Genomic DNA, 66296 nt, shown 5'->3' on the forward strand with positions numbered 1-66296 from the left:
TTTAGGGGAGAGCAGTGGTGTTTGGGTAGTGTAGGGGGTCATGCGGGGTAGTGATTTAGGGTTTATGGTGGTGCAGTGGTGTTTGCGTAGTGTAGGGGGTTGTGCTGGGGGTAGTTTTTTAGGGTTTAGGGTAGTGCAGTGGTGTTTGGGTGGTGTAGGGGGTCGTGATGGGGGTAGTGTTTTAGGGTTTAGGGTACTGCCTTAATGTTTGTGTAGTGAAGGGGGTCGGGCTGGGTATAGTGTTTTAGGGTTTAGGGCCGTGCAGTGGTGTTTGTGTAGTGTAGGGGGTAATGCTGGGGGTACTGTTTTAAGGTTTAGGGCAGAGCAGTGGTGTTTGGGTGGTGTAGGGGGTCATGCTGCGGGTGGAGCTTTTGGGTTTAGGGCAGTGCAGGCGTGTTCAGGCAGTGTAGGGGGTCATGCTGGGGGTGATGTTTTAGGGTTTACAGCAGTGCAGTGGTGTTCGGCATTGTAGGGGGTTGTGCTGTGGTGGTGTTTTAGGTATTAGGGCAGTATAGTGGTGTTCGGGGAGTATAGGGTGTTGTGCTGGGGGTAGTGTTTTAGGGTTTAGGGCAGTGCAGTGGTGTTCGGGCAGTGTAGTGGGTCGTGCTGGGTCTTTTGTTTCAGGGTTTAGAGCAGTGCAGTGATGTTCGGGCAGTGTAGGGGGTCGTGCTGGAGTTGGGTTTTTAAGGTTTAGGGCAGTGCAGTAGTGTTCGGGCAGTGTAGGGGTTCGTGGTGGGGCTGCTGTTTCAGGGTTTAGGGCAGTGCAGTGGTGTTCGGGCAGTGTAGGAGATCGTGGTGGGGCTGCTGTTTCAGGGTTTTGGGCAGAGCAGTGGTGTTTGGGCAGTGTAGTGGGTCTTTCTGGAGGTGGTGTTTCAGGGTTTAGTGCAGTGGTGTTCGGGCAGTGTAGAAGCTCTTGCTGTGGGTGGTGTTTCAGGGTTTTTGATAGTGCAGTGGTGTTCGGGCAGTGTAGGGGGTCATGCTGGGGGTGGTGTTTCAGAGCCTATGTCAGTAGTGTTCGGGAGGTGTAGGGGGTTAGGCTGGCGGTAATGTTTTGGGGTTTAGGGTAGTGCATTGGTGTTCGTGTAGTGAAGGGGGTCGGGCTGGGTGTAGTGTTTTAGGGTTTAGGGCAGTGCAGTGGTGTTTGTGTAGTGTAAGGGGTCGTGCTGGGGGTACTGTTTTAGGGTTTAGAGCAGAGCAGTGGTGTTTGTTTAGTGTAGGGGGTCATGCTGGGGGTACAGTGTTAGCATTTAGGGCAGATTAGTGGTGTTTAGGTAGTGTAGGGGGTCATGCTGAGGTAGTGTTTTAGGGTTTATGGTAGTGCAGTAGTGTTTGCGTAGTGTAGGGGGTTGTGCTGGGGGTAGTTTTTTAGGGTAGTGCAGTGGTGTTTGGGTAGTGTAGGGGGTTGTGCTGGGGGCAGTGTTTTAGGGTTTAGGGTACTGCCTTGGTGTTTGTGTAGTGAAGGGGTTCGGGCTGGGGATAGTGTTTTAGGGTTTAGGGCCGTGAAGTGGTGTTTGTGTAGTGTAGGGGGTTGTGCTGGGGGTGGTGCTTTTGGGTTTAGGGCATTGCAGTGGTGTTCAGGCAGTGTAGGGGGTCGTGCAGGGGGTGATGTTTTAGGGTTTACCACAGTGCAGTCATGTTCGACAGTGTAGGCGGTCATGCTGTGGTGGTGTTTTTGGGTTTAGGGCAGTGCAGTGGTGTTCAGGGAGTATAGGGTGTCATGCTGGGGGTAGTGTTTTAGGGTTTAGGGCAGTGCAGTGGTGTTCGGGCAGTGTAGTGGGTCGTGCTGGGGTAGTGTTTTAGGGTTTAGGGTAGTGCAGTGGTGTTTGGGTAGTGTAGGGGGTCATGCAGGGGGTAGTATTTTAGGGTTTAGGGTAGTGCATTGGTGTTTGTGTAGTGATGGGTGTCGTGCTGGGGGAAGTGTTTTAGGGTTTAGGGGAGTGCAGTGGTGTTTGTGTAGTGTAGGGGGTCATGCTGAGGGTGGTGTTTTAGGGTTTAGGGCAGTGCAGTGGTGTTCGGGCAGTGTAGGGGGTCATGCAGGGAATGTGTTTCAGGGTTTAGGCCAGCGCAGTGGTATTTGGGCACTGTAGGGGGTCATCCAGAGGGGTGGGGTTTCAGGGTTTCGGGCAGTGCAGTGGTGTTTAGGCAGTGTAGGGGGTCGTGCAGGGGTGTGGTGTTTCAGGGTTTAAGGCAGTGCAGTGGTGTTCGGGCAGTGTGGGGGGTCGTGCAGTGGGGAGGTGTTTCAGGGTTTAGGGCAGTGCAGTGTTATTCGGGCAGTGTAGGGGGTTGTGCAGGGGGGTGGTGTTTCAGGATTTCGGGCAGCGCAGTGGTGTTCGGGCAGTGTAGGGAGTCGTGGTGGGGCTGGTGTTTCAGTGTTTTGGGCAGAGCAGTGGTGTTCGGGCAGTGTAGGGGATTGTGCTGGGACTGGTGTTTCAGTGTTTAGGGCAGTGCAGTGGTGTTCGAGCACTGTAACGTGTCGAGCGGGGGTGGTGTTTCAGGGTTTAGGGCAGTGCAGTGGTGTTCGGGAGTTGTATGGGAACGTGCAGGGGGTGGTGTTTCAGGATTTAGGGCAGTGCAGTGGTATTCGGGCAGTGCAGGGGGTCTTGCTTGGACTGGTGTTTCAGGGTTTAGGGTAACGCAGGGGTGTTCGGGCGGTGTAGGGGGTCTTCCTGGGGCGGTGTTTCAGGGCTTAGTGCAGTGCAGTGGTGTTCGGGGTGTTCCTGGGGCTGGTGTTACAGGGTTTAGGACAGTGCAGTGGTGTTCGGGCAGTGTAGGGGATCATCCAGAGGGGTGGGGTTTCAGGGTTTAGGGCAGTGCAGGGGTGCTAAGGCAGTGTAGGGGGTTGTGCATGGGTGTGGTGTTTCAGGGTTTAAGGCAGTGCAGTGGTGTTCGGGCAGTGTAGGGGGTTGTGCAGTGAGGAGGTGTTTCAGGGTTTAGGGCAGTGCAGTGGTTTTCGGGCAGTGTATGGGGTCATGCAGGGGGGTGGTGTTTCAGGGTTTAGGGCAGTGCAGTGGTGTTCTCGCAGTGTAGGGAGTCGTGGTGGGGCTGGTGTTTCAGGGTTTAGGGCAGTGCAGTGGTTTTCGGGCAGTATAGGGGGTCGTGCTGGGGCTGGTGTTTCAGGGTTTTGGGCAGAGCAGTGGTGTTCGGGCAGTGTAGGGGTTTGTGCTGGGACTGGTGTTTCAGTGGTTAGGGCAGTGCAGTGGTGTTCAGACACTGTAATGTGTCATGCAGGGGTGGTGTTTCAGGGTTTAGGGCAGTGCAGTGGTATTCGGGCATTGTATGGGGACGTGCAGGGGGTGGTGTTTCAGGATTTAGGGCAGTGCAGTGGTATTCGGGCAGTGCAGGGGGTCTTGCTGGGACTGGTGTTTCAGGGTTTAGGGCAACGCAGGGGTGTTCGGGCAGTGTAGGGGGTCTTCCTGGGGCGGTGTTTCAGGGCTTAGTGCAGTGCAGTGGTGTTCGGAGTCTTCCTGGGGCTGGTGTTTCAGGGTTTAGGACAGTGCAGTGGTGTTCGGGCAGTGTAGGGGATCATCCAGAGGGGTGGGGTTTCAGGGTTTAGGGCAGTGCAGGGGTGTTTAGGCAGTGTAGGGGGTCGTGCACGGGTGTGGTGTTTCAGGATTTAAGGCAGTGCAGTGGTGTTCGGGCAGTGTAGGGGGTTGTGCAGTGGGGAGGTGTTTCAGGGTTTAGGGCAGTGCAGTGGTGTTCGGGCAGTGTAGGGGGTCATGCAGGGGGTTGGTGTTTCAGGGTTTAGGACAGTGCAGTGGTGTTCTCGCAGTGTAGGGAGTCGTGGTGGGGCTGGTGTTTCAGGGTTTAGGGCAGTGCAGTGGTGTTCGGGCAGTATAGGGGGTTGTGCTGGGGCTGGTGTTTCAGGGTTTTGGGCAGAGCAGTGGTGTTTGGGCAGTGACGGGGGTCTTGCTGGGACTGGTGTTTCAGGGTTTAGGGCAACGCAGGGGTGTTCGGGCAGTGTAGGGGGTCTTCCTGGGGCGGTGTTTCAGGGCTTAGTGTAGTGCAGTGGTGTTCGGAGTCTTCCTGGGGCTGGTGTTTCAGGGTTTAGGACAGTGCAGTGGTGTTCGGGCAGTGTAGGGGATCATCCAGAGGGGTGGGGTTTCAGGGTTTAGGGCAGTGCAGGGGTGTTTAGGCAGTGTAGGGGGTCGTGCATGCGTGTGGTGTTTCAGGATTTAAGGCAGTGCAGTGGTGTTCGGGCAGTGTAGGGGGTTGTGCAGTGGGGAGGTGTTTCAGGGTTTAGGGCAGTGCAGTGGTGTTCGGGCAGTGTAGGGGTTCATGGAGGGGGTTGGTGTTTCAGGGTTTAGGACAGTGCAGTGGTGTTCTCGCAGTGTAGGGAGTCGTGGTGGGGCTGGTGTTTCAGGGTTTAGGGCAGTGCAGTGGTGTTCGGGCAGTATAGGGGGTTGTGCTGGGGCTGGTGTTTCAGGGTTTTGGGCAGAGCAGTGGTGTTCGGGCAGTGTAGGGGGTTGTGCTGGGACTGGTGTTTCAGTGGTTAGGGCAGTGCAGTGGTGTTCAGACACTGTAATGTGTCATGCAGGGGTGGTGTTTCAGGGTTTAGGGCAGTGCAGTGGTATTCGGGCATTGTATGGGGACGTGCAGGTGGTGGTGTTTCAGGATTTAGGGCAGTGCGTTGGGGTTCGGGCAGTGCAGGGGTTCTTGCTGGGACTGGTGTTTCAGGGTTTAGGGCAGTGCAGTGGTGTTTGGGCAGTGTAGGGGGTCTTCCTGGGGCGGTGTTTCAGGGTTTATTTCAGTGCAGTGGTGTTTGGGAAGTGTAGGGGGTCTTCCTCGGGCTGGTGTTTCAGGGTTTAGGACTGTGTAGTGGTGTTAGGGCAGTGTAGGGGTCGTGTGGGGGAGGTGTTTCAGGGTTTAGGGCAGTGCAGTGGTTTTCGTGCAGTGTAGGGGTCGTGCAGGGGTAGTGTTTCAGGGTTTAGGGCAGTGCAGTGGTGTTCGGGCAGTGTAGGAGTCATGCTGGGTTTGGTGTTTCAGGGTTTAGGGCAGTGCAGTGGTGTTCGGGCAGTGTAGGGGGTCTTGCTGGGGCAGGTGTTTCGGGGTTTAGGGCAGGGCAGTGGTGTTCGGGCACTGTAATGTGTCATGCGGGGGTGGTGTTTCAGGGTTTAGGGCAGTGCAGTGGTGTTCGGCATTGTATGGGGTAGTGCGGGGTGCCGTGTTTCAGGGTTTAGGGCAGTGCAGTTTTGTTCAGGCAGTGTACGGGGACGTGTTGGGGGTAGTGTTTCTGGGTTTAGGGCAGTAAAGTGGTGTTCGGGCAGTGTAGGAGGTCTTGCTGGGATTGGTGTTTCAGGGATTAGGGCAGTGCAGTAGTGTTCGGGCAGTGTAGGGGGTCTTCCTGGGGCTGGTGTTTCAGGGTTTAGGATAGTGCAGTGGTGTTTGGGCAGTGTAGGGGGTCTTGCTGGGGCTGGTGTTTCAGGGTTTAGGACAGTGCAGTGGTATTCAGGCAGTGTAGGGGATTGTGAGGGGGGTGGTGTTTCAGGGTTTAGGGCAGTGCAGTAGTGTTCGGGCAGTGTAGGGGGTCATGCGGGGGTGGTGTTTCAGGGTTTAGGGCAGGGAAGTGGTGTTCGGGCAGTGTAGGGGGTCGTGCGGGGGTGGTGTTTCAGGGTTTAGGGCAGTGCAGTGGTGTTCGGTCTGTGTAGGGGGTCATGCGGGGGGTGGTGTTTCAGGGTTTAGGGCAGTGTAGTGGTGTTCGGGCAGTGTAGGTGGTCATGCTGGTGGTGGTGTTTCAGGTTTTAGGGCAGTGCAGTGGTGTTCGGGCAGTGTAGAGTGTCTTCCTGGGGCTGGTGTTTCAGGGTTTAGGACAGTGCAGTGGTGTTTGGTGGGTAGTGTAGAGTGTCGAGTGGGGGAGGTGTTTCAGGGTTTAGGGCAGTGCAGTGGTGTTCGGGCAGTGTAGGGGTTGTGCGGTGGTAGTGTTTCAGGGTTTGGGGCAGTGCAGTGGTGTTCAAGCAATGTAGGGGGTCATGCTGGGTTTGGTGTTTCAGGGTTTAGGGCAGTGCAGTGGTGTTCGGGCAGTGTAGGGGGTCTTGCTGGGGCTGATGTTTCGGGGTTTAGGGCAGTACAGTGGTGTTCGGGCAGTTTAGGAGGTCTTGTTGGGGCTGGTGTTTCAGGGTTTAGGGCAGTGCAGTGGTGTTCGGGAACTGTAATGGGTCATTCAGGGGGTGGTTTTTCAGGGTTAAGGGCAGTGCAGTGGTGTTCGGCATTGTATGGGGTCATGCGGGGGGTGGTGATTCAGGGTTAAGGGCAGTGCAGTTTTGTTCGGGCAGTGTAGGGGGATGTGCTGGGGGTAGTGTTTCAGGGTTTGGAGTAGTGCAGTGGTGATCGGGCAGTGTAGGAGGTCTTGCTGGGGCTGGTGTTTCAGGGTTTAGGGCAGTGCAGTGGTGTTCGGGCAGTGTAGGGGGTCTTCCTGGGGCTAGTGTTTCAGGGTTCAGGATAGTGCAGTGGTGCTTGGCAGTGTAGGGGGTCTTGCTGGGGCTGGTGTTTCAGGGTTTAGGACAGTGCAGTGGTGTTCGGGCAGTGTAGGGGATCGTGAGGGGGTGGTGTTTCAGGGTTTAGGGCAGTGCAGTGGTGTTCGGGCAGTGTAGGGGGTCATGCGGGGGTGGTGTTTCAGGGTTGAGGACAGTGCAGTGGTGTTTGGGCAGTGTAGGGGGTCATGCGGGGGTGGTGTTTCAGGGTTTAGGGCCGGGAAGTGGTGTTTGGGCAGTGTAGGGGGTCATGCGGGGGTGGTGTTTCAGGGTTTAGGGCAGTGCAGTGGTGTTCGGTCTGTGTAGGGGGTCATGCGGGGGGTGGTGTTTCAGGGTTTAGGGCAGTGTAGTGGTGTTCGGGCAGTGTAGGTGGTCATGTTGGGGGTGGTGTTTCAGGGTTTAGGGCAGTGCAGTGGTGTTCGGGCAGTGTAGGGGGTCTTCCTGGGGCTGGTGTTTCAGGGTTTAGGACAGTGCAGTGGTGTTTGGGTAGTGTAGAGTGTCGAGTGGGGGAGGTGTTTCAGGGTTTAGGGCAGTGCAGTGGTGTTCGGGCAGTGTAGGGGTTGTGCGGGGGTAGTGTTTCAGGGTTTAGGGCAGTGCAGTGGTGTTCAGGCAGTGTAGGGGGTTATGCTGGGTTTGGTGTTTCAGGGTTTAGGGCAGTGCAGTGGTGTTCAGGCAGTGTAGGGGGTCTTGCTGGGGCTGATGTTTCGGGGTTTAGGGCAGTACAGTGGTGTTCGGGCAGTTTAGGAGGTCTTGTTGGGGCTGGTGTTTCAGGGTTTAGGGCAGTGGAGTGGTGTTCGGGAACTGTAATGGGTCATTCGGGGGGTGGTTTTTCAGGGTTAAGGGCAGTGCAGTGGTGTTCGGCATTGTATGGGGTCATGCGGGGGGTGGTGTTTCAGGGTTTAGGGCAGTGCAGTTTTGTTCGGGTAGTGTATGGGGGATGTGCTGGGGGTGGTGTTTCAGGGTTTGGAGTAGTGCAGTGGTGTTCGGGCAGTGTAGGAGGTCTTGCTGGGGCTGGTGTTTCAGGGTTTAGGGCAGTGCAGTGGTGTTCGGGCAGTGTAGGGGGTCTTCCTGGGGCTGGTGTTTCAGGGTTTAGGATAGTGAAGTGGTGATCGGCAGTGTAGGCGGTCTTGCTGGGGCTGGTGTTTCAGGGTTTAACCAGTGAGTGGTGTTCGGGCAGTGTAGGGGGTCGTGTGGGGGAGGTGTTTCAGGGTTTAGGGCAGTGCAGTGGTTTTCGTGCAGTGTAGGGGTTGTGCGGGGGTAGTGTTTCAGGGTTTAGGGCAGTGCAGTTGTGTTCGGGCAATGTAGGGGTCGTGCTGGGGCTAGTGTTTTAGGGTTTAGGGCAGTGCCGTGGTGTTCGGGCAGTATTGGGGGTCTTGGTGAAGCTGGTGTTTTAGGGTTTAGGGCAGTGCAGTGGTGTTCGGGCACTGTAGGAGGTCGTGCTGGGGCAGTTGTTTCAGGGTTTAGGGCAGTGCAATGGTGTTTGGGCAGTGTAGGGGGTCTTCCTGGGGCTGGTGTTTCAGGGTTTAGGACAGTGCAGTGGTGTTCGGGCAGTGTAGGGGGTCATGTGGGGGAGGTGTTTCAGGGTTTAGGGCAGTGCAGTGGTTTTCAGGCAGTGTAGGGTCATGCGGGGGTAGTGTTTCAGGGTTTAGGGCAGTGCAGTGGTGTTCGGGCAGTATTGGGGGTCTTGGTGGAGCTGGTGTTTTAGGGTTTAGGGCAGTGCAGTGGTGTTCGGGCACTGTAGTGGTTCGTGTTGGGGCTGGTGTTTCGGGGTTTAGGGCAGTGCAGTGGTGATCGGGCAGTGTAGGGGTTTGTGCTGGGGCTGGTGTTTCAGGGTTTAGGGCAGTGCAGTGGTGTTTGGGCAGTGTAGGGGGTTGTGCGGGGGTCATATTTCAGTGTTTTGGGCAGTGCAGTGTTTTTTGGGCAGTGTAGGGGGTCTTGCTGGGGCTGGTGTTTCAGGGTTTAGGGCAGTGCAGTGGTGTTCGGGCAGTGTAATGGGTCGTGCGGGGATGGTGTTTCAGGGTTTAGGGCAGTGCAGTTTGGTTCGGGCACTGTAGGGGGTCGTGCTTGGGGTAGTGTTTCAGGGTTTAGGGCAGTGCAGTGGTGTTTGGGCAGTGTAGGAGGTCTTGCTGGGGCTGGTGTTTCAAGGTTTAGGCCAGTGCAGTGGTGTTCGGGCAGTGTAGGGGGTCATCCAGAGGGGTGGGGTTTCAGGGTTTTGGGCAGTGCAGTGGTGTTTAGGCAGTGTAGGGGGTCATGCAGGGGTGTGGTGTTTCAGGGTTTAAGGCAGTGCAGTGGTGTTCGGGCAGTCTAGGGGTTCGTGCAGTGGGGAGGTGTTTCAGGGTTTAGGGCAGTGCAGTGGTGTTCGGGCAGTGTAGGGGGTCGTGCAGGGGGGTGGTGTTTCAGGGTTTAGGGCAGTGCAGTGGTGTTCGGGCAGTGTAGGGGGTTGTGCTGGGACTGGTATTTGTGTTTAGGCCAGTGCAGTGGTGTTCGGGAGTTGTATGGGAATGTGCAGGGGGTGGTGTTTCAGGATTTAGGGCAGTGCAGTGGTATTCGGGCAGTGCAGGGGGTCTTGCTGGGACTGGTGTTTCAGGGTTTAGGGCAATGCAGTGGTGTTTGAGCAGTGTAGGGGGTCTTCCTGAGGCGGTGTTTCAGGGCTTAGTGCAGTGCAGTGGTGTTCGGGCAGTGTAGGGGGTCGTGTGGGAGAGGTGTTTCAGGGTTTAGACCAGTGCAGTGGTGTTCAGGCAGTGTAGGGTGTCGTGTGGGGGAGGTGTGTCAGGGTTTAGACCAGTGCAGTGGTGTTCGGGCAGTGTAGGGGGTCATCCAGAGGGGTGGGGTTTCAGGGTTTAGGGCAGTGCAGTGGTGTTTAGGCAGTGTAGGGTGTCGTGCATGGGTGTGGTATTTCAGGGTTTAAGGCAGTGCAGTGGTGTTCGGGCAGTGTAGGGGGTCGTGCAGTGGGGAGGTGTTTCATGGTGTAGGGCAGTGCAGTGGTGTTCGGGTAGTGTAGGGAGTCGTGGTGGTGCTGGTGTTTCAGGGTTTAGGGCAGTGCAGTGGTGTTCGGGCAGTGTAGGGGGTCGTACTGGGGCTGGTGTTTCAGGGTTTTGGGCAGAGCAGTGGTGTTCGGGCAGTGTAGGGGGTTGTGCTGGGACTGGTGTTTCAGTGTTTAGGGCAGTGCAGTGGTGTTCGGACACTGTAATGTGTCATGCGGGGTGGTGTTTCAGGGTTTAGGGCAGTGCAGTGGTATTCGGGCGTTGTGTGGGGACGTGCAGGTGGTGGTGTTTCAGGATTTAGTGCAGTGCAGTGGGGTTCGGGCAGTGCAGGGGGTCTTGCTGGGACTGGTGTTTCAGGGTTTAGGGCAGTGCAGTGGTGTTCGGGCAGTGTAGGGGGTCTTCCTGGGGTGGTGTTTCAGGGTTTATTTCAGTGCAGTGGTGTTCGGGAAGTGTAGGGGGTCTTCCCGGGGCTGGTGTTTCAGGGTTTAGGACAGTGCAGTGGTGTTTGGGCAGTGTAGGGGGTCGTGTGGGGGTGGTGTTTCAGGGTGTAGGGCAGTGCAGTGGTTTTTGGGCAGTGTAGGGGTTGTGCGGGGGTAGTGTTTCAGGGTTTAGGGCAGTGCAGTAATGTTCGGGCATTGTAGGGGTCGTGCTGGGTTTGGTGTTTCAGGGTTTAGGGCAGTGCAGTGGTGTTCGGGCAGTGTAGGGGGTCTTGCTGGTGCCGATGTTTCGGGGTTTAGGGCAGTACAGTGGTGTTCGGGCAGTTTAGGAGGTCCTGCTGGGGCAGGTGTTTTGGGGTTTAGGGCAGTGCAGTGGTGTTCGGGCACTGTAAGGCGTCGTGCGGGGGCTGGTGTTTCAGGGTTTAGGGCAGTGCAGTGGTGTTCGGCATTTTATGGGGTAGTGCGGGGTGTGGTGTTTCAGGGTTTAGGGCAGTGCAATTTTGTTTGGGCAGTGTAGGGGGACGTGCTGGGGGTAGTGTTTCAGGGTTTAGGACAGTACAGTGGTGTTCGGGCAGTGTAGGAGGTCTTGCTAGGGCTGGTGTTTCAGGGATTAGGGCAGTGCAGTGGTGTTCGGGCAGTGTAGGGGGTCTTCCTGGGTCTGGTGTTTCAGGGTTTAGGTTAGTGCAGTGGTGTTTGGGCAGTGTTGGGGGTCTTGCTGGGGCTGGTGTTTCAGGGTTTAGGGCAGTGCAGTGGTGTTCAGGCATTGTAGGAGGTCATGTGGGGGGTGGTGTTTCAGGGTTTAGGGCAGTGCAGTTTTGTTCGGGAAGTGTAGCGGGTCGTGCTGAGGCTGGTGTTTCAGGGTTTAGGGCAGTGCAGTGGTGTTTGGGCATTGTAGGGGGTCGTGCGGGGGTGGTGTTTCAGGGTTTACGGCACTGCAGTGGTGTTCGGGCAGTGTAATGGGTCATGCGGGGGTGGTGCTTCAGGGTTTAGGGCAGTGCAGTGGTGTTCGGGCATTGTATGGGGTCGTGCAGGGGTGGTGTTTCAGGGTTTATGGTAGTGCAGTTTTGTGCGGGCAGTGTAGGGGCTCATGCTGGGGGTGGTGTTTCAGGGTTTAGGGCAGTGCAGTGGTGTTCGGGCAGTGTAGGAGGTCTTGCTGGGGCTGGTGTTTCAGTGTTTAGAGCAGTGCAGTGGTGTTCGGGCAGTGTAGGGGGTCTTCCTGGGGCTGGTGTGTCAGGGTTTAGGGCAGTACAGTGGTGTTCAGGCAGTGTAGGGGGTTGTGCGGGGGTGGTGTTTCAGGCTTTAGGGCAGTGCAGTGGTGTTCGGGCAGTGTAGGGGGTTGTGCGGGGGGTGGTGTTTCAGGGTTTAGGGCAGTGCAGAGGTGTTCGGGCAGTGTAGGGGGTCATGCTTGGGCTGTTGTTTCAGGGTTTAGGGCAATGCAGTGGTGTTCGGGCAGTGTAGGGGTCCTGCAGGGACTGTTGTTTCAGGGTTTAGGGCAGTGCAGCGGTGTACGGGCATTGTAGGAGGTCGTGCGGGGGGTGGTGTTTCAGGGTTTAGGGCAGTGCAGTTTTGTTCGGGCAGTGTAGCGGGTCATGCTACTGGTGGTGTTTCAGGGTTTAGGGCAGTGGTGTTCGGGCAGTGTAAGAGGTCTTGCTGGGGCAAGTGGTTCAGGGTTTAGGGCAGTGCATTGGTGTTCGGGCAGTGTAGGGGGTCTTGCTGGGGCTAGTGTTTCAGGGTTTAGTGCAGTGTGGTGGTGTTCGGGCAGTGTAGGGGTTCATGCTGGGGCTGGTGTTTCAGGGTTTAGGGCAGTGCAGTGGTGATCAGGCAGTGTAGGGGTTCATTCTGGGGCTGGTGTTTCAGGGATTAGAGAAGTGCAGTGGTGTTCGGGCAGTGTAGGGGGTTGTGCTGAAGTTGGGTTTTCAGGGTTTAGGGCAGTGCAGTACTGTTCGGGCAGTGTAGGGGTTTGTGGTGGGGCTGGTGTTTCAGGGTTTTGGGCAGTATAGTGGTGTTCTGGCAGTGTAGGGGGTCGTGATGGGGCTGGTGTTTCAGGGTTTGGGGAAGTGCAGCGGTGTTCAGGCATTGTAGGGTGTCTTGCGGGGGTGATGTTTCAGGTTTTAGGGCAGTGCAGTGGTGTTGGGGCATTGTAGGGGGTCGTGCGGGGGTGGTGTTTCAGGGTTTAGGGCAGTGCAGTGGTGTTCGGGCAGTGTAGGGGGTCTTACTGGGGCTGGTGTTTCAAGGTTTAGGGCAGTGCAGTGGTGTTCGGGCAGTGTAATGGGTCATGCGGGGGGTGGTGTTTCAGGGTTTAGGGCAGTGCAGTGGTGTTCTGGCAGTGTAGGGGGTCGTGGTGGGGCTGGTGTTTCAGGGTTTAGGGAAGTGCAGCAGTGTTCAGGCATTGTAGGGTGTCGTGCGGGGGTGATGTTTCAGGGTTTAGGGCAGTGCAGTGGTGTTCGGGCATTGTAGGGGGTCGTGCGGGGGTGGTGTTTCAGGGATTAGAGAAGTGCAGTGGTGTTCGGGCAGTGTAGGGAGTCGTGCTGGAGTTGGGTTTTCAGGGTTTAGGGCAGTGCAGTACTGTTCTGGCAGTGTAGGGGTTCGTGGTGGGGCTGGTGTTTCAGGGTTTAGGGCAGTGTAGTGGTGTTCTGGCAGTGTAGGGGGTCGTGGTGGGGCTGGTGTTTCAGGGTTTGGGCAGTGCAGCGGTGTTCGGGCAATGTAGGGGGTCGTGCTGGGGTTTGCTGTTTCAGGGTTTTGGGCAGAGAAGTGGTGTTCGGGCTGTGTAGGAGGTCTTGCTGGGGGTGGTGTTTCAGGGTTTAGGGCAGTGGTGTTTGGGCAGTGAAGGGGGTCTTGCTGTGGGTGGTGTTTCAGGCTTTATGGTAGTGTAGTGGTGTTCGGCCAGTGTAGTGGGTCGTGCTGGGGTGGTGTTTCAGGGTTTATTGTAGTGCAGTGGTGTTCGGCAGTGTAGGGGGTCGGGCTGGGGGCAGTGTTTTAGGGTTTAAGGTAGTGCATTGGTGTTTGTGTAGTGTAGGGGTCATGCTGGGGGTACTGTTTTAGGGTTTAGGGCAGAGCAGTGGTGTTCGGGCATTGTAGGAGGTTGTGCGGGGGTGATGTTTCAGGGTTTAGGGCAGTGCAGTTTTGTTCGGGCAGTGTAGCGGGTCATGCTAGGGGTGGTGTTTCAGGGTTTAGGGCAGTGCATTGGTGTTCGGGCAGTGTAAGGGGTCTTGCTGGGGCAAGTGGTTCAGGGTTTTGGGCAGTGCAGTGGTGTTCGGGCAGTGTAGGGGTCTTGCTGGGGCTGGTGTTTCAGGGTTTAGTGCAGTGCAGTGGTGTTCAGGCAGTGTAGGGGTTCATACTGGGGCTGGTGTTTCAGGGTTTAGGGCAGTGCAGTGGTGATCAGGCAGTGTAGGGGTTCGTTCTGGAGCTGGTGTTTCAGGGATTAGAGAAGTGCAGTGGTGTTCGGGCAGTGTAGGGGTTCGTGCTGGAGTTGGGTTTTCAGGGTTTAGGACAGTGTAGTACTGTTCGGGCAGTGTAGGGGTTTGTGGTGTGGCTGGTGTTTCAGGGTTTTGGGCAGTATAGTGGTGTTCTGGCAGTGTAGGGGGTCGTGGTGGGGCTGGTGTTTCAGGGTTTAGGGCAGTGCAGCGGTGTTCAGGCAGTGTAGGGGGTCATGCTGGGGCTGCTGTTTCAGGGTTTTGGGCAGAGCAGTGGTGTTCGGGCAGTGGAGGAGGTCTTGCTGGGGGTGGTGTTTCAGGGTTTAGGGCAGTGGTGTTCGGGCAGTGTAGGGGGTCTTGCTGTGAGTGCTGTTCCAGGGTTTATGGTAGTGTGGTGGTGTTCGGGCAGTGTAGGGGGTCGGGCTGGGGGTAGTGTTTTAGGGTTTAGGTTACTGCATTGGTGTTTGTGTTGTGTAGGGGTCATGCTGGGGTACTGTTTTAGGGTTTAGGACAGAGCAGTGGTGTTTGTGTAGTGTAGAGGGTCGTGCTAGGGGTACTGTTTTAGCATTTAGGGGAGAGCAGTGGTGTTTGGGTAGTGTAGGAGGTCGTGCGGGGTAGTGTTTTAGGGTTTATGGTAGTGCAGTGGTGTTTGCGTAGTGTAGGGGGTTGTGCTGGGGGTCGTTTTTTAGGGTTTAGGGTAGTGCAGTGGTGTTTGGGTGGTGTAGGGGGTCGTGCTGGGGGTAGTGTTTTAGGATTTAGGGTACTGCCTTAGTGTTTGTGTAGTGAAGGAGGTCAGGCAGGGTGTAGTGTTTTAGGGTTTAGGGCCGTGCAGTGGTGTTTGTGTAGTGTAGCGGGTCATGCTAGGGGTGGTGTTTCAGGGTTTAGGGCAGTGCATTGGTGTTCGGGCAGTGTAAGGGGTCTTGCTGGGGCAAGTGGTTCAGGGTTTTGGGCAGTGCAGTGGTGTTCGGGCAGTGTAGGGGTCTTGCTGGGGCTGGTGTTTCAGGGTTTAGTGCAGTGCAGTGGTGTTCAGGCAGTGTAGGGGTTCATACTGGGGCTGGTGTTTCAGGGTTTAGGGCAGTGCAGTGGTGATCAGGCAGTGTAGGGGTTCGTTCTGGAGCTGGTGTTTCAGGGATTAGAGAAGTGCAGTGGTGTTCGGGCAGTGTAGGGGTTCGTGCTGGAGTTGGGTTTTCAGGGTTTAGGACAGTGTAGTACTGTTCGGGCAGTGTAGGGGTTTGTGGTGTGGCTGGTGTTTCAGGGTTTTGGGCAGTATAGTGGTGTTCTGGCAGTGTAGGGGGTCGTGGTGGGGCTGGTGTTTCAGGGTTTAGGGAAGTGCAGCAGTGTTCAGGCATTGTAGGGTGTCGTGCGGGGGTGATGTTTCAGGGTTTAGGGCAGTGCAGTGGTGTTCGGGCATTGTAGGGGGTCGTGCGGGGGTGGTGTTTCAGGGATTAGAGAAGTGCAGTGGTGTTCGGGCAGTGTAGGGAGTCGTGCTGGAGTTGGGTTTTCAGGGTTTAGGGCAGTGCAGTACTGTTCTGGCAGTGTAGGGGTTCGTGGTGGGGCTGGTGTTTCAGGGTTTAGGGCAGTGTAGTGGTGTTCTGGCAGTGTAGGGGGTCGTGGTGGGGCTGGTGTTTCAGGGTTTGGGCAGTGCAGCGGTGTTCGGGCAATGTAGGGGGTCGTGCTGGGGTTTGCTGTTTCAGGGTTTTGGGCAGAGAAGTGGTGTTCGGGCTGTGTAGGAGGTCTTGCTGGGGGTGGTGTTTCAGGGTTTAGGGCAGTGGTGTTTGGGCAGTGTAGGGGGTCTTGCTGTGGGTGGTGTTTCAGGCTTTATGGTAGTGTAGTGGTGTTCGGCCAGTGTAGTGGGTCGTGCTGGGGTGGTGTTTCAGGGTTTATTGTAGTGCAGTGGTGTTCGGCAGTGTAGGGGGTCGGGCTGGGGGCAGTGTTTTAGGGTTTAAGGTAGTGCATTGGTGTTTGTGTAGTGTAGGGGTCATGCTGGGGGTACTGTTTTAGGGTTTAGGGCAGAGCAGTGGTGTTCGGGCATTGTAGGAGGTTGTGCGGGGTTGATGTTTCAGGGTTTAGGGCAGTGCAGTTTTGTTCGGGCAGTGTAGCGGGTCATGCTAGGGGTGGTGTTTCAGGGTTTAGGGCAGTGCATTGGTGTTCGGGCAGTGTAAGGGGTCTTGCTGGGGCAAGTGGTTCAGGGTTTTGGGCAGTGCAGTGGTGTTCGGGCAGTGTAGGGGTCTTGCTGGGGCTGGTGTTTCAGGGTTTAGTGCAGTGCAGTGGTGTTCAGGCAGTGTAGGGGTTCATACTGGGGCTGGTGTTTCAGGGTTTAGGGCAGTGCAGTGGTGATCAGGCAGTGTAGGGGTTCGTTCTGGAGCTGGTGTTTCAGGGATTAGAGAAGTGCAGTGGTGTTCGGGCAGTGTAGGGGTTCGTGCTGGAGTTGGGTTTTCAGGGTTTAGGACAGTGTAGTACTGTTCGGGCAGTGTAGGGGTTTGTGGTGTGGCTGGTGTTTCAGGGTTTTGGGCAGTATAGTGGTGTTCTGGCAGTGTAGGGGGTCGTGGTGGGGCTGGTGTTTCAGGGTTTAGGGCAGTGCAGCGGTGTTCAGGCAGTGTAGGGGGTCATGCTGGGGCTGCTGTTTCAGGGTTTTGGGCAGAGCAGTGGTGTTCGGGCAGTGGAGGAGGTCTTGCTGGGGGTGGTGTTTCAGGGTTTAGGGCAGTGGTGTTCGGGCAGTGTAGGGGGTCTTGCTGTGAGTGCTGTTCCAGGGTTTATGGTAGTGTGGTGGTGTTCGGGCAGTGTAGGGGGTCGGGCTGGGGGTAGTGTTTTAGGGTTTAGGTTACTGCATTGGTGTTTGTGTTGTGTAGGGGTCATGCTGGGGGTACTGTTTTAGGGTTTAGGACAGAGCAGTGGTGTTTGTGTAGTGTAGAGGGTCGTGCTAGGGGTACTGTTTTAGCATTTAGGGGAGAGCAGTGGTGTTTGGGTAGTGTAGGAGGTCGTGCGGGGTAGTGTTTTAGGGTTTATGGTAGTGCAGTGGTGTTTGCGTAGTGTAGGGGGTTGTGCTGGGGGTCGTTTTTTAGGGTTTAGGGTAGTGCAGTGGTGTTTGGGTGGTGTAGGGGGTCGTGCTGGGGGTAGTGTTTTAGGATTTAGGGTACTGCCTTAGTGTTTGTGTAGTGAAGGAGGTCAGGCAGGGTGTAGTGTTTTAGGGTTTAGGGCCGTGCAGTGGTGTTTGTGTAGTGTAGGGGGTCATGCTTGGGGTACTGTTTTAGGGTTTAGGGCAGTGCAGTGGTGTTCGGGCAGTGTAAGGGGTCTTGCTGGGGCAAGTGGTTCAGGGATTAGAGAAGTGCAGTGGTGTTCGGGCAGTGTAGGGAGTCGTGCTGGAGTTGGGTTTTCAGGGTTTAGGGCAGTGCAGTACTGTTCGGGCAGTGTAGGGGTTCGTGGTGGGGCTGGTGTTTCAGGGTTTAGGGCAGTGTAGTGGTGTTCTGGCAGTGTAGGGGGTCGTGGTGGGGCTGGTGTTTCAGGGTTTAGGGCAGTGCAGCGGTGTTCGGGCAATGTAGGGGGTCGTGCTGGGGCTGCTGTTTCAGTTTTTTGGGCAGAGCAGTGGTGTTCAGGCAGTGTAGGAGGTCTTGCTGGGGGTGGTGTTTCAGGGTTTAGGGCAGTGGTTTTCGGGCAGTGTAGGGGGTCTTGCTGTGGGTGGTGTTTCAGGCTTTATGGTAGTGTAGTGGTGTTCGGCAAGTTTAGTGGGTCATGCTGGGGTGGTGTTTCAGGGTTTATGGTAGTGCAGTGGTGTTCGGGCAGTGTAGGGGGTCGGGCTGGGGGCAGTGTTTTAGGGTTTAGGGTAGTGCATTGGTGTTTGTGTAGTGTAGGGGTCATGCTGGGGGTACTGTTTTAGGGTTTATGGCAGAGCAGTGGTGTTTGTGTAGTGTAGGGGGTCGTGCTAGGGGTACTGTTTTAGCATTTAGGGGAGAGCAGTGGTGTTTGGGTAGTGTAGGGGTCGTGCGGGGTAGTGTTTTAGGGTTTATGGTAGTGCAGTGGTGTTTGTGTAGTGTAGGGGGTTGTGCTGGGGGTCGTTTTTTAGGGTTTAGGGTAGTGCAGTGGTGTTTGGGTGGTGTAGGGGGTCGTGCTGGGGGTAGTGTTTTAGGGTTTAGGGTACTGCCTTAATGTTTGTGTAGTAAAGGGGGTCGGGCTGGGTATAGTGTTTTAGGGTTTAGGGCTGTGCAGTGGTGTTTGTGTAGTGTAGGGGGTCATGCTGGGGATACTGTTTTAGGGTTTAGGGCAGGGCAGTGGTGTTTGGGTGGTGTAGGGGGTCATGCTGGGGGTGGAGCTTTTGGGTTTAGGGCAGTGCAGGCGTGTTCAGGCAGTGTAGTGGGTCGTGCTGGGGCTTTTGTTTCAGGGTTTAGAGCAGTGCAGTGGTGTTCGGGCAGTGTAGGGGTTGTGCTGGAGTTGGGTTTTCAAGGTTTAGGGCAGTGTAGCAGTGTTCGGGCAGTGTAGGGGTTCGTGGTGGGGCTGGTGTTTCAGGGTTTAGGGCAGTGCAGTGGTGTTCGGGCAGTGTAGGAGGTCTTGGTGGGGCTGGTGTTTCAGTGTTTAGGGCAGTGCAGTGGTGTTCGGGCAGTGTAGGGGTTGTGCTGGAGTTGGGTTTTCAAGGTTTAGGGCAGTGTAGCAGTGTTCGGGCAGTGTAGGGGTTCGTGGTGGGGCTGGTGTTTCAGGGTTTAGGGCAGTGGTGTTCGGGCAGTGTAGAAGTTCTTGCTGTGGGTGGTGTTTCAGGGTTTTTGGTAGTGCAGTGGTATTCGGGCAGTGTAAGAGGTCATGCTGGGGTTGGTGTTTCAGGGTTTATGTCAGTGGTGTTCGGGCAGTGTAGGGGGTCAGGCTGGGGGTAGTGTTTTAGGGTTTAGGGTAGTGCATTAGTGTTCGTGTAGTGAAGGGGGTCGGGCTGAGTGTAGTGTTTTAGGGTTTAGGGCAGTGCAGTGGTGTTTGTGTAGTGTAAGGGGTCATGCTGGGGCTACTGTTTTAGGGTTTAGGGCAGAGCAGTGGTGTTTGTTTAGTGTAGGGGTCGTGCTGGGGGGTACAGTTTTAGCATATAGGGCAGACTAATGGTGTTTGGGTAGTGTAGGGGGTCATGCGGGGGTAGTCTTTTAGGGTTTATGGTAGTGCATTAGTGTTTGCATAGTGTAGGGGGTTGTGCTGGGGGCAGTGTTTTAGGGTTTAGGGTACTGCCTTGGTGTTTGTGTAGTGAAGGGGTTCGGGCTGGGGATAGTGTTTTAGGGTTTAGGGCCGTGAAGTGGTGTTTGTGTAGTGTAGGGGGTTGTGCTGGGGGTGGTGCTTTTGGGTTTAGGGCAGTGCAGTGGTGTTCAGGCAGTGTAGGGGGTCGTGCAGGGGGTGATGTTTTAGGGTTTACCGCAGTGCAGTCGTGTTTGACAGTGTAGGGGGTCATGCTGTGGTGGTGTTTTAGGGTTTAGGGCAGTGCAGCGGTGTTTGGGCAATGTAGGGGGTCGTGTTGGGGCTGCTGTTTCAGGGTTTTGGGCAGAGCAGTGGTGTTCGGGCAGTGTAGGAGGTCTTGCTGGGGGTGGTGTTTCAGGGTTTAGGGCAGTGGTTTTCGGGCAGTGTAGGGGGTCTTGCTGTGGGTGGTGTTTCAGGCTTTATGGTAGTGTAGTGGTTTTCGGCCAGTTTAGTGGGTCATGCTGGGGTGGTGTTTCAGGGTTTATGGTAGTGCAGTGGTGTTCGGGCAGTGTAGGGGGTCGGTCTGGGAGCAGTGTTTTAGGGTTGTGCATTGGTGTTTGTGTAGTGTACGGGTCATGCTGGGGGTACTGTTTTAGGGTTTATGGCAGAGCAGTGGTGTTTGTGTAGTGTAGGGGGTCATGCTAGGGGTACTGTTTTAGCATTTAGGGGAGAGCAGTGGTGTTTGAGTAGTGTAGGGGGTCGTGCGGGGTAGTGTTTTAGGGTTTATGGTAGTGCAGTGGTGTTTGTGTAGTGTAGGGGGTTGTGCTGGGGGTAAGTTTTTAGGGTTTAGGGTAGTGCACTGCTGTTTGGGTGGTGTAGGGGGTCATGCTGGGGGTAGTGTTTTAGGGTTTAGGGTACTGCCTTAATGTTTGTGTAGTGAAGGGGGTCGGGCTGGGTATAGTGTTTTAGGGTTTAGGGCCGTGCAGTGGTGTTTGTGTAGTGTAGGGGGTCGTGCGGGGGTGGTGTTTCAGGGTTTACGGCACTGCAGTGGTGTTCGGGCAGTGTAATGGGTCATGCGGGGGTGGTGCTTCAGGGTTTAGGGCAGTGCAGTGGTGTTCGGGCATTGTATGGGGTCGTGCAGGGGTGGTGTTTCAGGGTTTATGGTAGTGCAGTTTTGTTCGGGCAGTGTAGGGGCTCATGCTGGGGGTGGAGTTTCAGGGTTTAGGGCAGTGCAGTGGTGTTCGGGCAGTGTAGGAGGTCTTGCTGGGGCTGGTGTTTCAGTGTTTAGAGCAGTGCAGTGGTGTTCGGGCAGTGTAGGGGGTCTTCCTGGGGCTGGTGTGTCAGGGTTTAGGGCAGTACAGTGGTGTTCAGGCAGTGTAGGGGGTTGTGCGGGGGTGGTGTTTCAGGCTTTAGGGCAGTGCAGTGGTGTTCGGGCAGTGTAGGGGGTTGTGCGGGGGGTGGTGTTTCAGGGTTTAGGGCAGTGCAGAGGTGTTCGGGCAGTGTAGGGGGTCATGCTTGGGCTGTTGTTTCAGGGTTTAGGGCAATGCAGTGGTGTTCGGGCAGTGTAGGGGTCCTGCAGGGACTGTTGTTTCAGGGTTTAGGGCAGTGCAGCGGTGTACGGGCATTGTAGGAGGTCGTGCGGGGGGTGGTGTTTCAGGGTTTAGGGCAGTGCAGTTTTGTTCGGGCAGTGTAGCGGGTCATGCTACTGGTGGTGTTTCAGGGTTTAGGGCAGTGGTGTTCGGGCAGTGTAAGAGGTCTTGCTGGGGCAAGTGGTTCAGGGTTTAGGGCAGTGCATTGGTGTTCGGGCAGTGTAGGGGGTCTTGCTGGGGCTAGTGTTTCAGGGTTTAGTGCAGTGTGGTGGTGTTCGGGCAGTGTAGGGGTTCATGCTGGGGCTGGTGTTTCAGGGTTTAGGGCAGTGCAGTGGTGATCAGGCAGTGTAGGGGTTCATTCTGGGGCTGGTGTTTCAGGGATTAGAGAAGTGCAGTGGTGTTCGGGCAGTGTAGGGGGTTGTGCTGGAGTTGGGTTTTCAGGGTTTAGGGCAGTGCAGTACTGTTCGGGCAGTGTAGGGGTTTGTGGTGGGGCTGGTGTTTCAGGGTTTTGGGCAGTATAGTGGTGTTCTGGCAGTGTAGGGGGTCGTGATGGGGCTGGTGTTTCAGGGTTTGGGGAAGTGCAGCGGTGTTCAGGCATTGTAGGGTGTCTTGCGGGGGTGATGTTTCAGGTTTTAGGGCAGTGCAGTGGTGTTGGGGCATTGTAGGGGGTCGTGCGGGGGTGGTGTTTCAGGGTTTAGGGCAGTGCAGTGGTGTTCGGGCAGTGTAGGGGGTCTTACTGGGGCTGGTGTTTCAAGGTTTAGGGCAGTGCAGTGGTGTTCGGGCAGTGTAATGGGTCATGCGGGGGGTGGTGTTTCAGGGTTTAGGGCAGTGCAGTGGTGTTCTGGCAGTGTAGGGGGTCGTGGTGGGGCTGGTGTTTCAGGGTTTAGGGAAGTGCAGCAGTGTTCAGGCATTGTAGGGTGTCGTGCGGGGGTGATGTTTCAGGGTTTAGGGCAGTGCAGTGGTGTTCGGGCATTGTAGGGGGTCGTGCGGGGGTGGTGTTTCAGGGATTAGAGAAGTGCAGTGGTGTTCGGGCAGTGTAGGGAGTCGTGCTGGAGTTGGGTTTTCAGGGTTTAGGGCAGTGCAGTACTGTTCTGGCAGTGTAGGGGTTCGTGGTGGGGCTGGTGTTTCAGGGTTTAGGGCAGTGTAGTGGTGTTCTGGCAGTGTAGGGGGTCGTGGTGGGGCTGGTGTTTCAGGGTTTGGGCAGTGCAGCGGTGTTCGGGCAATGTAGGGGGTCGTGCTGGGGTTTGCTGTTTCAGGGTTTTGGGCAGAGAAGTGGTGTTCGGGCTGTGTAGGAGGTCTTGCTGGGGGTGGTGTTTCAGGGTTTAGGGCAGTGGTGTTTGGGCAGTGTAGGGGGTCTTGCTGTGGGTGGTGTTTCAGGCTTTATGGTAGTGTAGTGGTGTTCGGCCAGTGTAGTGGGTCGTGCTGGGGTGGTGTTTCAGGGTTTATTGTAGTGCAGTGGTGTTCGGCAGTGTAGGGGGTCGGGCTGGGGGCAGTGTTTTAGGGTTTAAGGTAGTGCATTGGTGTTTGTGTAGTGTAGGGGTCATGCTGGGGGTACTGTTTTAGGGTTTAGGGCAGAGCAGTGGTGTTCGGGCATTGTAGGAGGTTGTGCGGGGGTGATGTTTCAGGGTTTAGGGCAGTGCAGTTTTGTTCGGGCAGTGTAGCGGGTCATGCTAGGGGTGGTGTTTCAGGGTTTAGGGCAGTGCATTGGTGTTCGGGCAGTGTAAGGGGTCTTGCTGGGGCAAGTGGTTCAGGGTTTTGGGCAGTGCAGTGGTGTTCGGGCAGTGTAGGGGTCTTGCTGGGGCTGGTGTTTCAGGGTTTAGTGCAGTGCAGTGGTGTTCAGGCAGTGTAGGGGTTCATGCTGGGGCTGGTGTTTCAGGGTTTAGGGCAGTGCAGTGGTGATCAGGCAGTGTAGGGGTTCGTTCTGGAGCTGGTGTTTCAGGGATTAGAGAAGTGCAGTGGTGTTCGGGCAGTGTAGGGGTTCGTGCTGGAGTTGGGTTTTCAGGGTTTAGGACAGTGTAGTACTGTTCGGGCAGTGTAGGGGTTTGTGGTGTGGCTGGTGTTTCAGGGTTTTGGGCAGTATAGTGGTGTTCTGGCAGTGTAGGGGGTCGTGGTGGGGCTGGTGTTTCAGGGTTTAGGGCAGTGCAGCGGTGTTCAGGCAGTGTAGGGGGTCATGCTGGGGCTGCTGTTTCAGGGTTTTGGGCAGAGCAGTGGTGTTCGGGCAGTGGAGGAGGTCTTGCTGGGGGTGGTGTTTCAGGGTTTAGGGCAGTGGTGTTCGGGCAGTGTAGGGGGTCTTGCTGTGAGTGCTGTTCCAGGGTTTGTGGTAGTGTGGTGGTGTTCGGGCAGTGTAGGGGGTCGGGCTGGGGGTAGTGTTTTAGGGTTTAGGTTACTGCATTGGTGTTTGTGTTGTGTAGGGGTCATGCTGGGGGTACTGTTTTAGGGTTTAGGACAGAGCAGTGGTGTTTGTGTAGTGTAGAGGGTCGTGCTAGGGGTACTGTTTTAGCATTTAGGGGAGAGCAGTGGTGTTTGGGTAGTGTAGGAGGTCGTGCGGGGTAGTGTTTTAGGGTTTATGGTAGTGCAGTGGTGTTTGCGTAGTGTAGGGGGTTGTGCTGGGGGTCGTTTTTTAGGGTTTAGGGTAGTGCAGTGGTGTTTGGGTGGTGTAGGGGGTCGTGCTGGGGGTAGTGTTTTAGGATTTAGGGTACTGCCTTAGTGTTTGTGTAGTGAAGGGGGTCAGGCAGGGTGTAGTGTTTTAGGGTTTAGGGCCGTGCAGTGGTGTTTGTGTAGTGTAGGGGGTCATGCTTGGGGTACTGTTTTAGGGTTTAGGGCAGTGCAGTGGTGTTCGGGCAGTGTAAGGGGTCTTGCTGGGGCAAGTGGTTCAGGGATTAGAGAAGTGCAGTGGTGTTCGGGCAGTGTAGGGAGTCGTGCTGGAGTTGGGTTTTCAGGGTTTAGGGCAGTGCAGTACTGTTCGGGCAGTGTAGGGGTTCGTGGTGGGGCTGGTGTTTCAGGGTTTAGGGCAGTGTAGTGGTGTTCTGGCAGTGTAGGGGGTCGTGGTGGGGCTGGTGTTTCAGGGTTTAGGGCAGTGCAGCGGTGTTCGGGCAATGTAGGGGGTCGTGCTGGGGCTGCTGTTTCAGTTTTTTGGGCAGAGCAGTGGTGTTCAGGCAGTGTAGGAGGTCTTGCTGGGGGTGGTGTTTCAGGGTTTAGGGCAGTGGTTTTCGGGCAGTGTAGGGGGTCTTGCTGTGGGTGGTGTTTCAGGCTTTATGGTAGTGTAGTGGTGTTCGGCAAGTTTAGTGGGTCATGCTGGGGTGGTGTTTCAGGGTTTATGGTAGTGCAGTGGTGTTCGGGCAGTGTAGGGGGTCGGGCTGGGGGCAGTGTTTTAGGGTTTAGGGTAGTGCATTGGTGTTTGTGTAGTGTAGGGGTCATGCTGGGGGTACTGTTTTAGGGTTTATGGCAGAGCAGTGGTGTTTGTGTAGTGTAGGGAGTCGTGCTAGGGGTACTGTTTTAGCATTTAGGGGAGAGCAGTGGTGTTTGGGTAGTGTAGGGGTCGTGCGGGGTAGTGTTTTAGGGTTTATGGTATTGCAGTGGTGTTTGTGTAGTGTAGGGGGTTGTGCTGGGGGTCGTTTTTTAGGGTTTAGGGTAGTGCAGTGGTGTTTGGGTGGTGTAGGGGGTCGTGCTGGGGGTAGTGTTTTAGGGTTTAGGGTACTGCCTTAATGTTTGTGTAGTAAAGGGGGTCGGGCTGGGTATACTGTTTTAGGGTTTAGGGCTGTGCAGTGGTGTTTGTGTAGTGTAGGGGGTCATGCTGGGGATACTGTTTTAGGGTTTAGGGCAGGGCAGTGGTGTTTGGGTGGTGTAGGGGGTCATGCTGGGGGTGGAGCTTTTGGGTTTAGGGCAGTGCAGGCGTGTTCAGGCAGTGTAGTGGGTCGTGCTGGGGCTTTTGTTTCAGGGTTTAGAGCAGTGCAGTGGTGTTCGGGCAGTGTAGGGGTTGTGCTGGAGTTGGGTTTTCAAGGTTTAGGGCAGTGTAGCAGTGTTCGGGCAGTGTAGGGGTTCGTGGTGGGGCTGGTGTTTCAGGGTTTAGGGCAGTGCAGTGGTGTTCGGGCAGTGTAGGAGGTCTTGGTGGGGCTGGTGTTTCAGTGTTTAGGGCAGTGCAGTGGTGTTCGGGCAGTGTAGGGGTTGTGCTGGAGTTGGGTTTTCAAGGTTTAGGGCAGTGTAGCAGTGTTCGGGCAGTGTAGGGGTTCGTGGTGGGGCTGGTGTTTCAGGGTTTAGGGCAGTGGTGTTCGGGCAGTGTAGAAGTTCTTGCTGTGGGTGGTGTTTCAGGGTTTTTGGTAGTGCAGTGGTATTCGGGCAGTGTAAGAGGTCATGCTGGGGTTGGTGTTTCAGGGTTTATGTCAGTGGTGTTCGGGCAGTGTAGGGGGTCAGGCTGGGGGTAGTGTTTTAGGGTTTAGGGTAGTGCATTAGTGTTCGTGTAGTGAAGGGGGTCGGGCTGGGTGTAGTGTTTTAGGGTTTAGGGCAGTGCAGTGGTGTTTGTGTAGTGTAAGGGGTCATGCTGGGGCTACTGTTTTAGGGTTTAGGGCAGAGCAGTGGTGTTTGTTTAGTGTAGGGGTCGTGCTGGGGGGTACAGTTTTAGCATATAGGGCAGACTAATGGTGTTTGGGTAGTGTAGGGGGTCATGCGGGGGTAGTCTTTTAGGGTTTATGGTAGTGCATTAGTGTTTGCATAGTGTAGGGGGTTGTGCTGGGGGCAGTGTTTTAGGGTTTAGGGTACTGCCTTGGTGTTTGTGTAGTGAAGGGGTTCGGGCTGGGGATAGTGTTTTAGGGTTTAGGGCCGTGAAGTGGTGTTTGTGTAGTGTAGGGGGTTGTGCTGGGGGTGGTGCTTTTGGGTTTAGGGCAGTGCAGTGGTGTTCAGGCAGTGTAGGGGGTCGTGCAGGGGGTGATGTTTTAGGGTTTACCGCAGTGCAGTCGTGTTTGACAGTGTAGGGGGTCATGCTGTGGTGGTGTTTTAGGGTTTAGGGCAGTGCAGCGGTGTTTGGGCAATGTAGGGGGTCGTGTTGGGGCTGCTGTTTCAGGGTTTTGGGCAGAGCAGTGGTGTTCGGGCAGTGTAGGAGGTCTTGCTGGGGGTGGTGTTTCAGGGTTTAGGGCAGTGGTTTTCGGGCAGTGTAGGGGGTCTTGCTGTGGGTGGTGTTTCAGGCTTTATGGTAGTGTAGTGGTTTTCGGCCAGTTTAGTGGGTCATGCTGGGGTGGTGTTTCAGGGTTTATGGTAGTGCAGTGGTGTTCGGGCAGTGTAGGGGGTCGGTCTGGGAGCAGTGTTTTAGGGTTGTGCATTGGTGTTTGTGTAGTGTACGGGTCATGCTGGGGGTACTGTTTTAGGGTTTATTGCAGAGCAGTGGTGTTTGTGTAGTGTAGGGGGTCATGCTAGGGGTACTGTTTTAGCATTTAGGGGAGAGCAGTGGTGTTTGGGTAGTGTAGGGGGTCGTGCGGGGTAGTGTTTTAGGGTTTATGGTAGTGCAGTGGTGTTTGTGTAGTGTAGGGGGTTGTGCTGGGGGTACGTTTTTAGGGTTTAGGGTAGTGCACTGCTGTTTGGGTGGTGTAGGGGGTCATGCTGGGGGTAGTGTTTTAGGGTTTAGGGTACTGCCTTAATGTTTGTGTAGTGAAGGGGGTCGGGCTGGGTATAGTGTTTTAGGGTTTAGGGCCGTGCAGTGGTGTTTGTGTAGTGTAGGGGGTCATGCTGGGGATACTGTTTTAGGGTTTAGGGCAGAGCAGTGGTGTTTGGGTGGTGTAGGGGGTCATGCTGGGGCTGGAGCTTTTGGGTTTAGGGCAGTGCAGGCGTGTTCAGGCAGTGTACGGGGTCGTGCTGGGGGTGATGTTTTAGGGTTTAAAGCAGTGCAGTGGTGTTCGGCAGTGTAGGGGGTTGTGCTGTGGTGGTGTTTTAGGAATTAGGGCAGTGCAGTGGTGTTCGGGCAGTGTAGTGGGTCGTGCTGGGGATTTGTTTCAGGGTTTAGAGCAGTGCAGTGGTGTTCGGGCAGTGTAGGGGTTGTGCTGGAGTTGGGTTTTCAAGGTTTAGGGCAGTGTAGTAGTGTTCGGGCAGTGTAGGGGTTCGTGGTGGGGCTGGTGTTTCAAGGTTTAGGGCAGTGCAGTGGTGTTCGGGCAGTGTAGGAGGTCGTGGTGGGGCTGGTGTTTCAGTGTTTAGGGCAGTGCAGTGGTGTTCGGGCAGTGTAGGGGGTCGTGCTGGGGCTGCTGTTTCAGGGTTTAGGGCAGTGGTGTTCGGGCAGTGTAGAAGTTCTTGCTTTGGGTGGTGTTTCAGGGTTTTTGGTAGTGCAGTGGTATTCGGGCAGTGTAGGGGGTCATGCTGGGGTTGGAGTTTCAGGGTTTATGTCAGTGGTGTTCGGGCAGTGTAGGGGGTCAGGCTGGGGGTAGTGTTTTAGGGTTTAGGGTAGTGCATTGGTGTTCGTGTAGTGAAGGGGGTCGGGCTGGGTGTAGTGTTTTAGGGTTTAGGGCAGTGCAGTGGTGTTTGTGTAGTGTAAGGGGTCATGCTGGGGGTACTGTTTTAGGGTTTAGGGCAGAGCAGTGGTGTTTGTTTAGTGTAGGGGTCGTGCTGGGGGTACAGTTTTAGCATTTAGGGCAGACTAGTGGTGTTTGGGTAGTGTAGGGGGTCATGCGGGGGTAGTCTTTTAGGGTTTATGGTAGTGCAGTAGTGTTTGCATAGTGTAGGGGGTTGTGCTGGGGGCAGTGTTTTAGGGTTTAGGGTACTGCCTTGGTGTTTGTGTAGTGAAGGGGTTCGGGCTGGGGATAGTGTTTTAGGGTTTAGGGCAGTGAAGTGGTGTTTGTGTAGTGTAGGGGGTTGTGCTGGGGGTGGTGCTTTTGGGTTTAGGGCAGTGCAGTGGTGTTCAGGCAGTGTAGGGGGTTGTGCAGGGGGTGATGTTTTAGAGTTTACCGCAGTGCAGTCGTGTTTGACAGTGTAGGGGGTCATGCTGTGGTGGTGTTTTAGGGTTTAGGGCAGTGCAGTGGTGTTCGGGTAGTATAGGGTGTCATGCTGGGGGTAGTGATTTAGGGTTTAGGGCAGTGCAGTGGTGTTCGGGCATGGTAGTGGGTCGTGCTGGGGTAGTGTTTTAGGGTTTAGGGTAGTGCAGTGGTGATTGGGTAGTGTAGGAGGTCATGCTGGGGTTAGTATTTTAGGGTTTAGGGTAGTGCATTGGTGTTTGTGTAGTGATGGGTGTCGTGCTGGGCGTTTAGGGGAGTGCAGTGGTGTTTGTGTAGTGTAGGGGGTCATGCTGAGGGTGGTGTTTTAGGGTTTAGGGCAGTGCAGTGGTGTTCAGGCAGTGTAGTGGGTCATGCTGGGGCTTTTGTTTCAGGGTTTAGAGCAGTGCAGTGGTGTTCGGGCAGTGTAGGGGTTGTGCTGGAGTTGGGTTTTCAAGGTTTAGGGCAGTGTAGTAGTGTTCGGGCAGTGTAGGGGTTCGTGGTGGGGCTGGTGTTTCAGGGTTTAAGGCAGTGCAGTGGTGTTCGGGCAGTGTAGGAGGTCGTGGTGGGGCTGGTGTTTCAGTGTTTAGGGCAGTGCAGTGGTGTTCGGGAAGTGTAGGGTGTCGTTCTGGGGCTGCTGTTTCAGGGTTTTGGGCAGAGCAGTGGTGTTCGGGCAGTGTAGTGGGTCTTTCTGGGGGTGGTGTTTCAGGGTTTAGGGCAGTGGTGTTCGGGCAGTGTAGAAGTCCTTGCTGTGGGTGGTGTTTCAGGGTTTTTGGTAGTGCAGTGGTATTCGGGCAGTGTAGGGGGTCATGGTGGGGGTGGTGTTTCAGGGTTTATGTCAGTGGTGTTCGGGCAGTGTAGGGGGTCAGGCTGGGGGTAGTGTTTTAGGGTTTAGGGTAGTGCATTGGTGTTCGTGTAGTGAAGGGGGTCGGGCTGGGTGTAGTGTTTTAGGGTTTAGGGCAGTGCAGTGGTGTTTGTTTAGTGTAAGGGGTCATACTGGGGGGACTGTTTTAGGGTTTAGGGCAGAGCAGTGGTGTTTGTTTAATGTAGGGGGTCATCCTGGTGGTACAGTTTTAGCATTTAGGGCAGACTAGTGGTGTTTGGGTAGTGTAGGGGGTTATGCGGGGGTAGTGTTTTAGTGTTTATTGTAGTGCAGTAGTGTTTGCATAGTGTAGGGGGTTGTACTGGGGGCAGTGTTTTAGGGTTTAGGGTACTGCCTTGGTGTTTGTGTAGTGAAGGGGTTCGGGCTGGGGATAGTGTTTTAGGGTTTAGGGCCGTGAAGTGGTGTTTGTGTAGTGTAGGGGGTTGTGCTGGGGGTGGTGCTTTTGGGTTTAGGGCAGTGCAGTGGTGTTCAGGCAGTGTAGGGGGTCGTGCAGGGGGTGATGTTTCAGAGTTTACCGCAGTGCAGTCGTGTTTGACAGTGTAGGGGGTCATGCTGTGGTGGTGTTTTAGGGTTTAGGGCAGTGCAGTGGTGTTCGGGTAGTATAGGGTGTCATGCTGGGGGTAGTGATTTAGGGTTTAGGGCAGTGCAGTGGTGTTCGGGCATGGTAGTGGGTCATGCTGGGGTAGTGTTTTAGGGTTTAGGGTAGTGCAGTGGTGTTTGGGTAGTGTAGGGGGTCATGCTGGGGGTAGTATTTTAGGGTTTAGGGGAGTGCATTGGTGTTTTTGTAGTGATGGGTGTTGTGCTGGGCATTTAGGGGAGTGCAGTGGTGTTTGTGTAGTGTAGGGGGTCATGCTGAGGGTGGTGTTTTAGGGTTTAGGGCAGTGCAGTGGTGTTCGGGCAGTGTAGTGGGTCGTGCTGGGGTTTTTGTTTCAGGGTTTAGAGCAGTGCAGTGGTGTTCGGGCAGTGTAGGGGTTGTGCTGGAGTTGGGTTTTCAAGGTTTAGGGCAGTGTAGTAGTGTTCGGGCAGTGTAGGGGTTCGTGGTGGGGCTGGTGTTTCAGGGTTTAGGGCAGTGCAGTGGTGTTCGGGCAGTGTAGGAGGTCGTGGTGGGGCTGGTGTTTCAGTGTTTAGGGCAGTGCAGTGGTGTACGGGCAGTGTAGGGGGTCGTTCTGGGGCTGCTGTTTCAGGGTTTAGGGCAGTGGTGTTCGGGCAGTGTAGAAGTTCTTGCTGTGGGTGGTGTTTCAGGGTTTTTGGTAGTGCAGTGGTATTCGGGCAGTGTAGGGGGTCATGCTGGGGGTGGTGTTTCAGGGTTTATGTCAGTGGTGTTCGGGCAGTGTAGGGGGTCAGGCTGGGGGTAGTGTTTTAGGGTTTAGGGTAGTGCATTGGTGTTCGTGTAGTGAAGGGGGTCGGGCTGGGTGTAGTGTTTTAGGGTTTAGGGCAGTGCAGTGATGTTTGTTTAGTGTAAGGGGTCATGCTTGGGGTACTGTTTTAGGGTTTAGGGCAGAGCAGTGGTGTTTGTTTAGTGTAGGGGGTCGTGCAGGGGGTACAGTTTTAGCATTTAGGGCAGACTAGTGGTGTTTGGGTAGTGTAGGGGGTTATGCGGGGGTAGTGTTTTAGGGTTTATGGTAGTGCAGTAGTGTTTGCATAGTGTAGGGGGTTGTGCTGGGGGCAGTGTTTTAGGGTTTAGGGTACTGCCTTGGTGTTTGTGTAGTGAAGGGGTTCGGGCTGGGGATAGTGTTTTAGGGTTTAGGGCCGTGAAGTGGTGTTTGTGTAGTGTAGGGGGTTGTGCTGGGGGTGGTGCTTTTGGGTTTAGGGCAGTGCAGTGGTGTTCAGGCAGTGTAGGGGGTCATGCTGTGGTGGTGTTTTAGGGTTTAGGGCAGTGCAGTGGTGTTCGGGTAGTATAGGGTGTCATGCTGGGGGTAGTGATTTAGGGTTTAGGGCAGTGCAGTGGTGTTCGGACATGGTAGTGGGTCGTGCTGGGGTAGTGTTTTAGGGTTTAGGGTAGTGCAGTGGTGTTTGGGTAGTGTAGGGGGTCATGCTGGGGATAGTATTTTAGGGTTTAGGGTAGTGCATTGGTGTTTGTGTAGTGATGGGTGTTGTGCTGGGTGTTTAGGGGAGTGCAGTGGTGTTTGTGTAGTGTAGGGGGTCATGCTGAGGGTGGTGTTTTAGGGTTTAGGGCAGTGCAGTGGTGTTCGGGCAGTGTAGTGGGTCATGCTGGGGCTTTTGTTTCAGGGTTTAGAGCAGTGCAGTGGTGTTCGGGCAGTGTAGGGGTTGTGCTGGAGTTGGGTTTTCAAGGTTTAGGGCAGTGTAGTAGTGTTCGGGCAGTGTAGGGGTTCCTGGTGGGGCTGGTGTTTCAGGCTTTAAGGCAGTGCAGTGGTGTTCGGGCAGTGTAGGAGGTCGTGGTGGGGCTGGTGTTTCAGTGTTTAGGGCAGTGCAGTGGTGTTCGGGCAGTGTAGGGTGTCGTTCTGGGGCTGCTGTTTCAGGGTTTTGGGCAGAGCAGTGGTGTTCGGGCAGTGTAGTGGGTCTTTCTGGGGGTGGTGTTTCAGGGTTTAGGGCAGTGGTATTCGGGCAGTGTAGAAGTCCTTGCTGTGGGTGGTGTTTCAGGGTTTTTGGTAGTGCAGTGGTATTCGGGCAGTGTAGGGGGTCATGGTGGGGGTGGTGTTTCAGGGTTTATGTCAGTGGTGTTCGGGCAGTGTAGGGGGTCAGGCTGGGGGTAGTGTGTTAGGGTTTAGGGTAGTGCATTGGTGTTCGTGTAGTGAAGGGGGTCGGGCTGGGTGTAGTGTTTTAGGGTTTAGGGCAGTGCAGTGGTGTTTGTTTAGTGTAAGGGGTCATACTGGGGGGACTGTTTTAGGTTTTAGGGCAGAGCAGTGGTGTTTGTTTAGTGTAGGGGTCGTGCAGGGGGTACAGTTTTAGCATTTAGGGCAGACTAGTGGTGTTTGGGTAGTGTAGGGGGTTATGCGGGGGTAGTGTTTTAGGGTTTATGGTAGTGCAGTAGTGTTTGCATAGTGTAGGGGGTTGTGCTGGGGCAGTGTTTTAGGGTTTAGGGTACTGCCTTGGTGTTTGTGTAGTGAAGGGGTTCGGGCTGGGGATAGTGTTTTAGGGTTTAGGGCCGTGAAGTGGTGTTTGTGTAGTGTAGGGTGTTGTGCTGGGGGTGGTGCTTTTGGGTTTAGGGCAGTGCAGTGGTGTTCAGGCAGTGTAGGGGGTCGTGCAGGGGGTGATGTTTTAGAGTTTACCGCAGTGCAGTCGTGTTTGACAGTGTAGGGGGTCATGCTGTGGTGGTGTTTTAGGGTTTAGGGCAGTGCAGTGGTGTTCGGGTAGTATAGGGTGTCATGCTGGGGGTAGTGATTTAGGGTTTAGGGCAGTGCAGTGGTGTTCAGGCATGGTAGTGGGTCGTGCTGGGTAGTGTTTTAGGGTTTAGGGTAGTGCAGTGGTGTTTGGGTAGTGTAGGGGGTCATGCTGGGGGTAGTATTTTAGGGTTTAGGGGAGTGCATTGGTGTTTGTGTAGTGATGGGAGTTGTGCTGGGCGTTTAGGGGAGTGCAGTGGTGTTTGTGTAGTGTAGGGGGTCATGCTGAGGGTGGTGTTTTAGGGTTTAGGGCAGTGCAGTGGTGTTCGGGCAGTGTAGTGGGTTGTGCTGGGGTTTTTGTTTCAGGGTTTAGAGCAGTGCAGTGGTGTTCGGGCAGTGTAGGGGTTGTGCTGGAGTTGGGTTTTCAAGGTTTAGGGCAGTGTAGTAGTGTTCGGGCAGTGTAGGGGTTCGTGGTGGGGCTGGTGTTTCAGGGTTTAGGGCAGTGCAGTGGTGTTCGGGCAGTGTAGGAGGTCGTGGTGGGGCTGGTGTTTCAGTGTTTATGGCAGTGCAGTGGTGTACGGGCAGTGTAGGGGGTCGTTCTGGGGCTGCTGTTTCAGGGTTTAGGGCAGTGGTGTTCGGGCAGTGTAGAAGTTCTTGCTGTGGGTGGTGTTTCAGGGTTTTTGGTAGTGCAGTGGTATTCGGGCAGTGTAGGGGGTCATGCTGGGGGTGGTGTTTCAGGGTTTATGTCAGTGGTGTTCGGGCAGTGTAGGGGGTCAGGCTGGGGGTAGTGTTTTAGGGTTTAGGGTAGTGCATTGGTGTTCGTGTAGTGAAGGGGGTCGGGTTGGGTGTAGTGTTTTAGGGTTTAGGGCAGTGCAGTGATGTTTGTTTAGTGTAAGGGGTCATGCTGGGGGTACTGTTTTAGGGTTTAGGGCAGAGCAGTGGTGTTTGTTTAGTGTAGGGGGTCGTGCTGGGGGTACAGTTTTAGCATTTAGGGCAGACTAGTGGTGTTTGGGTAGTGTAGGGGGTTATGCGGGGGTAGTGTTTTAGGGTTTATGGTAGTGCAGTAGTGTTTGCATAGTGTAGGGGGTTGTGCTGGGGGCAGTGTTTTAGGGTTTAGGGTACTGCCTTGGTGTTTTTGTAGTGAAGGGGTTCGGGCTGGGGATAGTGTTTTAGGGTTTAGGGCCGTGAAGTGGTGTTTGTGTAGTGTAGGGGGTTGTGCTGGGGGTGGTGCTTTTGGGTTTAGGGCAGTGCAGTGGTGTTCAGGCAGTGTAGGGGGTCATGCAGGGGGTGATGTTTTAGGGTTTACCGCAGTGCAGTCGTGTTTGACAGTGTAGGGGGTCATGCTGTGGTGGTGTTTTAGGGTTTAGGGCAGAGCAGTGGTGTTCGGGTAGTATAGGGTGTCATGCTGGGGGTAGTGATTTAGGGTTTAGGGCAGTGCAGTGGTGTTCGGGCATGTTAGTGGGTCGTGCTGGGGTAGTGTTTTAGGGTTTAGGGTAGTGCAGTGGTGTATGGGTAGTGTAGGGGGTCATGCTGGGGATTGTATTTTAGGGTTTAGGGTAGTGCATTGGTGTTTGTGTAGTGATGGGTGTTGTGCTGGGTGTTTAGGGGAGTGCAGTGGTGTTTGTGTAGTGTAGGGGGTCATGCTGAGGGTGGTGTTTTAGGGTTTAGGGCAGTGCAGTGGTGTTCGGGCAGTGTAGTCGGTGGTGCTGGGGCTTTTGTTTCAGGGTTTAGGGCAGTGCAGTGGTGTTCGGGCAGTGTAGGGGTTGTGCTGGAGTTGGGTTTTCAAGGTTTAGGGCAGTGTAGTAGTGTTTGGGCAGTGTAGGGGTTTGTGGTGGGGCTGGTGTTTCAGGGTTTAGGGCAGTGCAGTGGTGTTCGGGCAGTGTAGGAGGTCGTGGTGGGGCTGGTGTTTCAGTGTTTAGGGCAGTGTAGTGGTGTTCGGGCAGTGTAGGGGGTCGTTCTGGGGCTGCTGTTTCAGGGTTTTGGGCAGAGCAGTGGTGTTCGGGCAGTGTAGTGGGTCTTTCTGGGGGTGGTGTTTCAGGGTTTAGGGCAGTGGTGTTCGGGCAGTGTAGAAGTCCTTGGTGTGGGTGGTGTTTCAGGGTTTTTGGTAGTGCAGTGGTATTCGGGCAGTGTAGGGGGTCATGCTGGGGGTGGTGTTTCAGGGTTTATGTCAGTGGTGTTCGGGCAGTGTAGGGGGTCAGGCTGGGGGTAGTGTTTTAGGGTTTAGGGTAGTGCATTGGTGTTCGTGTAGTGAAGGGGGTCGGGCTGGGTGTAGTGTTTTAGGGTTTAGGGCAGTGCAGTGGTGTTTGTTTAGTGTAAGGGGTCATGCTGGGGGTACAGTTTTAGGGTTTAGGGTTTAGGGCAGAGCAGTGGTGTTTGTTTAGTGTAGGGGGTCGTGCTTGGGGTACAGTTTTAGTATTTAGGGCAGACTAGTGGTGTTTGGGTAGTGTAGGGGGTTATGCGGGGGTAGTGTTTTAGGGTTTATGGTAGTGCAGTAGTGTTTGCATAGTGTAGGGGGTTGTGCTGGGGGCAGTGTTTTAGGGTTTAGGGTACTGCCTTAGTGTTTGTGTAGTGAAGGGGTTCGGGCTGGGGATAGTGTTTTAGGGTTTAGGGCAGTGAAGTGGTGTTTGTGTAGTGTAGGGGGTTGTGCTGGGGGTGGTGCTTTTGGGTTTAGGGCAATGCAGTGGTGTTCAGGCAGTGTAGGGGGTCGTGCAGGGGGTGATGTTTTAGAGTTTACCGCAGTGCAGTCGTGTTTGACAGTGTAGGGGGTCATGCTGTAGTGGTGTTTTAGGGTTTAGGGCAGTGCAGTGGTGTTCGGGTAGTATAGGGTGTCATGCTGGGGGTAGTGATTTATGGTTTAGGGCAGTGCAGTGGTGTTCGGGCATGGTAGTGGGTCGTGCTGGGGTAGTGTTTTAGGGTTTAGAGTAGTGCAGTGGTGTTTGGGTAGTGTAGGGGGTCATGCTGGGGGTAGTATTTTATGGTTTAGGGTAGTGCATTGGTGTTTGTGTAGTGATGGGTGTTGTGCTGGGCGTTTAGGGGAGTGCAGTGGTGTTTGTGTAGTGTAGGGGGTCATGCTGAGGGTGGTGTTTTAGGGTCTAGGGCAGTGCAGTGGTGTTCGGGCAGTGTAGTGGGTCGTGCTGGGGCTTTTGTTTCAGGGTTTAGAGCAGTGCAGTGGTGTTCGGGCAGTGTAGGGGTTGTGCTGGAGTTGGGTTTTCAAGGTTTAGGGCAGTGTAGTAGTGTTCGGGCAGTGTAGGGGTTCGTGGTGGGGCTGGTGTTTCAGGGTTTAGGGCAGTGCAGTGGTGTTCGGGCAGTGTAGGAGGTCGTGGTGCGACTGGTGTTTCAGTGTTTAGGGCAGTGCAGTGGTGTTCGGGCATTGTAGGGGGTCGTGCTGGGGCTGCTGTTTCAGGGTTTTGGGCAGAGCAGTGGTGTTCGGGCAGTGTAGTAGGTCTTTCTGGGGGTGGTGTTTCAGGGTTTAGGGCAGTGGTGTTCGGGCAGTGTAGAAGTTCTTGCTGTGGGTGGTGTTTCAGGGTTTTTGGTAGTGCAGTGGTATTCGGGCAGTGTAGGGGGTCATGCTGGGGGTGGTGTTTCAGGGTTTGTGTCAATGGTGTTCGGGCAGTGTAGGGGGTCAGGCTGGGGGTACTGTTTTAGGGTTTAGGGTAGTGCATTGGTGTTCATGTAGTGAAGGGGGTCGGGCTGGGTGTAGTGTTTTAGGGTTTAGGGCAGTGCAGTGGTGTTTGTGTAGTGTGAGGGGTCATGCTGGGGGTACTGTTTTAGGGTTTAGGGCAGAGCAGTGGTGTTTGTTTAGTGTAGGGGGTCGTGCTGGGGGTACAGTTTTAGCATTTAGGGCAGACTAGTGGTGTTTGGGTAGTGTAGGGGGTCATGCGGGGGTAGTGTTTTAGGGTTTATGGTAGTGCAGTAGTGTTTGCATAGTGTAGGGGGTTGTGCTGGGGGCAGTGTTTTAGGGTTTAGGGTACTGCCTTGGTGTTTGTGTAGTGAAGGGGTTCGGGCTGGGGATAGTGTTTTAGGGTTTAGGGCCGTGAAGTGGTGTTTGTGTAGTGTAGGGGATTGTGCTGGCGGTGGTGCTTTTGGGTTTAGGGCAGTGCAGTGGTGTTCGGGCATGGTAGTGGGTCGTGCTGGGGTAGTGTTTTATGGTTTAGGGTAGTGCAGTGGTGTTTGGGTAGTGTAGGGGGTCATGCTGGGGGTAGTATTTTAGGGTTTAGGGTAGTGCATTGGTGTTTGTGTAGTGATGGGTGTCGTGCTGGGCGTTTAGGGGAGTGCAGTGGTGTTTGTGTAGTGTAGGGGTCATGCTGAGGGTGGTGTTTTAGGGTTTAGGGCAGTGCAGTGGTGTTCGGGCAGTGCAGGGGGTCATGCGGGGAATGTGTTTCAGGGTTTAGGCCAGTGCAGTGGTGTTCGGTCAGTGTAGGGGGTCATCCAGAGGGGTGGGGTTTCAGGGTTTTGGGCAGTGCAGTGGTATTTAGGCAGTGTAGGGGGTCGTGCAGGGGTTGGTGTTTCAGGGTTTAAGGCAGTGCAGTGGTTTTTGGGCAGTGTAGGGGGTCGTGCAGTGGGGAGATGCTTCAGGGTTTAGGGCAGTGCTGTGGTGTTCGGCCAGTGTAGGGGGTCGTGCAGGGGGGTGGTGTTTCAGGGTTTAGGGCAGTGCAGTGGTGTTCGGGCAGTGTAGGGAGTCATGGTGGGGCTGGTGTTTCAGGGTTTAGGGCAGTGCAGTGGTGTTCGGGCAGTGTAGGGGGTTGTGCTGTGGCTGGTGTTTCAGTGTTTTGGGCAGAGCAGTGGTGTTCGGGCAGTGTAGGGATTGTGCTGGGACTGATGTTTCAGTGTTTAGGGCAGTGCAGTGGTGTTCGGGAGTTGTATGGGAACGTGCAGGGGGTGGTGTTTCAGGATTTAGGGCAGTGCAGTGGTATTCGGGCAGTGCAGGAGGTCATGCTGGGACTGGTATTTCAGGGTTTAGGGCAACGCATTGGTGTTCGGGCACTGTAGGGGGTCTTCCTGGGGTCGGTGTTTCAGGGCTTAGTGCAGTGCAGTGGTGTTTGGGGTCTTCCTGGGGCTGGTGTTTCAGGGTTTAGGACAGTGCAGTGGTGTTCGGGCAGTGTAGGGGGTCGTGCAGTGGGGAGGTGTTTCAGGGTTTAGGGCAGTGCAGTGCTGTTTAGGCAGTGAAGGGGGTCGTGCATGGGTGTGGTGTTTTAGGGTTTAGGGCAGTGCTGTGGTGTTCGGGTAGTATAGGGTGTCATGCTGGGGGTAGTGATTTAGGGTTTAGGGCAGTGCAGTGGTGTTCGGGCATGGTAGTGGATCATGCTGGGGTAGTGTTTTAGGGTTTAGGGTAGTGCAGTGGTGTTTGGGTAGTGTAGGGGGTCATGCTGGGGGTAGAATTTTAGGGTTTAGGGTAGTGCATTGGTGTTTGTGTAGTGATGGGTGTCATGCTGGGTGTTTAGGGGAGTGCAGTGGTGTTTGTGTAGTGTAGGGGGTCATGCTGAGGGTGGTGTTTTAGGGTTTAGGGCAGTGCAGGGGGTCATGCGGGGAATGTGTTTCCGGGTTTAGGCCAGTGCAGTGGTGTTCGGTCAGTGTAGGGGGTCATCCAGAGGGGTGGGGTTTCAGGGTTTTGGGCAGTGCAGTGGTATTTAGGCAGTGTAGGGGGTCGTGCAGGGGTGTGGTGTTTCAGGGTTTAAGGCAGTGCAGTGGTGTTCGGGCAGTGTAGGGGGTCGTGCAGTGGGGAGATGTTTCAGGGTTTAGGGCAGTGCAGTGGTGTTCGGGCAGTGTAGGGGGTCGTGCAGGGGGGTGGTGTTTCAGGGTTTAGGGCAGTGCAGTGGTGTTCGGGCAGTGTAGGGAGTCATGGTGGGCTGGTGTTTCAGGGTTTAGGGCAGTGCAGTGGTGTTCGGGCAGTGTAGGTGGTTGTGCTGTGGCTTCAGGGTTTTGGGCAGAGCAGTGGTGTTCGGGAGTTGTATGGGAACGTGCAGGGGGTGGTGTTTCAGGATTTAGGGCAGTGCAGTGGTATTCGGGCAGTGCATGAGGTCATGCTGGGACTGGTGTTTCAGGGTTTAGGGCAACGCAGTGGTGTTCGGGCACTGTAGGGGGTCTTCCTGGGGCGGTGTTTCAGGGCTTAGTGCAGTGCAGTGGTGTTTGGGGTCTTCCTGGGGCTGTTGTTTCAGGGTTTAGGACAGTGCAGTGGTGTTCAGGCAGTGTAGGGGGTCATGCAGTGGGGAGGTGTTTCAGGGTTTAGGGCAGTGCAGTGCTGTTTAGGCAGTGTAGGGGGTCGTGCATGGGTGTGGTGTTTCAGGGTTTAAGGCTGTGCAGTGATGTTCGGGCAGTGTAGGGGGTCGTGCAGTGGGGAGGTGTTTCAGGGTTTAGGGCAGTGCAGTGGTGTTCGGGCAGTGTAGGGGATCATGCAGGGGGGTGGTGTTTCAGGGTTTAGGCAAGTGCAGTGGTGTTCGGTAAGTGTAGGGAGTCGTGGTGGGGCTGGTGTTTCAGGGTTTAGGGCAGTGTAGTGGTGTTCAGGCAGTGTAGGGGGTCGTGTTGGGGCTGGTGTTTCAGGGTTTTGGGCAGAGCAGTGGTGTTCAGGCAGTGTAGGGGGTTGTGCTGGGACTGGTGTTTCAGTGTTTAGGGCAGTGCAGTGATGTTCAGACACTGTAATGTGTCATGCAGGTGTGGTGTTTCAGGGTTTAGGGCAGTGCAGTGGTATTCGGGCATTGTATGGGGACGTGCAGGTGGTGGTGTTTCAGGATTTAGGGCAGTGCAGTGGGGTTCGGGCAGTGCAGGGGGTCTTGCTGGGGCTGGTGTTTCAGGGTTTAGGACTGTGTAGTGGTGTTCGGGCAGTGTAGGGGGTCGTGTGGGGGAGGTGTTTCAGGGTTTAGGGCAGTGCAGTGGTGTTCGGGCAGTGTAGGGGATCATGCAGGGGGGTGGTGTTTCAGGGTTTAGGCAAGTGCAGTGGTGTTCGGTAAGTGTAGGGAGTCGTGGTGGGGCTGGTGTTTCAGGGTTTAGGGCAGTGTAGTGGTGTTCGGGCAGTGTAGGGGGTCGTGCTGGGGCTGGTGTTTCAGGGTTTTGGGCAGAGCAGTGGTGTTCGGGCAGTGTAGGGGGTTGTGCTGGGACTGGTGTTTCAGTGTTTAGGGCAGTGCAGTGATGTTCAGACACTGTAATGTGTCATGCAGGTGTGGTGTTTCAGGGTTTAGGGCAGTGCAGTGGTGTTCGGGCAGTGTAGGGGTTGTGCTGGGTTTGGTGTTTCAGGGTTTAGGGAAGTGCAGTGGTGTTCGGGAAGTGTAGGGGGTCTTGCTGGGGCCGATGTTTCGGGGTTTAGGGCAGTACAGTGGTGTTCGGGCAGTTTAAGAGGTCTTGCTGGGGCAGGTGTTTCAGGGTTTAGGGCAGTGCAGTGGTGTTCGGCATTGTATGGGGTAGTGCAGGGTGTGGTGTTTCAGGGTTTAGGGCAGTGCAGTTTTGTTCGGGCAGTGTAGGAGGTCTTGCTGGGGCTGGTGTTTCAGGGATTATGGCAGTGCAGTGGTGTTCGGACAGTGTAGGGGGTCTTCCTGGGGCTGGTGTTTCAGGGTTTAGGACAGTGCAGTGGTATTCAGGCAGTTGAGGGGGTTGTGAGGGGGGTGGTGTTTCAGGGTTTAGGGCAGTGCAGTAGTGTTTGGGCAGTATAGGGGGTCATGCGGGGATGGTGTTTCAGGGTTTAGGGCAGGGAAGTGGTGTTCGGGCAGTGTAGGGGGTCGTGTGGGGTGGTGTTTCAGGGTTTTGGGCAGTGCAGTGGTGTTCGGGCAGTGTAGTGGGTCATGCAGGGGGTGGTGTTTCAGGGTTTAGGGCAGTGTAGTGGTGTTCGGGCAGTGTAGGTGGTTATGCTGGGGGTGGTGTTTCAGGGTTTAGGGCAGTGCAGTGGTGTTCGGGCAGTGTAGGGGGTCTTCCTGGGGCTGGTGTTTCAGGGTTTAGGACAGTGCAGTGGTGTTCGGGCAGTGTAGAGTGTCGAGTAGGGGAGGTGTTTCAGGGTTTAGGGCAGTGCAGTGGTATTCGGGCAGTGTAGGGGTTATGCGGGGTAGTGTTTCAGGGTTTAGGGCAGTGCAGTGGTGTTCGGGCAGTGTAGGGGGTCATGCTGGGTTTGGTGTTTCAGGGTTCAGGGCAGTGCAGTGGTGTTCGGGCAGTGTAGGGGGTCTTGCTGGTGCTGATGTTTCGGGGTTTAGGGCAGTACAGTGGTGTTCAGGTAGTTTAGGAGGTCTTGTTGGAGCTGGTGTTTCGGGGTTTAGGGCAGTGCAGTGGTGTTCGGGAACTGTAATGGGTCGTTCGGGGGTGGTTTTCCAGGGTTAAGGGCAGTGCAGTGGTGTTCGGCATTGTATGGGGTCATGCAGGGGGTGGTGTTTCAGAGTTTAGGGCAGTGCAGTTTTGTTCGGGCAGTGTAGGGGGACGTGCTGGGGGTGGTTTTTCAGGGCTTAGAGCAGTGCAGTGGTGTTCGGGCAGTGTAGGAGGTCTTGCTGGGGCTGGTGTTTCAGGGTTTAGGGCAGTGCAGTGGTGTTCGGGCAGTGTAGGGGGTCTTCCTGGGGCTTCTGTTTCAGGGTTTAGGGTAGTGCAGTGGTGCTCGGCAGTGTAGGGGGTCTTGCTGGGGCTGGAGTTTCAGGGTTTAGGACAGTGCAGTGGTGTTCGGGCAGTGTAGGGGTTCGTGAGGGGGGTGGTGTTTCAGGGTTTAGGGCAGTGCAGTGGTGTTCGGGCAGTGTAGGGGGTCATGCGGGGGTGGTGTTTCAGGGTTGAGGACAGTGCAGTGGTGTTCTGGCAGTGTAGGGGTTTGTGTGGGTGGTGTTTCAGGGTTTAGGGCAGTGCAGGAATGTTTGGGCAGTGTAGGGGGTCGTGCAGGGTGGTGTTTCAGGGTTTAGGGCAGTGTAGTGGTGTTCGAGCAGTGTAGTTGGTCATGCTGGGGGTTTTGTTTCAGGGTTTAGGGCAGTGCAGTGGTTTTCAGGCAATGTAGGGGGTCTTGCTGGGGCTGGTGTTAAAGGGTTTAGGGCAGTGCAGTGGGGTTCGGGCAGTGTAGGGGGTCGTGCTGGGGCTGTTGTTTCAGGGTTTAGGGCAGTGCAGTGGTGTTCGGGCAGTATAGGGGGTTTTGCGGGGATTGTGTTTCAGGGTTTAGGGCAGTGCAGTGGTGTTTGGGCGATGTAGGGGGTCGTGCGGGGGTGGCGTTTCAGGGTTTAGGTCAGTGTAGTTTTGTTCGGGCAGTGTAGCGGGTCGTGCTGGGGGTGGTGTTTCAGGGTTGAGGACAGTGCAGTGGTGTTCGGGCAGTGTAGGGGTTCGTGCGGGGTGGTCTTTCAGGGTTTAGGGCAGTGTAGTGGTGTTCGGGCAGTGTAAGGTGTCTTGCTGGGGCAAGTGTTTCAGGGTTTAGGGCAGTGCAGTGGTGTTCGGCCAGTATTGGGGGTCTTGGTGGAGCTGGTGTTGTAGGGTTTAGGGCAGTGCAGTGGTGTTCGGGCACTGTAGGAGGTCGTGCTGTGGCAGGTGTTTCAGGGTTTAGGGCAGTGCAATGGTGTTTGGGCAGTGTAGTGGTTCGTGCTGGGGCTGGTGTTTCAGGGTTTAGGGCAGTGCAGTGGTGATAGGGCAGTGTAGCGGTTTGTGCTGGGGCTGGTGTTTCAGGGTTTAGGGCAGTGCAGTGGTGTTTGGGAAGTGTAGGGGGTTGTGCGGGAGTCATGTTTCAGGGTTTTGGGCAGTGCAGTGGTTTTTAGGCTGTGTAGGGGGTCTTGCTGGGGCTGGTGTTTCAGGGTTTAGGGCAGTGCAGTGGTGTTTGGGGAGTGTAATGGGTCGTGTGGGGATGGTGTTTCAGGGTTTAGGGCAGTGCAGTTTTGGTCGGGTACTGTAGGGGGTCGTGCTTGGGGTAGTGTTTCAGGGTTTAGGGCAGTGCAGTGGTGTTCGGGCAGTGTAGGAGGTCTTGCTGGGGCTGGTGTTTCAGGGTGTAGACCAGTGCAGTGGTGTTCGGGCAGTGTAGGGGGTCATCCAGAGGGGTGGGTTTTCAGGGTTTGGGGCAGTGCAGTGGTGTTTAGGCACTGTAGGGGGTTGTGCAGAGGTGTGGTGTTTCAGGGTTTAAGGCAGTGCAGTGGTGTTCGGGCAGTGTAGGTGGTCGTGCAGTGGGGAGGTGTTCTAGGGTTTAGGGCAGTGCAGTGGTGTTCGGGCAGTGTAGGGGGGTCGTGCAGGGGGGTGGTGTTTCAGGGTTTAGGACACTGCAGTGGTGTTCGGGCATTGTAGGGAGTCGTGGTGGGGCTGGTGTTTCAGGGTTTAAGGCAGTGCAGTGGTGTTCGGGCAGTGTAGGGGGTTGTGCTGGGGCTGGTGTTTCAGTGTTTTGGGCAGAGCAGTGGTGTTCGGGCAGAGTAGGGGGTTGTGCTGGGACTGGTGTTTCAGTGTTTAAGGCAGTGCAGTGGTGTTCGGGCACTGTAATGTGTCGAGCGGGGTGGTGTTTCAGGGTTTAGGGCAGTGCAGTGGTGTTTGGGAAGTGTAGGGGTTGTGCGGGGGTCATGTTTCAGGGTTTTGGGCAGTGCAGTGGTGTTCGGGCAGTGTAGGGGGTCGAGTGGGGTAGGTGTTTCAGGGTTTAGACCAGTGCAGTGGTGTTCGGGCAGTGTAGGGGGGTCATCCAGAGGGGTGGGGTTTCAGGGTTTAGGGCAGTGCAGTGCTGTTTAGGCAGTGTAGGGGGTCGTGCATGGGTGTGGTGTTTCAGGGTTTAAGGCAGTGCAGTGGTGTTCGGGCAGTGTAGGGAGTCGTGGTGGGGCTGGTGTTTCAGGCTTTAGGGCAGTGCAGTGGTGTTCGGGAAGTGTAGGGGGTCGTGCTGGGGCTGGTGTTTCAGGGTTTTGGGCAGAGCAGTGGTTTTCGGGCAGTGTAGGGGGTTGTGCTGGGACTGGTGTTTCCGTGTTTAGGGCAGTGCAGTGATGTTCAGACACTGTAATGTGTAATGCAGGGGTGGTGTTTCAGGGTTTAGGGCAGTGCAGTGGTATTCGGGAATTGTATGAGGACGTGCAGGTGGTGGTGTTTCAGGATTTAGGGCAGTGCAGTGGGTTTCGGGCAGTGCAGGGGGTCTTGCTGGGACTGGTGTTTCAGGGTTTTGGGCAGTACAGTGGTGTTCGGGCAGTTTAGGAGGTCTTGCTGGGGCAGGTGTTTCGGGGTTTAGGGCAGTGCAGTGATGTTCAGACACTGTAATGTGTCATGCAGGGGTGGTGTTTCAGGGTTTAGGGCAGTACAGTGGTATTCGGGCATTGTATGAGGACGTACAGGTGGTGGTGTTTCAGGATTTATGGCAGTGCAGTTTGTTTCGGGCAGTGCAGGGGGTCTTGCTGGGACTGGTGTTTCAGGGTTTTGGGCAGAGCAGTGGTGTTCGGGCAGTGTAGGGGGTTGTGCTGGGACTGGTGTTTCAGTGTTTAGGGCAGTGCAGTGATGTTCAGACACTGTAATGTGTCATGCAGGGGTGGTGTTTCAGGGTTTAGGGCAGTGCAGTGGTATTCGGGCGTTGAATGGGGACGTGCAGATGGTGGTGTTTCAGGATTTATGGCAGTGCAGTTTGTTTTGGGCAGAGCAGTGGTGTTCGGGCAGTGTAGGGGGTTGTGCTGGGACTGGTGTTTCAGTGTTTAGGGCAGTGCAGTGATGTTCAGACACTGTAATGTGTCATGCAGGGGTGGTGTTTCAGGATTTAGGGCAGTGCAGTGGTGTTCGGGCAGTATAGGGTGTCTTCCTGGGGCGGTGTTTCAGGGTTTATTTCAGTGCAGTGGTGTTTGGGAAGTGTAGGGGGTCTTCCTGGGGCTGGTGTTTCAGGGTTTAGGACTGTGTATTGGTGTTCGGGCAGTGTAGGGGGTCGTGTGGTGGAGGTGTTTCAGGGTTTAGGGCAGTGCAGTGGTGTTCGGGCAGTGTAGGGGGTCTTGCTGGGGCCGATGTTTCAGGGTTTAGGGCAGTACAGTGGTGTTCGGGCAGTTTAGGAGGTCTTGCTGGGGCAGGTGTTTCGGGGTTTAGGGCAGTGCAGTGGTGTTCGGGCACTGTAATGCTTCGTGCGGGGGGTGGTGTTTCAGGGTTTAGGGCAGTGCAGTGGTGTTCGGCATTGTATGGGGTAGTGCGGGGTGTGGTGTTTCAGGGTTTAGGGCAGTGCAGTTTTGTTCGGGCAGTGTAGGGGGACGTGCTGGGGGTAGTGTTTCAGGGTTTAGGGCAGTACAGTGGTGTTCGGGCAGTGTAGTAGGTCTTGTTTGGGCTGGTGTTTCACGGATTAGGGCAGTACAGTGGTGTTCGGGCAGTGTAGGGTCTTCCTGGGACTGGTGTTTCAGGGTTTAGGGTAGTGCAGTGGTGTTTGGTCAGTGTAGGGGGTCTTGCTGAGGCTGGTGTTTTAGGGTTCAGGACAGTGCAGTGGTATTCAGGCAGTTGAGGGGGTTGTGAGGGGGGTGGTGTTTCAGGGTTTAGGGCTGTGCAGTAGTGTTCGGGCAGTGTAGGGGGTCATGCGGGGGTGGTGTTTCAGGGTTTAGGGCAGGGAAGTGGTGTCCGGGCAGTGTAGGGGGTATTCCTGGGGCTGGTGTTTCAGGGTTTAGGACAGTGCCGTGGTGTTCGGGCAGTGTAGAATGTCAAGTGGGGGAGGTATTTCAGGGTTTAGGGCAGTGCAGTGGTGTTCGAGCAGTGTAGGGGTTGTGCGGGGGTAGTGTTTCAGGGTTTGGGGCAGTGCAGTGGTGTTCGGGCAGTGTAGGGGGTTGTGCTGGGTTTGGTGTTTCAGGGTTTAGGGCAGTGCAGTGGTGTTCGGGCAGTGTAGGGGGTCTTGCTGGGGCTGATGTTTCGGGGTTTAGGGCAGTACAGTGGTGTTCGGGCAGTTTAGGAGGTCTTGTTGGGGCTGGTGTTTCGGGGTTTAGGGCAGTGCAGTGGTGTTCGGGAACTGTAATGGGTCGTTCGGGGGGTGGTTTTTCAGGGTTAAGGGCAGTGCAGTGGTGTTCGGCATTGTATGGGGTCATGCGGGGGGTGGTGTTTCAGGGTTTAGGGCAGTTCAGTTTTGTTCGGGCAGTGTAGGGGGACGTGCTGGGGGTGGTGTTTCAAGGTTTAGAGCAGTGAAGTGGTGTTCGGGCAGTGTAGGGGGTCATGCGGGGGTGGTGTTTCAGGGTTTAGGGCAGTGCAGTGGTGTTCGGGCAGTGTAGGGGGTCTTCCTGGGGCTGGTGTTTCAGGGTTTAGGACAGTGCAGTGGTGTTCGGGCAGTGTAGGGGGTCGTGAAGGGGGTGGTGTTTCAGGGTTTAGGGCAGTGCAGTGGTGTTCGGGCAGTGTAGGGGGTCATGCGGGGGTGGTGTTTCAGGGCTGAGGACAGTGAAGTGGTGTTCGGGCAGTGTAGGGGGTCATGCGGGGTGGTGTTTCAGGGTTTAGGGCAGTGCAGTGGTGTTCGGGCAGTGTAGGGAGTCGTGGTGGGGCTGGTGTTTCAGGGTTTAGGGCAGTGCAGTGGTGTTCGGGCAGTATAGGGGGTTGTGCTGGGGCTGGTGTTTCAGTGTTTTGGGCAGAGCAGTGGTGTTCGGGCAGTGTAGGGAGTCGTGGTGGGGCTGGTGTTTCAGGGTTTAGGGCAGTGCAGTGGTTTTCGGGCAGTGTAGGGGGTCTTGCTGGGGCTGGTGTTAAAGGGTTTAGGGCAGTGCAGTGGTGTTTGGGCAGTGTAGGGGGTCGTGCTGGAGCTGTTGTTTCAGGGTTTAGGGCAGTGCAGTGGTGTTCGGGCAGTGTAGGGGATCATGCAGGGGGGTGGTGTTTCAGGGTTTAGGCAAGTGCAGTGGTGTTCGGTAAGTGTAGGGAGTCGTGGTGGGGCTGGTGTTTCAGGGTTTAGGGCAGTGTAGTGGTGTTCAGGCAGTGTAGGGGGTCGTGTTGGGGCTGGTGTTTCAGGGTTTTGGGCAGAGCAGTGGTGTTCAGGCAGTGTAGGGGGTTGTGCTGGGACTGGTGTTTCAGTGTTTAGGGCAGTGCAGTGATGTTCAGACACTGTAATGTGTCATGCAGGTGTGGTGTTTCAGGGTTTAGGGCAGTGCAGTGGTATTCGGGCATTGTATGGGGACGTGCAGGTGGTGGAGTTTCAGGATTTAGGGCAGTGCAGTGGGGTTCGGGCAGTGCAGGGGGTCTTGCTGGGGCTGGTGTTTCAGGGTTTAGGACTGTGTAGTGGTGTTCGGGCAGTGTAGGGGATCATGCAGGGGGGTGGTGTTTCAGGGTTTAGGCAAGTGCAGTGGTGTTCGGTAAGTGTAGGGAGTCGTGGTGGGGCTGGTGTTTCAGGGTTTAGGGCAGTGTAGTGGTGTTCGGGCAGTGTAGGGGGTCGTGCTGGGGCTGGTGTTTCAGGGTTTTGGGCAGAGCAGTGGTGTTCGGGCAGTGTAGGGGGTTGTGCTGGGACTGGTGTTTCAGTGTTTAGGGCAGTGCAGTGATGTTCAGACACTGTAATGTGTCATGCAGGTGTGGTGTTTCAGGGTTTAGGGCAGTGCAGTGGTGTTCGGGCAGTGTAGGGGTTGTGCTGGGTTTGGTGTTTCAGGGTTTAGGGAAGTGCAGTGGTGTTCGGGAAGTGTAGGGGGTCTTGCTGGGGCCGATGTTTCGGGGTTTAGGGCAGTACAGTGGTGTTCGGGCAGTTTAAGAGGTCTTGCTGGGGCAGGTGTTTCAGGGTTTAGGGCAGTGCAGTGGTGTTCGGCATTGTATGGGGTAGTGCAGGGTGTGGTGTTTCAGGGTTTAGGGCAGTGCAGTTTTGTTCGGGCAGTGTAGAAGGTCTTGCTGGGGCTGGTGTTTCAGGGATTATGGCAGTGCAGTGGTGTTCGGACAGTGTAGGGGGTCTTCCTGGGGCTGGTGTTTCAGGGTTTAGGACAGTGCAGTGGTGTTTGGGCAGTATAGGGGGTCATGCGGGGATGGTGTTTCAGGGTTTAGGGCAGGGAAGTGGTGTTCGGGCAGTGTAGGGGGTCGTGCGGGGTGGTGTTTCAGGGTTTTGTGCAGTGCAGTGGTGTTCGGGCAGTGTAGGGGGTCATGCAGGGGGTGGTGTTTCAGAGTTTAGGGCAGTGCAGTTTTGTTCGGGCAGTGTAGGGGGACGTGCTGGGGGTGGTTTTTCAGGGCTTAGAGCAGTGCAGTGGTGTTTGGGCAGTATAGGGGGTCATGCGGGGATGGTGTTTCAGGGTTTAGGGCAGGGAAGTGGTGTTCGGGCAGTGTAGGGTGTCGTGCGGGGTGGTGTTTCAGGGTTTTGTGCAGTGCAGTGGTGTTCGGGCAGTGTAGGGGGTCATGCAGGGGGTGGTGTTTCAGAGTTTAGGGCAGTGCAGTTTTGTTCGGGCAGTGTAGGGGGACGTGCTGGGGGTGGTTTTTCAGGGCTTAGAGCAGTGCAGTGGTGTTCGGGCAGTGTAGGAGGTCTTGCTGGGGCTGGTGTTTCAGGGTTTAGGGCAGTGCAGTGGTGTTCGGGCAGTGTAGGGGGTCTTCCTGGGGCTGGTGTTTCAGGGTTTAGGGTAGTGCAGTGGTGCTCGGCAGTGTAGGGGGTCTTGCTGGGGCTGGAGTTTCAGGGTTTAGGACAGTGCAGTGGTGTTCGGGCAGTGTAGGGGTTCGTGAGGGGGGTGGTGTTTCAGGGTTTAGGGCAGTGCAGTGGTGTTCGGGCAGTGTAGGGGGTCATGCGGGGGTGGTGTTTCAGGGTTGAGGACAGTGCAGTGGTGTTCTGGCAGTGTAGGGGTTTGTGCGGGTGGAGTTTCAGGGTTTAGGGCAGTGCAGGAATGTTTGGGCAGTGTAGGGGGTCGTGCAGGGTGGTGTTTCAGGGTTTAGGGCAGTGCAGTGGTGTTCGAGCAGTGTAGTTGGTCATGCTGGGGGTGGTGTTTCAGGGTTTAGGGCAGTGCAGTGGTTTTCAGGCAATGTAGGGGGTCTTGCTGGGGCTGGTGTTAAAGGGTTTAGGGCAGTGCAGTGGGGTTCGGGCGGTGTAGGGGGTCGTGCTGGGGCTGTTGTTTCAGGGTTTAGGGCAGTGCAGTGGTGTTCGGGCAGTATAGGGGGTTTTGCGGGGATTGTGTTTCAGGGTTTAGGGCAATGCAGTGGTGTTTGGGTGATGTAGGGGGTCGTGCGGGGGTGGCGTTTCAGGGTTTAGGTCAGTGTAGTTTTGTTCGGGCAGTGTAGCGGGTCGTGCTGGGGGTGGTGTTTCAGGGTTGAGGCCAGTGCAGTGGTGTTCGGGCAGTGTAGGGGTTCGTGCGGGGTGGTCTTTCAGGGTTTAGGGCAGTGTAGTGGTGTTCGGGCAGTGTAAGGTGTCTTGCTGGGGCAAGTGTTTCAGGGTTTAGGGCAGTGCAGTGGTGTTCGGCTAGTATTGGGGGTCTTGGTGGAGCTGGTGTTGTAGGGTTTAGGGCAGTGCAGTGGTGTTCGGGCACTGTAGGAGGTCGTGCTGTGGCAGGTGTTTCAGGGTTTAGGGCAGTGCAATGGTGTTTGGGCAGTGTAGTGGTTCGTGCTGGGGCTGGTGTTTCAGGGTTTAGGGCAGTGCAGTGGTGATAGGGCAGTGTAGCGGTTTGTGCTGGGGCTGGTGTTTCAGGGTTTAGGGCAGTGCAGTGGTGTTTGGGAAGTGTAGGGGGTTGTGCGGGAGTCATGTTTCAGGGTTTTGGGCAGTGCAGTGGTTTTTAGGCTGTGTAGGGGGTCTTGCTGGGGCTGGTGTTTCAGGGTTTAGGGCAGTGCAGTGGTGTTTGGGGAGTGTAATGGGTCGTGTGGGGATGGTGTTTCAGGGTTTAGGGCAGTGCAGTTTTGGTCGGGTACTGTAGGGGGTCGTGCTTGGGGTAGTGTTTCAGGGTTTAGGGCAGTGCAGTGGTGTTCGGGCAGTGTAGGAGGTCTTGCTGGGGCTGGTGTTTCAGGGTTTAGACCAGTGCAGTGGTGTTCGGGCAGTGTAGGGGGTCATCCAGAGGGGTGGGTTTTCAGGGTTTCGGGCAGTGCAGTGGTGTTTAGGCACTGTAGGGGGTCGTGCAGAGGTGTGGCGTTTCAGGGTTTAAGGCAGTGCAGTGGTGTTCGGGCAGTGTAGGTGGTCGTGCAGTGGGGAGGTGTTCTAGGGTTTAGGGCAGTGCAGTGGTGTTCGGGCAGTGTAGGGGGGTCGTGCAGGGGGGTGGTGTTTCAGGGTTTAGGACACTGCAGTGGTGTTCGGGCATTGTAGGGAGTCGTGGTGGGGCTGGTGTTTCAGGGTTTAGGGCAGTGCAGTGGTGTTCGGGCAGTGTAGGGGGTTGTGCTGGGGCTGGTGTTTCAGTGTTTTGGGCAGAGCAGTGGTGTTCGGGCAGTGTAGGGGGTTGTGCTGGGACTGGTGTTTCAGTGTTTAAGGCAGTGCAGTGGTGTTCGGGCACTGTAATGTGTCGAGCGGGGTGGTGTTTCAGGGTTTAGGGCAGTGCAGTGGTGTTTGGGAAGTGTAGGGGGTTGTGCGGGGGTCATGTTTCAGGGTTTTGGGCAGTGCAGTGGTGTTCGGGCAGTGTAGGGGGTCGAGTGGGGTAGGTGTTTCAGGGTTTAGACCAGTGCAGTGGTGTTCGGGCAGTGTAGGGGGCTCATCCAGAGGGGTGGGGTTTCAGGGTTTAGGGCAGTGCAGTGCTGTTTAGGCAGTGTAGGGGGTCGTGCATGGGTGTGGTGTTTCAGGGTTTAAGGCAGTGCAGTGGTGTTCGGGCAGTGTAGGGAGTCGTGGTGGGGCTGGTGTTTCAGGCTTTAGGGCAGTGCAGTGGTGTTCGGGAAGTGTAGGGGGTCGTGCTGGGGCTGGTGTTTCAGGGTTTTGGGCAGAGCAGTGGTGTTCGGGCAGTGTAGGGGGTTGTGCTGGGACTGGTGTTTCAGTGTTTAGGGCAGTGCAGTGATGTTCAGACACTGTAATGTGTCATGCAGGGGTGGTGTTTCAGGGTTTAGGGCAGTGCAGTGGTATTCGGGCGTTGAATGGGGACGTGCAGATGGTGGTGTTTCAGGATTTATGGCAGTGCAGTTTGTTTTGGGCAGAGCAGTGGTGTTCGGGCAGTGTAGGGGGTTGTGCTGGGACTGGTGTTTCAGTGTTTAGGGCAGTGCAGTGATGTTCAGACACTGTAATGTGTCATGCAGGGGTGGTGTTTCAGGATTTAGGGCAGTGCAGTGGTATTCGGGCAGTATAGGGGGTCTTCCTGGGGCGGTGTTTCAGGGTTTATTTCAGTGCAGTGGTGTTCGGGAAGTGTAGGGGGTCTTCCTGGGGCTGGTGTTTCAGGGTTTAGGACTGTGTATTGGTGTTCGGGCAGTGTAGGGGGTCGTCAGGTGGAGGTGTTTCAGGGTTTAGGGCAGTGCAGTGGTGTTCGGGCAGTGTAGGGGGTCTTGCTGGGGCCGATGTTTCGGGGTTTAGGGCAGTACAGTGGTGTTCGGGCAGTTTAGGAGGTCTTGCTGGGGCAGGTGTTTCGGGGTTTAGGGCAGTGCAGTGGTGTTCGGGCACTGTAATGCTTCGTGCGGGGGGTGGTGTTTCAGGGTTTAGGGCAGTGCAGTGGTGTTCGGCATTGTATGGGGTAGTGCGGGGTGTGGTGTTTCAGGGTTTAGGGCAGTGCAGTTTTGTTCGGGCAGTGTAGGGGGACGTGCTGGGGGTAGTGTTTCAGGGTTTAGGGCAGTACAGTGGTGTTCGGGCAGTGTAGTAGGTCTTGTTTGGGCTGGTGTTTCACGGATTAGGGCAGTGCAGTTGTGTTCGGGCAGTGTAGGGTCTTCCTGGGACTGGTGTTTCAGGGTTTAGGGTAGTGCAGTGGTGTTTGGTCAGTGTAGGGGGTCTTGCTGAGGCTGGTGTTTTAGGGTTTAGGACAGTGCAGTGGTATTCAGGCAGTTGAGGGGGTTGTGAGGGGGGTGGTGTTTCAGGGTTTAGGGCTGTGCAGTAGTGTTCGGGCAGTGTAGGGGGTCATGCGGGGGTGGTGTTTCAGGGTTTAGGGCAGGGAAGTGGTGTCCGGGCAGTGTAGGGGGTATTCCTGGGGCTGATGTTTCAGGGTTTAGGACAGTGCCGTGGTGTTCGGGCAGTGTAGAATGTCGAGTGGGGGAGGTATTTCAGGGTTTAGGGCAGTGCAGTGGTGTTCGAGCAGTGTAGGGGTTGTGCGGGGGTAGTGTTTCAGGGTTTGGGGCAGTGCAGTGGTGTTCGGGCAGTGTAGGGGGTTGTGCTGGGTTTGGTGTTTCAGGGTTTAGGGCAGTGCAGTGGTGTTCGGGCAGTGTAGGGGGTCTTGCTGGGGCTGATGTTTCGGGGTTTAGGGCAGTACAGTGGTGTTCAGGCAGTTTAGGAGGTCTTGTTGGGGCTGGTGTTTCGGGGTTTAGGGCAGTGCAGTGGTGTTCGGGAACTGTAATGGGTCGTTCGGGGGGTGGTTTTTCAGGGTTAAGGGCAGTGCAGTGGTGTTCGGCATTGTATGGGGTCATGCGGGGGGTGGTGTTTCAGGGTTTAGGGCAGTTCAGTTTTGTTCGGGCAGTGTAGGGGGACGTGCTGGGGGTGGTGTTTCAAGGTTTAGAGCAGTGAAGTGGTGTTCGGGCAGTGTAGGGGGTCATGCGGGGGTGGTGTTTCAGGGTTTAGGGCAGTGCAGTGGTGTTCGGGCAGTGTAGGGGGTCTTCCTGGGGCTGGTGTTTCAGGGTTTAGGACAGTGCAGTGGTGTTCGGGCAGTGTAGGGGGTCGTGAAGGGGGTGGTGTTTCAGGGTTTAGGGCAGTGCAGTGGTGTTCGGGCAGTGTAGGGGGTCATGCGGGGGTGGTGTTTCAGGGCTGAGGACAGTGAAGTGGTGTTCGGGCAGAGTAGGGGTTCGTGCGGGTGGTGTTTCAGGGTTTAGGGCAGTGCAGGAATCTTTGGGCAGTGTAGGGGGTCATGCGGGGTGGTGTTTCAGGGTTTAGGGCAGTGCAGTGGTGTTCGGGCAGTGTAGGGAGTCGTGGTGGGGCTGGTGTTTCAGGGTTTAGGGCAGTGCAGTGGTGTTCGGGCAGTATAGGGGGTTGTGCTGGGGCTGGTGTTTCAGTGTTTTGGGCAGAGCAGTGGTGTTCGGGCAGTGTAGGGAGTCGTGGTGGGGCTGGTGTTTCAGGGTTTAGGGCAGTGCAGTGGTTTTCGGGCAGTGCAGGGGGTCTTGCTGGGGCTTGTGTTAAAGGGTTTAGGGCAGTGCAGTGGTGTTTGGGCAGTGTAGGGGGTCGTGCTGGAGCTGTTGTTTCAGGGTTTAGGGCAGTGCAGTGGTGTTCGGGCAGTGTAGGGGATCATGCAGGGGGGTGGTGTTTCAGGGTTTAGGCAAGTGCAGTGGTGTTCGGTAAGTGTAGGGAGTCGTGGTGGGGCTGGTGTTTCAGGGTTTAGGGCAGTGTAGTGGTGTTCAGGCAGTGTAGGGGGTCGTGTTGGGGCTGGTGTTTCAGGGTTTTGGGCAGAGCAGTGGTGTTCAGGCAGTGTAGGGGGTTGTGCTGGGACTGGTGTTTCAGTGTTTAGGGCAGTGCAGTGATGTTCAGACACTGTAATGTGTCATGCAGGTGTGGTGTTTCAGGGTTTAGGGCAGTGCAGTGGTATTCGGGCATTGTATGGGGACGTGCAGGTGGTGGTGTTTCAGGATTTAGGGCAGTGCAGTGGGGTTCGGGCAGTGCAGGGGGTCTTGCTGGGGCTGGTGTTTCAGGGTTTAGGACTGTGTAGTGGTGTTCGGGCAGTGTAGGGGGTCGTGTGGGGGAGGTGTTTCAGGGTTTAGGGCAGTGCAGTGGTGTTCTGGCAGTGTAGGGGATCATGCAGGGGGGTGGTGTTTCAGGGTTTAGGCAAGTGCAGTGGTGTTCGGTAAGTGTAGGGAGTCGTGGTGGGGCTGGTGTTTCAGGGTTTAGGGCAGTGTAGTGGTGTTCGGGCAGTGTAGGGGGTCGTGCTGGGGCTGGTGTTTCAGGGTTTTGGGCAGAGCAGTGGTGTTCGGGCAGTGTAGGGGGTTGTGCTGGGACTGGTGTTTCAGTGTTTAGGGCAGTGCAGTGATGTTCAGACACTGTAATGTGTCATGCAGGTGTGGTGTTTCAGGGTTTAGGACAGTGCAGTGGTGTTCGGGCAGTGTAGGGGTTGTGCTGGGTTTGGTGTTTCAGGGTTTAGGGAAGTGCAGTGGTGTTCGGGAAGTGTAGGGGGTCTTGCTGGGGCTGGTGTTTCAGGGTTTAGGGCAGTGCAGTGGTTTTCGGGCAGTGCAGGGGGTCTTGCTGGGGCTTGTGTTAAAGGGTTTAGGGCAGTGCAGTGGTGTTTGGGCAGTGTAGGGGGTCGTGCTGGAGCTGTTGTTTCAGGGTTTAGGGCAGTGCAGTGGTGTTCGGGCAGTGTAGGGGATCATGCAGGGGGGTGGTGTTTCAGGGTTTAGGCAAGTGCAGTGGTGTTCGGTAAGTGTAGGGAGTCGTGGTGGGGCTGGTGTTTCAGGGTTTAGGGCAGTGTAGTGGTGTTCAGGCAGTGTAGGGGGTCGTGTTGGGGCTGGTGTTTCAGGGTTTTGGGCAGAGCAGTGGTGTTCAGGCAGTGTAGGGGGTTGTGCTGGGACTGGTGTTTCAGTGTTTAGGGCAGTGCAGTGATGTTCAGACACTGTAATGTGTCATGCAGGTGTGGTGTTTCAGGGTTTAGGGCAGTGCAGTGGTATTCGGGCATTGTATGGGGACGTGCAGGTGGTGGTGTTTCAGGATTTAGGGCAGTGCAGTGGGGTTCGGGCAGTGCAGGGGGTCTTGCTGGGGCTGGTGTTTCAGGGTTTAGGACTGTGTAGTGGTGTTCGGGCAGTGTAGAGGGTCGTGTGGGGGAGGTGTTTCAGGGTTTAGGGCAGTGCAGTGGTGTTCGGGCAGTGTAGGGGATCATGCAGGGGGGTGGTGTTTCAGGGTTTAGGCAAGTGCAGTGGTGTTCGGTAAGTGTAGGGAGTCGTGGTGGGGCTGGTGTTTCAGGGTTTAGGGCAGTGTAGTGGTGTTCGGGCAGTGTAGGGGGTCGTGCTGGGGCTGGTGTTTCAGGGTTTTGGGCAGAGCAGTGGTGTTCGGGCAGTGTAGGGGGTTGTGCTGGGACTGGTGTTTCAGTGTTTAGGGCAGTGCAGTGATGTTCAGACACTGTAATGTGTCATGCAGGTGTGGTGTTTCAGGGTTTAGGACAGTGCAGTGGTGTTCGGGCAGTGTAGGGGTTGTGCTGGGTTTGGTGTTTCAGGGTTTAGGGAAGTGCAGTGGTGTTCGGGAAGTGTAGGGGGTCTTGCTGGGGCCGATGTTTCGGGGTTTAGGGCAGTACAGTGGTGTTCGGGCAGTTTAAGAGGTCTTGCTGGGGCAGGTGTTTCAGGGTTTAGGGCAGTGCAGTGGTGTTCGGCATTGTATGGGGTAGTGCAGGGTGTGGTGTTTCAGGGTTTAGGGCAGTGCAGTTTTGTTCGGGCAGTGTAGGAGGTCTTGCTGGGGCTGGTGTTTCAGGGATTATGGCAGTGCAGTGGTGTTCGGACAGTGTAGGGGGTCTTCCTGGGGCTGGTGTTTCAGGGTTTAGGACAGTGCAGTGGTATTCAGGCAGTTGAGGGGGTTGTGAGGGGGGTGGTGTTTCAGGGTTTAGTGCAGTGCAGTAGTGTTTGGGCAGTATAGGGGGTCATGCGGGGATGGTGTTTCAGGGTTTAGGGCAGGGAAGTGGTGTTCGGGCAGTGTAGGGGGTCGTGCGGGGTGGTGTTTCAGGGTTTTGGGCAGTGCAGTGGTGTTCGGGCAGTGTAGGGGGTCATGCAGGGGGTGGTGTTTCAGGGTTTAGGGCAGTGTAGTGGTGTTCGGGCAGTGTAGGTGGTTATGCTGGGGGTGGTGTTTCAGGGTTTAGGGCAGTGCAGTGGTGTTCGGGCAGTGTAGGGGGTCTTCCTGGGGCTGGTGTTTCAGGGTTTAGGACAGTGCAGTGGTGTTCGGGCAGTGTAGAGTGTCGAGTAGGGGAGGTGTTTCAGGGTTTAGGGCAGTGCAGTGGTATTCGGGCAGTGTGGGGTTATGCGGGGTAGTGTTTCAGGGTTTAGGGCAGTGCAGTGGTGTTCGGGCAGTGTAGGGGGTCATGCTGTGTGAGAAGTTGGCCTGGTATATGCTGTTCACTAGTTCTAGTGACCACCTTGTACCATGCCAAGCAACCCTTATGGTGTGGTTGTAAGTCAACCTTTTCGGACTAGCTGCCCTAGTGGTAGCGTAGGCTAAGCAGTCTTTGAGGCTAAACTCGTGATGCGTGTTAAGCAAGCTGTTTTACCAATAGTAACCCCCTTTTATACCAATGAAAGGACACCACACAGATATATATTCAAAATATATATGTATTTATTTCTCAAAGTAACCCCTAGTCTCTTTATGAGCACAGGAGCACAAATCGTCAAACAAGATTATCACAGAATACACAGAAGTTGCACTTTATATGGATAGGCCCTGGTGGCCACTCGAACCATATACTAAAATAGTGGTATAAGTACCACGAACAGAAAAGGGAAAAGGCCTAGGGCCTCTAGAATCGCTGGGCCTACAAGGAGCTAACGTCAGTTAGTGACCAGGAGGTCCACGGGTGGCGTGTGCAGAGCAAATAGTCACACGCGTGCTCCCATAGGTTTCAATGGGTGCGTAAAAAGTACAAAGTTACTGCAAAAGGAATCTTCCGGATGACCTAGGAACTTAAGATTTGGAACACAGGCACTAGAGATGTATTACTACACATGGGCACCGGAGTACCAGCTTTACCTCACCCACAGGAAGCGGGTGCATAGGCCTCAAAGTGCGTCGGGTTTCTTCTATCTGTTCCGTTGAGCCTGGGACAAAGATGCTGCAGGCGGTCGGTCGGGAAGAGATGCAGTGGATCCAAGAGTGGATCGGAGATGTTGAAGACCTGTAAGCAGAGGGGACAGTGTTCACAGTCACTAGCCAGTGACCAGCGTGGCACCAGGTGGGTACCAGGCGATGTCGGGTGCAAACAGGTGATGAGGGGTAGCTTGTCTCCGCAGCCACGTGGTCCCTGGAGGTCGACGACGTCCAGGAGTCGGCTCACGAGCTGTCCCACGCAGGCTCTCGCTGTCGGCGGTGTCGGCGACTTGATCGAAGCAAACAAGCCTTGGCAAAAGCAATTGTAGGAGGATTCGGAAATCAGCTGTTGGTTCTGACCAGCAAGGTCAGAGGGATTGCTCCTTTGGAGGGGAGCAAGGGCCAGTCTGGAGCAACCAGACCAGCGGTGTTTGTCGTAGATTTCGTCGCCAAGATGGCCACTAGCCAGCGGGCCAGCAACCGGTTAGGCGCGTCGAGTGGCAAAATGCAGAAGGGCCCCACGCAGATCGTGGAGATGCTGGAGGGCTCACCTTTGGTGCAGATGCTGCTCGAGGGTTGGGCTTCTCAGGACCCAAAGCACAACTTGGAGGGAGCCTCGGTTGTTGCACTGGTCAGCTTGTCGTAGTCGTTTCAAGATGGCTGGCTCCACGTGTCTCGGTGCCTCCACGGGTCTCCTCTTTTCAGGGACTGTGGATCGGGCGGTGAGAGGTCTGGAGGTCCAGGTCTTGTCAGTCTCTGGGCTCGGGCTCCGGCGGGAGGCGGCGGCAAAGCAGACGGTGATTCGCTGGATGGTGCTTGCGTTAGCAAGGTGGTCACTCCCTGACCACAGGGGAGATTTTCTTCAGTCTTCTGTGCAGCAGAATGTCGAAGTTCCCGTCTTCTTCTTAGTTTCAAGTTGATTCCAGGATGTCTGAAGTCTTAGGACACAGCTCCTACCTTTAAGCGGATTCTAGGGGCCGGACTACCTGCTAGGTCCCTCCCTAAGGGTGGGACCAGGAAGGGGGGTGGTTACACCCCCAATCCTTTGTCCAGCTCGCCCCAGGCCCGGGACTGGTGTGCCCCAGGACCGGTTTGAACTGGCATATGCACCGAGGCTCCTTGTGAGCCACAGGCATGTCTGGTTTCTTTCAAGCCCTACCTGACCAATACACAAAATCCTGTCTGGGGTGGTGCACGCACCTCCCCTGGCAGGAAACCCTTTGTCCACACCTCCCAAGCTGGAAGGACTCCCAGCAGCAGGAGGGCAGACTTGTGTCTGTGGTGGCAGCATCCATTTTGTGGAGCTGAGGCTATGTCTGATTTTACCCGGGTTTCAGGTACTGTACATGTCGTGTCCCTCTAGAAGGGTGGAATGCTAACCCCGTCGCCAGAATTGGCGAGGGGTTAGTATTCCAATTCGTATGACACCTTACTCGACATGTTTTGATAAAGCCAAACCAAAGATAGCATTTAACCGCGAGGTTCATAATGCACTTAAGAGTATATGGTATGACGATATCTGGAAACAGTAGAAGGAAGTTGTTCCGACCACTGCAGACAGGCTCAGCTCATGCCAGAGCACCATCTCACATGGAACCAAGCACTCTGCCTTCAGGATTGTTAAGGCCTGCCATAGGAGTGACTCATAGGTTACCAGGTGTCCCATTTAAGGTTAGGTATAGGTATACTACACCTAAGTAAGAGGTGATTACACCAACTTACCCCAGCTGAGTGATCAGCCAGTTGTGTCAGATTGTTAGGCCAAGCCTGGGGTGGCATAATACATGCTGCAGCCCCTGGCAGGCCTTGGGTACACCAATGCCCTGGGTACCTAGTGTACACTGGTACAGGGGCTGACAGGGTGATCCAACCAATTGGGTATGTACCTAGGGTACATGGAGTCCATTTTACAGAGAGAGCAGATAGCCTGAGAGCCTGAATGGCAGGATCTCAGGCCAACTAAGTCGAAAAACCAGCTAGACACTAGGCAAAAATTTGGGGGTAACCATAGTCAGATATCCACCTTCCTACACAACCCCCCCCCAAACGAAGGGAGATAAGGCTGACCTTGACCAGGTAAGCCTATATTGCCCAAGTGGCCATATAAGGAGGAACCAGCACTGGCATGGTTACCCCCTGTCTCATGGTCCACTAAGCAATCCCTCACCCTAAGGGTATCAGAGGGTCTCCACCATAGGGAATCTCTACCTGTGGTGTGTCTTGGCAAAGTAAAAGGCTGGTGTTGAGATGGAGTACTGAAGTGAGTGTCCTCAAAGTGAGGCCTCAGCTTCCTCCAATCATCCTCCACCATGGATGCCTTTCTTTCTTTAACTGAGTTGCACTGTGCTCTCAGGGTCAGCCTCTGGCTACCTAAAGCTGGAGGCTGGGTCCCTTTTGTGGGCTTACTGGAGGGACAGGTCAGGTTTGGGGCCCTAAGGTCCCATGTTTGCCTGTGCCCAACAGAATCCCCCTGGGGGAGGTCCCTAACTACCTGTAAAGGAGATCCCTCAGGAATGTTTTTACCCATCACCTGACTAGGGCTACTAGCCAGGCAATCCTCATTCTTTTGATGGGGGGGTTCTTGTGGACAGGGGCCCTCTGGGGGTCCACTGGCCTCCCTGACCTCTGCAGCCCTGGGCTGACTGAGGCAGGGTAGAGAGAGGCAGGCTACCTGCACCAGACTGGATCCCACCTTGGAAGGGGCCACTGACATCAGAGGCTCTGCCAGGCCAGGCCTGGCTACCTCTGGGGCAGTTCCTTCACAAGGGGTGAGGTCAGATCCCTGAGGAGGCTGACCTTTTCCTAATGTCTGGGGAGAGGGAGACTTTTCTTCCTCCCCACTACTCTCAGTTTGTGTGGAGTGATCCATTGTTTCAGGCTTCACTACACCTATGTCAGTCTGAGTATAGGCTGAGACCATTACAGCCTTGCCAACCTTTTCAGGGGGGCACTCAGTTTGTGTTTGAGCTGTGACTGTCACAGCTCTGCCAGTCCCTACAGGGAAGTCTGTCTGTGCCTGGGCTGTGGCTACCACTGCCCTTCCAACCTTTTCAGGGAGGAAATCTATTTGGACAGGGGTTGTGAATGGCACAACCCCCCTACCCTTTTGTGAAAGGCCTACCATTTTAGAATGGGTGTCTTGTTCAACTCCAGCCCAAGCTGAGAGTTCTAAGTCATTCCCCAGTAAGCAGTCTACAGGCAAGGTTGGGGACACTGCTACCCTTTTAGGGCCAGTGACCCCTCCCCAGCTGAGACATACCTCTGCCATGGGATGACTGTTCTGTTTGCCATCAATGTTAGTCACCTGGTAGGAGAAACCGGGCAAAAGCTGCTCAGAGGGAACTAGCCAATGGGCCACCATTGTGATGCTAGCCCCAGTGTCTCTGTAGGCCTCAGCTTTTGTACCATTGATGTAGGGCTCCTGTCTGTACCTACCCAAAGTGTTGGGACAGGCAGTGAAGTTGGCAAACCCCATGCCACCATCACAGACAAGAGTGGTTGCTGTAGGGGAATTGGCTAAGCCAGGGTCCCCCTGTGTTCCCCAAGTAAACCCACCCAGATTTCTGGGGGCACTCCCACCACCTGGGGGATTACTGCTGACAGTAATAGGTGGTGTGACAGGAGTAATTGGAGGAACAGTTTTGTTTTTAGCCCTTGGGCAACCGCTGTCAGTTTTCCAATGCCCAGGAGTTTTACACTCATGGCAGTAGGGCTTTTTAGCTGTGGTAGAGGAGGGAGCTTGGGACCCACCACCCTGTGTGGAGTTTTGGGGCCCTGAGGAAGGTTTCTCTTTTTCTTTATCCCCACCCTTCTCTTGAGGCTTGGTGGTATCTTTCTTTTGGTCACCACCCTGGTTTTTAGGCCTGATCCTGGTCCTGACCCATTTATCTGCCCTCTTTCCCAATTCTTGGGGAGAGGTCAAATCTGAGTCTACCAGGTGTTGATGGAGAAGCTGGTTTTGACAATTACTTAAAATCTGCTCTCTCATCATCAAATTGTACAATCCTGTATAATCAGACACCTTACTTCCCAGCAACCAACCCTCCAAAGCCTTAGTGGCACATTCCACATATTCAGACCAGTCCTGAGTCTGTGTCTTCTGGGTGTCTCTGAACATTAACCTGTACTGTTCAGTGGTTAAGCCTAACCCATCAACTAGGACACTCTTCAGGACTCTGTAATTTCTGACATCCTCTTCTCTAACAGTGAGGAGTCTATCTCTGCCTCTCCCCTCAAAGGAGAGCCATAAGATTGCTGCCCACTGGTCTTCAGGAACCTGCTGCACTTTGCAGGCTCTCTCAAGAGCAGTCATCCATTTGTGGATGTCATCCCCACTTTTGTAGGGGGGCACAATCTTGGACAGGTTCCTATTGTCAAAGACCCTATCTTTGTCCCTAGGGACATTGCTGCCACCAGTGGGTATAGACCCACTCTCTCTATGCTGCCTAGCCTTGCTCAGTTTTTCTTCCATCAGGGCTACTTCTAGCTCCTGCTTCCTGATCCTCAGCTGGGCTTCCTGCATTCTGGCCTCATGTTCCCTCCTCTGAGGGGTGGTCAGTCTCCTTCTGGAGTGACCTTGAGAGCCTCTAGAGCCATGGGAAGCATTGGAGTCACCTGAGCGATTCCTTTGCCTTCCAAGCCCTGTGTTAAGTCCACTGGGGAGATCCAATGGGGTGAACCCACTGTCAGTCCCCAATAGCCTTAGTTTAGCTGGGCCAAGTATAACACTTGGCACTGGGCTAGTTCTCCCTTCATCCCCACTCACATCTGTATCCCCATCACTTTCTTCCTCTGTGGTAGGCATCCCATCTAAGGGGTGACTATTGAAAGGGGGTACCTCTGTGGCATCTTCAGAAGGGGGGCCTCCTGTTCCTGACCCTAAGGGGGCTAACTGGGAAGCTTTCCTGAGTTCTCTCTGATTCTCATCATTTTGTAAGAGTTCTCTGAGCTCAGCAGAGGTAGGGTTCTTGGGCTGTTTAAGGCCTCTAAGAGTTGCCAAATGCCTGAGCTCATTCTGGTTAAGGGTAGCAAAGCTGGATGTTGCCCTCTGGGGGTCACTCTCAACAGAGATGGGTACAGTGGACCCCTCTGCCCCGGCCATTGCTCTTAAGTGTGGGTGGATGTGTTGCAATCTACCTACACTTGTGTTTACCTACTAAACCTATCTAGTAGTTGTAGTCAGGGTGTGCTACTCCCTTTGCTCTACAACAACTAAGTTCAGTAGAACTTATGTATATCTAATCTTGTTTTATATGTACCTACAGGTAACTATGTGATCTTTCAATTGGTAACCAAGAGATTACAATGGTAAAACACAGCAAGCTCAAATCCAACCGCTGCTCACCAATGTGAGAAGTTGGCCTGGTATATGCTGTTCACTAGTTCTAGTGACCACCTTGTACCATGCCAAGCAACCCTTATGGTGTGGTTGTAAGTCAACCTTTTCGGACTAGCTGCCCTAGTGGTAGCGTAGGCTAAGCAGTCTTTGAGGCTAAACTCGTGATGCGTGTTAAGCAAGCTGTTTTACCAATAGTAACCCCCTTTTATACCAATGAAAGGACACCACACAGATATATATTCAAAATATATATGTATTTATTTCTCAAAGTAACCCCTAGTCTCTTTATGAGCACAGGAGCACAAATCGTCAAACAAGATTATCACAGAATACACAGAAGTTGCACTTTATATGGATAGGCCCTGGTGGCCACTCGAACCATATACTAAAATAGTGGTATAAGTACCACGAACAGAAAAGGGAAAAGGCCTAGGGCCTCTAGAATCGCTGGGCCTACAAGGAGCTAACGTCAGTTAGTGACCAGGAGGTCCACGGGTGGCGTGTGCAGAGCAAATAGTCACACGCGTGCTCCCATAGGTTTCAATGGGTGCGTAAAAAGTACAAAGTTACTGCAAAAGGAATCTTCCGGATGACCTAGGAACTTAAGATTTGGAACACAGGCACTAGAGATGTATTACTACACATGGGCACCGGAGTACCAGCTTTACCTCACCCACAGGAAGCGGGTGCATAGGCCTCAAAGTGCGTCGGGTTTCTTCTATCTGTTCCGTTGAGCCTGGGACAAAGATGCTGCAGGCGGTCGGTCGGGAAGAGATGCAGTGGATCCAAGAGTGGATCGGAGATGTTGAAGACCTGTAAGCAGAGGGGACAGTGTTCACAGTCACTAGCCAGTGACCAGCGTGGCACCAGGTGGGTACCAGGCGATGTCGGGTGCAAACAGGTGATGAGGGGTAGCTTGTCTCCGCAGCCACGTGGTCCCTGGAGGTCGACGACGTCCAGGAGTCGGCTCACGAGCTGTCCCACGCAGGCTCTCGCTGTCGGCGGTGTCGGCGACTTGATCGAAGCAAACAAGCCTTGGCAAAAGCAATTGTAGGAGGATTCGGAAATCAGCTGTTGGTTCTGACCAGCAAGGTCAGAGGGATTGCTCCTTTGGAGGGGAGCAAGGGCCAGTCTGGAGCAACCAGACCAGCGGTGTTTGTCGTAGATTTCGTCGCCAAGATGGCCACTAGCCAGCGGGCCAGCAACCGGTTAGGCGCGTCGAGTGGCAAAATGCAGAAGGGCCCCACGCAGATCGTGGAGATGCTGGAGGGCTCACCTTTGGTGCAGATGCTGCTCGAGGGTTGGGCTTCTCAGGACCCAAAGCACAACTTGGAGGGAGCCTCGGTTGTTGCACTGGTCAGCTTGTCGTAGTCGTTTCAAGATGGCTGGCTCCACGTGTCTCGGTGCCTCCACGGGTCTCCTCTTTTCAGGGACTGTGGATCGGGCGGTGAGAGGTCTGGAGGTCCAGGTCTTGTCAGTCTCTGGGCTCGGGCTCCGGCGGGAGGCGGCGGCAAAGCAGACGGTGATTCGCTGGATGGTGCTTGCGTTAGCAAGGTGGTCACTCCCTGACCACAGGGGAGATTTTCTTCAGTCTTCTGTGCAGCAGAATGTCGAAGTTCCCGTCTTCTTCTTAGTTTCAAGTTGATTCCAGGATGTCTGAAGTCTTAGGACACAGCTCCTACCTTTAAGCGGATTCTAGGGGCCGGACTACCTGCTAGGTCCCTCCCTAAGGGTGGGACCAGGAAGGGGGGTGGTTACACCCCCAATCCTTTGTCCAGCTCGCCCCAGGCCCGGGACTGGTGTGCCCCAGGACCGGTTTGAACTGGCATATGCACCGAGGCTCCTTGTGAGCCACAGGCATGTCTGGTTTCTTTCAAGCCCTACCTGACCAATACACAAAATCCTGTCTGGGGTGGTGCACGCACCTCCCCTGGCAGGAAACCCTTTGTCCACACCTCCCAAGCTGGAAGGACTCCCAGCAGCAGGAGGGCAGACTTGTGTCTGTGGTGGCAGCATCCATTTTGTGGAGCTGAGGCTATGTCTGATTTTACCCGGGTTTCAGGTACTGTACATGTCGTGTCCCTCTAGAAGGGTGGAATGCTAACCCCGTCGCCAGAATTGGCGAGGGGTTAGTATTCCAATTCGTATGACACCTTACTCGACATGTTTTGATAAAGCCAAACCAAAGATAGCATTTAACCGCGAGGTTCATAATGCACTTAAGAGTATATGGTATGACGATATCTGGAAACAGTAGAAGGAAGTTGTTCCGACCACTGCAGACAGGCTCAGCTCATGCCAGAGCACCATCTCACATGGAACCAAGCACTCTGCCTTCAGGATTGTTAAGGCCTGCCATAGGAGTGACTCATAGGTTACCAGGTGTCCCATTTAAGGTTAGGTATAGGTATACTACACCTAAGTAAGAGGTGATTACACCAACTTACCCCAGCTGAGTGATCAGCCAGTTGTGTCAGATTGTTAGGCCAAGCCTGGGGTGGCATAATACATGCTGCAGCCCCTGGCAGGCCTTGGGTACACCAATGCCCTGGGTACCTAGTGTACACTGGTACAGGGGCTGACAGGGTGATCCAACCAATTGGGTATGTACCTAGGGTACATGGAGTCCATTTTACAGAGAGAGCAGATAGCCTGAGAGCCTGAATGGCAGGATCTCAGGCCAACTAAGTCGAAAAACCAGCTAGACACTAGGCAAAAATTTGGGGGTAACCATAGTCAGATATCCACCTTCCTACATGCTGGGTTTGGTGTTTCAGGGTTCAGGGCAGTGCAGTGGTGTTCGGGCAGTGTAGGGGGTCTTGCTGGTGCTGATGTTTCGGGGTTTAGGGCAGTACAGCGGTGTTCAGGCAGTTTAGGAGGTCTTGTTGGGGCTGGTGTTTCGGGGTTTAGGGCAGTGCAGTGGTGTTCGGGAACTGTAATGGGTCGTTTGGGGGGTGGTTTTTCAGGGTTAAGGGCAGTGCAGTGGTGTTCGGCATTGTATGGGGTCATGCAGGGGGTGGTGTTTCTGTAACGTCCTGGCTTTCTCGGGGTTGGGACAAACAGACAACGGACCAGAGAAAGGGAGGTTAAGGAGGATTTAATAAACAGATAAACAACTACAGACAACAAAGAATACCGGTACTGGAATCACCAGTTAAAGTACGATACCCATTCACAGCTCTTCTAACCGTCCTCCGCATGCACACCGGTCCCGGTATGCTCCAACGGAGGGCACAGTGCTAAGCAGTGGCCGACAATGCCACTCGACTGCTGTGAAGGGTAGTTCCAAGGTTGTGGAATATACGGGGGGCACGTGGGAGTCACCCGGCCGGGCTCTCTACCACCTGGGAACAGCCGCTCTACCAGTTTCCCCCAGAGTACTGCCACAACACAAAGACGCTGGGAACACCTCCTAGTGTGCGTCTCTTGTATCCGGGTTTAAGTGATGATACCCAAGGTGGTGCAGAGAATGGATGGGAGCAGCCGCTCTACCTATCCCAGTTCTCCTACGAGTGTCGATGGCTAAGACGCAGAAACACCTCCTGGATAGCGTCTTAGCTCTAAGCGTGTGTTCACCCAAGTAACGAGGGTTGGGAGCTTCGGCTCGCACCAACCTCGATTTCTCCAAATTGTCAGGCCGTTGGGAGCTTCGGCTCTACCAACGGTACTTGTGCCCAATGACGTTGAATACGGCTCTCAGAACGGGACAGGACACGGGCAGGAAGCACACGCCAGCACCTCTCCTCCGCTCCTTAGAATGTTCCTTCCGCCGCTCCACTCTCCAACGGGCCCGTGTACCTCAACCAGGTACTCCGGCAAAGATCAGAATATCCGACGCCGAGTCCCAGTGATCTTCTCCTTAAGTAGTACTCTCGGCGTTGTATAACATGAAAACTAGGCGTTACCCTTGGTGTTATGTAACCAGAACTCTTGAGTTGCATAACATGCAAACTAGGCGTTACCCTTGGTGTTATGCAACCAGAACTCTTGAGTTGCATAACATGAAAACTAGGCGTTACCCTTGGTGTTATGTAACCAGAACTCTTGAGTTCCATGAGGCAATTGTTGCCGGAGGGCATTCTGGGAGTTGTAGTCCGCTCTCCTCCAAGCGCACCAGGTTCACGGAAGTGGCATCGTGGGAGGGAATCCATGTGCGGGAGGGGATTCCTGACAGTTTCAGAGTTTAGGGCAGTGCAGTTTTGTTCGGGCAGTGTAGGGGGACGTGCTGGGGGTGGTGTTTCAGGGCTTAGAGCAGTGCAGTGGTGTTCGGGCAGTGTAGGAGGTCTTGCTGGGGCTGGTGTTTCAGGGTTTAGGGCAGTGCAGTGGTGTTCGGGCAGTGTAGGGGGTCTTCCTGGGGCTGGTGTTTCAGGGTTTAGGGTAGTGCAGTGGTGCTCGGCAGTGTAGGGGGTCTTGCTGGGGCTGGAGTTTCAGGGTTTAGGACAGTGCAGTGGTGTTCGGGCAGTGTAGGGGTTCATGAGGGGGTGGTGTTTCAGGGTTTAGGGCAGTGCAGTGGTGTTCTGGCAGTGTAGGGGTTTGTGCGGGTGGTGTTTCAGGGTTTAGGGCAGTGCAGGAATGTTTGGGCAGTGTAGGGGGTCGTGCAGGGTGGTGTTTCAGGGTTTAGGGCAGTGCACTGGTGTTCGAGCAGTGTAGTTGGTCATGCTGGGGGTGGTGTTTCAGGGTTTAGGGCAGTGCAGTGGTTTTCAGGCAATGTAGGGGGTCTTGCTGGGGCTGGTGTTAAAGGGTTTAGGGCAGTGCAGTGGGGTTTGGGCGGTGTAGGGGGTCATGCTGGGGCTGTTGTTTCAGGGTTTAGGGCAGTGCAGTGGTGTTCGGGCAGTATAGGGGGTTTTGCGGGGATTGTGTTTCAGGGTTTGGGGCAGTGCAGTGGTGTTTGGGCGATGTAGGGGGTCGTGCGGGGGTGGCGTTTCAGGGTTTAGGTCAGTGTAGTTTTGTTCGGGCAGTGTAGCGGGTCGTGCTGGGGGTGGTGTTTCAGGGTTGAGGACAGTGCAGTGGTGTTCGGGCAGTGTAGGGGTTCGTGCGGGGTGGTCTTTCAGGGTTTAGGGCAGTGTAGTGGTGTTCGGGCAGTGTAAGGTGTCTTGCTGGGGCAAGTGTTTCAGGGTTTAGGGCAGTGCAGTGGTGTTCGGCCAGTATTGGGGGTCTTGGTGGAGCTGGTGTTGTAGGGTTTAGGGCAGTGCAGTGGTGTTCGGGCACTGTAGGAGGTCGTGCTGTGGCAGGTGTTTCAGGGTTTAGGGCAGTGCAATGGTGTTTGGGCAGTGTAGTGGTTCGTGCTGGGGCTGGTGTTTCAGGGTTTAGGGCAGTGCAGTGGTGATAGGGCAGTGTAGCGGTTTGTGCTGGGGCTGGTGTTTCAGGGTTTAGGGCAGTGCAGTGGTGTTTGGGAAGTGTAGGGGGTTGTGCGGGAGTCATGTTTCAGGGTTTTGGGCAGTGCAGTGGTTTTTAGGCTGTGTAGGGGGTCTTGCTGGTGCTGGTGTTTCAGGGTTTAGGGCAGTGCAGTGGTGTTTGGGGAGTGTAATGGGTCGTGTGGGGATGGTGTTTCAGGGTTTAGGGCAGTGCAGTTTTGGTCGGGTACTGTAGGGGGTCGTGCTTGGGGTAGTGTTTCAGGGTTTAGGGCAGTGCAGTGGTGTTCGGGCAGTGTAGGAGGTCTTGCTGGGGCTGGTGTTTCAGGGTTTAGACCAGTGCAGTGGTGTTCGGGCAGTGTACGGGGTCATCCAGAGGGGTGGGTTTTCAGGGTTTGGGGCAGTGCAGTGGTGTTTAGGCACTGTAGGGGGTCGTGCAGAGGTGTGGTGTTTCAGGGTTTAAGGCAGTGCAGTGGTGTTCGGGCAGTGTAGGTGGTCGTGCAGTGGGGAGGTGTTCTAGGGTTTAGGGCAGTGCAGTGGTGTTCGGGCAGTGTAGGGGGGTCGTGCAGGGGGGTGGTGTTTCAGGGTTTAGGACACTGCAGTGGTGTTCGGGCATTGTAGGGAGTCGTGGTGGGGCTGGTGTTTCAGGGTTTAGGGCAGTGCAGTGCTGTTCGGGCAGTGTAGGGGGTTGTGCTGGGGCTGGTGTTTCAGTGTTTTGGGCAAAGCAGTGGTGTTCGGGCAGTGTAGGGGGTTGTGCTGGGACTGGTGTTTCAGTGTTTAAGGCAGTGCAGTGGTGTTCGGGCACTGTAATGTGTCGAGCGGGGTGGTGTTTCAGGGTTTAGGGCAGTGCAGTGGTGTTTGGGAAGGGTAGGGGGTTGTGCGGGGGTCATGTTTCAGGGTTTTG

The sequence above is a fragment of the Triturus cristatus genome, chromosome 1_1, assembly GCF_964204655.1.
Source record: "Triturus cristatus chromosome 1_1, aTriCri1.1, whole genome shotgun sequence".
In the NCBI taxonomy this organism is placed as follows: Eukaryota; Metazoa; Chordata; class Amphibia; order Caudata; family Salamandridae; genus Triturus; species Triturus cristatus.